Source organism: Zea mays, chromosome 4 (genome assembly GCF_902167145.1).
Source record: "Zea mays cultivar B73 chromosome 4, Zm-B73-REFERENCE-NAM-5.0, whole genome shotgun sequence".
Classification (NCBI taxonomy): Eukaryota; Viridiplantae; Streptophyta; class Magnoliopsida; order Poales; family Poaceae; genus Zea; species Zea mays.
The window spans coordinates 243,218,622-243,289,866 of NC_050099.1; the positions used below are offsets into that span (position 1 = coordinate 243,218,622).

General features: G+C 43.5%; 5 protein-coding genes across 5 annotated transcripts in view; 3 read left to right on the plus strand and 2 right to left on the minus strand.

Moving 5' to 3' along the window:
- The window catches only part of LOC100278022 (uncharacterized), a 2,156-nt gene extending 2,144 nt beyond the window's left edge, over window positions 1–12 (minus strand). The window contains exon 1 of the mRNA XM_008681682.4: window positions 1–12. This exon is cut by the window's left edge and continues 363 nt beyond it. The gene's annotated coding sequence lies outside the window, so the exon portion shown is untranslated.
- Window positions 13–4,152: 4,140 nt separating this feature from the next.
- Window positions 4,153–6,016, plus strand: LOC100216921 (putative protein kinase superfamily protein). The gene is made up of 4 exons (NM_001347690.1): window positions 4,153–4,385; window positions 4,481–4,643; window positions 4,822–5,084; window positions 5,199–6,016. Exons 1-4 carry the CDS (start codon window positions 4,351–4,353, stop codon window positions 5,869–5,871), a joined length of 1,134 nt encoding a protein of 377 aa, NP_001334619.1. The 5' UTR covers window positions 4,153–4,350; the 3' UTR covers window positions 5,872–6,016.
- A 25,291-nt stretch (window positions 6,017–31,307) lies between these two features.
- On the plus strand, window positions 31,308–34,504 carry LOC103654861 (intracellular protein transport protein USO1). Its single transcript, XM_008681683.4, has 2 exons — window positions 31,308–31,690; window positions 32,096–34,504. The coding sequence occupies exons 1-2, from the start codon at window positions 31,598–31,600 to the stop codon at window positions 34,316–34,318; spliced, it is 2,316 nt and encodes a 771-aa protein (XP_008679905.1). The 5' UTR covers window positions 31,308–31,597; the 3' UTR covers window positions 34,319–34,504.
- A 5,959-nt stretch (window positions 34,505–40,463) lies between these two features.
- Window positions 40,464–47,029, plus strand: LOC103654862 (pyrophosphate-energized vacuolar membrane proton pump). The gene is made up of 8 exons (XM_008681684.3): window positions 40,464–40,998; window positions 43,513–44,087; window positions 44,259–44,638; window positions 44,828–44,914; window positions 45,006–45,336; window positions 45,565–45,975; window positions 46,058–46,117; window positions 46,252–47,029. Exons 1-8 carry the CDS (start codon window positions 40,470–40,472, stop codon window positions 46,456–46,458), a joined length of 2,580 nt encoding a protein of 859 aa, XP_008679906.3. The 5' UTR covers window positions 40,464–40,469; the 3' UTR covers window positions 46,459–47,029.
- A 1,897-nt stretch (window positions 47,030–48,926) lies between these two features.
- LOC100283058 (nucleolin) lies at window positions 48,927–52,052 on the minus strand. The gene is made up of 4 exons (NM_001155960.1): window positions 51,873–52,052; window positions 51,454–51,590; window positions 49,669–49,721; window positions 48,927–49,566 (listed from the first exon to the last, which is right to left on the minus strand). The coding sequence occupies exons 2-4, from the start codon at window positions 51,568–51,570 to the stop codon at window positions 49,206–49,208; spliced, it is 531 nt and encodes a 176-aa protein (NP_001149432.1). The 5' UTR covers window positions 51,571–51,590; window positions 51,873–52,052; the 3' UTR covers window positions 48,927–49,205.
- Window positions 52,053–71,245: the final 19,193 nt, after the last annotated feature.

The window sequence follows — 71,245 nt, forward strand, 5'->3', positions numbered from 1 at the left end:
AGAGCGAAAGCCACTTTTGGCCTTTGACAGTTGACATACTTATGGATATCCTAACGGGATAGGTTCATGAGATGACTCAAGACATGACACTCTCTTTTATAAATAATATATGATACCGTTGAATTTTTTAAAAACATTTAATCACTCATCTGATTTAATTTGTATTATCATTTAAAATAGTTTATGCTTGACTTAAATTAATATATTTTTGAATAAATATTTTAAATAAAACGAGTGATCAAAGTTTTTTAAAAAAACAACGTCGTATATTTATAACCAGAGGTAGTATTTAGTTTGGCAATCCGGCATGGTTGATATCAGACCCATGCGGACCTGGCCCGCTTGTCGCGCCATGTTTAGGCTAAAGGTATGGTAGAGCAGGTTAGCCCGTGCATAGCCCATTTGAAACCTTCCTTCTGACGGGATCCACTCCACCGCCTCATCTCTACAAACTTATTGTTGTATCATTAGGACGAGATAGATTAATCATATAAATATATAATCTCTCATATTTTGAGTGGAGTTAAAATAATTTGGCCTACGCCATGGGTCATGATCTGGGCGTGTCTTTGCCCCTGTATTAGGAAGCTCGGATGGCACCGTACTCTCTAATCTGTTTATGTCAACAGGACATACACTAATCAGAGTTGTAGAATCCTCATAAGGCTGGTTTGGTGATCAGGAATTATGAGGGGATCTAAGCGTGCGTTTGGTTGGAGAGTCAAATAGAATAGAGTGGCTTCATTCCAATATTTGAGAATGGAGCGGTTCTATTTTGTGTTTGACAAAAAGAACAGAGCCGTTTCATTTTTTTTGTTTGGTTGAAGAGTAGAATATAGCGAAACCGTTTCATTCTTTGTTTGTTTGTTTCGAGAGTCGTATGAGTGTTAGAGGGGAGGAGAGGAGGGAGAGCGCTCACGTCCGGGAGAACGCTCGCATCCGGTCATTTTTGTGGAGCGGGAGCGTTCCAACTACTTATAGTAAATTTCCATACGAAGATACATGAGCCGCTCCACTCTTATTTTGTTGGAAACCAAACGTCCAGAAAATTAGAATGAAACTACTCTATTCTTCCCTGCTACTCAACCAAACACATCATAAGATTCTTCGTTCATAGATTCTCTCGTGATCTCTGATCACCAAATTAGTCTTTACGGGGCTAACCTGTGGAAATATTGACTTCAAAATGCCATCACTGCCGGGCATTTGGTTGTAACTAGGGTGGTCGAAGTTGAAGGCGTCCCGTGAACTTCACCGTGTATGGCATGATGTATCATTGACCCAGTGGGTTTATTCCATTGAGATTAGTACATCACCGTGTTTAATGACAAACCACATGATTGCATTGGATCCTGATTATTTGGTAACTATGGGCGTCGCTGTCAGACGACAAAGCGTTCAGCGTGGCACCATCGGCTGTCATATATGTTCTGCTATGTGTCGGTGTAATCATGTCACGAGCAGGGGAGGTTAGAACAGGTCAACACTTGCAGCCGGAGCTTCCAAATCATTTCGTGGTCGCTCTGTGGCAGTGTTTGTGCTTGTAGCGCCTAACTTTGATGGGCCCGGCAAGGGCTCTTCGTAGTACTGTTAATTATTGCTGATAGTGATGCCGAAGGCTGGATGTAGGTCCTATTTATATCCTTGTGGCAAACACTTTGCCGACTAATTTTAGCACATTAATCTCTAAACAGACCGGCTAACAAATTTTCTAATTGGTTAGTAAAGGGTTGACAATTCGTTTGCTTATATCTATTTGACCTTACTAATAGATGTTAATATAAATCGTATTAAGAGAAAAAATATATATTAGTCAAGTCTCTAAACATATCTAACCAATTCTTGCTAGCTAATTATTTGTTGATTAATTATTAGCCACCGACAAACAATAAGTCAGGAGGATACAAATAGGTGCTATTCTCTTTTTGTTGATTAATTATTAGCCACTGACAAACATCTATTAATTTGTTGATTAATTATTAACCATTGTGTGGGACAGTTGCTTCCTTTTTGTTGTTATTCTCTTTAATCTTTTGCTTTGCGCGGGCAAAGGCGGATTAACGAGGAAAGGCGGTATGAACTAGTTAAATTACCTATGTTAGGTTATGCTTGCTCTTCACGCCATAATCAACTGTTACAATTTTCTTTTCTTTTTTGTGGGAACTCGACTTGCAGATATAGATAGATAAAAGCAAAAGCTTTTAATGAGTGAGTTGGACCTTCTAAAATACGTTAGAGCATCTTAAAGAGTCTTTTTTTCGTCTAAATTGGAGAGCCATTTATATTAAAACTACTTTCTATATCTTTTCAATATCCAACGGCCTTTCTCTATTTAGGTGTAGGTTAAAATTAGAGACTAATTCGAACTTTTTCTTCCTCTTCTTCTATCTATACGTAACTACATGCCTGTTTGGTTTGATGCCTAAGTTGCCACACTTTGCCTAACTTTTCTGCCTAAGGTTAGTTATTCAATTTGAACGACTAACCTTAGGTAAAATGTGGCACATCGAGAAGGTGGTCAAAACGCAAACCATAAACCATACTAGTAGCATTATTATGGCCTGTAACTACCTGCTTTGGCGAATCAATTCATCGTGTATAGGGCTGGAAATGGATGTCTGGATATTCGAATTATCCGTATTCGTATTCGCTAAAACTGCTAATATGGATATCCGTATCCGTATTCGATTTTAATATAGATGTCAAATGGATGTATTCGAATTCGATTTATAGTACTTTTCTCTATCCGATTCCATATTCGTATTCGAAAAAACCATAAAACATTCGATACTATCCGTATTCGTGAAAAAAATATGTTTCATGAAACCTTTTAAAACTTAACTTTATCACTAATTACTAATTCAAATTGATTTTAAGATTAATAATATACTGAAAAAATGATACATATCATTTTAGATATTAAAAATTATTTATATGATATATAAATAAATATATCAACCTTATATTTCTAGTGATATTCAATACTAAAATCCAACAGGTTTCATAAACATTTAATTATAACTCTCAACTTTATCTATATAATGAACACATCTCAATAAAGTTCTATAAACATTCAACTATCACTCTCCACTTACAATATAAAGATAAATTTCTTAATGTTTTCATTTAAGTTTTGGTATACACATTTATATAGGACATTCATTCATTTTAGAACGGAAAATTTGTTTTTATTGGTACATTTACTTTTTTATATCAATTATAATTTACTTATATTTGTACAAATGTCACTTATTAAATATCACGTGTTGTTGTTTATCTTTTGTTACATGCTTCGATAGTTTAAAAATATTATTTATATAGTTTTGTTGACTTGGATATGAAGGATCACAAGAAATCTATTTTATTTTAAGTTTGTTTTGACTATCTATAAACTTGTACTTAAATTAAATACACATATACATATGTTAAATTTCAGAATATAATGTTTGAGTTGAATTGAGTAAATATCCGAATAAAAATTCGAATTCAACTATCCGTTTTGTATTCGTATCCGAAGATATTTGAATTCGTATCCGAATTCGAACAAAAATATGGTAAACTATGACATTCATATTCGTATCCGTGCGTATTCGATCCGTTTCCACCCCTAATCGTGTATCCGCCCGGACCGCGAACAAGAAAAAAATTCCCGACCAGGTGGCTCGTTGAGAATGTCAAGGAAAGCAAGCGGTTCACGAGTCCGTGAAGAACTCACATGAATTGTGTCACATAGCAGTTCATACGAACAGTATAATAAACACTAGTGTACACGCCCACAACAATTTGTACTTATCTCAGCCAAGTCGTCACCGGGGATCCTTCCTTTTTTTCTCATTTTGGTCAAACGTAGCCATCGCCCACCAGCAGCCAGCGTTCTAAAATCTAAAGACACCCTGCGGGGCCCGCCACGCCGGTGCCAGTTCACCCCGCGTGGCCCGCACGTCAGTGGTCGTTTGGACCCCGGACGTCACCTGCCGAGTGACGTTACCCCCGCCGGTTCAGAGCGGACCGTTACTGCGACCGGTTCAAAACCAGCCAGCCACGCGGCGCCACGTGGGCGCGGTGGCTCGGGAGCCCGCGGGTGAGCGGACCGCGCCCCGGCTGCCTGTCGCTGAGCCTGGCTTAGTGGCTTTGCTTGCGTACGATAGTGGGGAAGCGGTGGTGCGCTCGTCAGCCGATGAGCCGACACACACACAGACACAGCACAGGACACACGGCCCCCGGTTTCTCCCCGTTGCTGCTGTCCCGCCGGCGTCCAGTCTCGGCGGGGCTCTAGCTGGGGACGCGCCGGCTCGCGCTGTGACCTGGGAGCTCTGGACTCTGGAGGCGCTGCAGGCGGTCGGGCGGGCGATGGGGTGGGCTTCCTGCTGCAAGCGGTCTGACGGGTGAGTGGGTGCCGGCGAATTCCTTGTCTTGCGATTAAGGTCTCGGTGCGGGCAATTGATTTTGTGTGGGGTTTTCTTGTTGGGTGGGTTGTTAGGGCTGAACCTGGCAGGAGGAGGAGGAAGAAGAAGGACACGGCGTGGCGGATCTTCTCACTCAAGGAGCTCCAGTCAGCGACGAACAATTTCAATTACGACAACAAGCTCGGCGAGGGCGGGTTCGGCAGTGTGTACTGGGGCCAGCTCTGGGACGGATCACAGGTGCGGTGCGGTCTTTTCTCTTCAATCTCTGTGTTTCGATCAGTCCCAGTTTCTCAAAGGGACGATCCCCTCATGTTAATTCCATCCACTCTTCACCCCAGCATGGATCAATATCATATCCTCTGTAACTCACCACTCTCTCATCAGTCATCACTCTCTCTTTAACGCCGCGAAACAGATCGCCGTGAAGAGGCTCAAGAGCTGGAGCAACAAGGCCGAAACGGAGTTCGCTGTCGAGGTGGAGGTTCTGGCACGCGTGCGGCACAGGAGCCTTCTAAGCCTGCGCGGGTACTGCGCCGAAGGCCAGGAGCGCCTGATAGTCTACGATTACATGCCGAACCTGAGCATACACTCTCAGCTCCATGGGCAGCACGCGGCGGAGTGCAACCTCAGCTGGGAGAGGAGGATGAGGATCGCTGTGGACTCCGCGGAAGGGATCGCGTGAGTCAATTCGTGCTCTCATCTCACCAAAACTCCAGCGACCATCTTCTTACTTACTTACTAATCCAATTCAGAACTTGTTCCAACTAACCCAACCTTTGGGGCCTTTGGCAGCTACCTGCACCACAGCGCGACGCCGCACATCATCCACAGAGACGTGAAGGCGAGCAACGTGCTCCTGGACGCCGACTTCCAGGCGCGGGTCGCCGACTTCGGCTTCGCCAAGCTGGTCCCGGACGGCGCGACGCACGTCACCACCAAGGTGAAAGGCACGCTGGGCTACCTGGCGCCGGAGTACGCGATGCTCGGGAAGGCCTCCGAGAGCTGCGACGTCTTCAGCTTCGGGGTCACGCTGCTGGAGCTGGCCAGCGGGAGGAGGCCCGTGGAGAAGCTGAGCCCCACCGCCGCCGCGAAGCAGACCGTGACGGAGTGGGCGCTCCCGCTGGCCCGCGCCAGGAGGTTCGGCGAGATCGCCGACCCCAAGCTCGGCGGCGGATTCGTCGAGGAGGAGCTCAAGCGGGTGGTGCTCGTCGGGCTCGTCTGCGCCCAGGACAGGCCGGAGCTTCGGCCCACGATGTCTGAGGTCGTCCAGCTGCTCAAGGGAGAGTCTGCTGAGAAGCTCGACAGCCTGGAGAACGACTGCCTGTTCAAGCCTGGTGGTGGCTCGTTCCAGGGCTCGGACTGCGTCGGCGAGGGCGAGGGCGAGGGCGAGGGGAGGAGCCCCGGAGCAGATGGAGGGATACAGGAGGCAGTTGATTCGAGCGAGACAGTTTCCTCAGCAAGCTAGTGTGTGGTATTGGCAGTAGCTGGTTCCTCAGCAAGACAGCAGCTCCCTGCCTCTGGGAGAAACGTGTGTTGATCAGTGTATTTTTTGTGTGGTTAATCCTTGCTATTAGCGAGTTAATTCGGGAGTTTCATTGCCCAGTTCTCCTATGTGACTGTCATCTCTTCGTGTTGGCATGGTTCTATCTTCTATGGTTCCAGATGTTCACTGCACTGGTGTTAGCGTTTCGCTACTTCAGTGCATCAATGGTTTTGTGTGCAAGTCCGTAATAATACATTTTTGAGGTTTTCATCATGCAAGGTTCATTTCTTCGAGCACGAGTACTGCAATGAAGTTTTCAGACAAAACAGTCACCAGTGCAGTGAACTAGAATTTTGCAATCATGGCACCGCCAACGGCAGGCTTCAGAAACATGGCACGCCCATCGCGACAACTGCATTCGTGGCATTATAATTCTACCCGATTTGAACATTTAGCATCGGACCCTGTTAATGGTCATTAGCTCATGTCATATTCTCCCAGTGCCCTCGTGTCGTTTCTTACCTGGACGCCGTTACTCCCTCCCTGGGCGCTGTTACTCCCCGAGGCGAGCGTTCTCTTCTGTTCTTCTTCAGTGTCTGTGTTCTTCGACTGACCGTCGTCTTCCTCGCTCCTTCCTCCCTCGTATCTGTTCCTCGCGCCGTTTCTTACCTGGGCGCTGAAATGGAAATAGGCTCAAACCTTTTCCTAAATGATTTTGGTGGTTGAATTGTCCAACACAAATAATTGGACTAACTAGTTTGCTCTAGATTATATGCTCTACAGGTGCCAAAGGTTCATCTACAACTATACTAAATCGACTGTCCGGAATACCGTAGATTATTCCGGACAGGAGAAGCTTTTTGGAAAATCAGGCCAAGCGCGGACCGTCCGGGTCTTTACGGCAGACCGTCCGCGACACCTAAATAAACCTCGGACAGAACCAATGCAAAAACATGTGTCTCTACTACGAACCGTCCGATGGAAGAGCAAGCACCGTCCGAGACCACGCGCGGACCGTCCGGGCCCTTGCGGCGGACCGTCCGCGACACCGCTTTGACTTCGACCAGGAACTATAAATCAGGGACAGTCCGAATAAACCACGGACCGTCCAGCTACAACGCGCGGACCGTCCGGCTATAATTCACGGACAGTCTGCAGGTGAAGACCTGGTTCAGCCCGAAGGTGACAAGTTGAGCAAAAGGAATTATATAGCTGGCGCGGACCGTCCGGGACCAAGGGCGGACCGTCCGCGTGGTGTCACCGAGGCAGATAGCCGTTGATCTAACCGTTGATCTGTCAGAAGTATCCGTTGAAGATGTCAGAATCGACCGTTGGAGGGTCGCGGACCGTCCGGGCCCTAGCCGCGGACCGTCCGCCAGTGCAATTTCTGGCAAATGCGCCCCAACGGCTATATGGGTGGTTGAGGGCTATAAATACCACCCAACCGGCCACTTCAAGGGGTGGGAGTCCAAGCAACATTCCAAGTCATCTAATGACATACTCAAGCCCTCCCAACCACATATATTCATTGATACATCCTATACACAAGATCTAGACCACTACAACCAACACAAGTGCCACAAAAGAGAGAGCAAACAATTGAGAGCTACTCAATTGAGTTTAGCCCTAGTGCCTTGCGAGATTCATTGAGAGATAGTGTGTGCTACATCTTTGTGTTCATTTGTGCGTGGAGTTTTGACTCCCATTGAACTTCCTCCAAAGTTTTGGAGGCTTGTAAAAGCTAGCAAGAGACACCAAAGAGTGTGGTGGTCCTTGTGGGATCGAGAGTGATCCTTGAGAAGAAGAAGAGCTCGCTGATCCTTGGGTGATCGGTGGAGAGAGGGAAAGGGTTGAAAAAGACCTGTCCTTAAGTGGACTCCTCAACGGGGACTAGGCCTTCGAGGGCCGAACCTCGGTAAAACAAATCACCCGTGACATTTGTGTTTATTGCTTGTGATTTGTTTGTTTTCCCTTCTCTAAGTTTTCTTGCGCTATTCTTTGTCAATATCATTTGGTGTTACTTCAAGTTAAATTCTCATTTAGTAAAGCAAAACTTCGCAAGAAAGAAACTTGACTTATTGCTCTTCTCATCTAAGCCTTCTTGCTTTACTATCCATACATCTAGTAGTTGTATTGATTATCAATTCCGCATTATTTTAAAGCAACATTCTTTACAAGCAAAGGACTTAGCTTTTATACTCCGATAATTGTTTATCTTGTTCTAACCACTAATCAAGGGATCTAGTTGGGGGATAAAGTTTTAATTTTCAGGTTTCGCCTATCCACCCCCCCTCTAGGCGACTTTCAATTGGTATCAGAGCTAGGCACTTCATCTTGAGTCTAACAACTCGAAGTGATGGCTCGTATAAGATCCTAAAAGAACAAGAAGACTCCTCAATCGAACGCAACCCAAAAGGAGGTAACTCTTGAAGTATTATTTGATGATTGTTCTAATTATGACTCATGGTCCTCTAGTGTGATAAATGCTTTTAGAACCATAGATCCACGATTAGAACAAATTATAGACAAGAGTATTTTTCCCTCTAATTTCAATGGAAAAATTAATTCCGAGGAGGATCAAAGATGTTATCGCTTAAACTATCTAGCTTTTGACATCTTAACTAATTCTCTTAGTAAAGAAGATCATCGTGCCTTCATATCAAATTATGACGAATCAATCCATGATGCGCATGATATTTGGACTAGAATTAGAAGCAAATTTGATGAGTCCTATTATGATAGTCCATTTTGTGCTTCTACTTCCTTTGGTATTTGTGATACTAACCCTTGCAAGGAAGAAGAAGAAAATGAACGATGGAGACCAAACGATGAATCCACCTCTCCAAAAGGTTTGTCTTCCCATTTCGATTCCCACATATGTTGTGTGGCTAATGAAAATGATAGCGGAAGCACAAACGAGGAAGAGGAGGAAGAAAGAAGCTTTGTGCAACTCTACGCTCACCTAAGACAAGAAGATAAGGCGGTCATGCTCAAACTTCTAGAAAGAGCGAGAGAGCAAGGCGAAGCTCGTCAAAGGCTAGAAAATATTCTCTCCATGAAAATGCAATGCTTTGACGAGTTGACTAAAGAACATGAGGAGCTAAAGTGCTCTCATGTTGATTTGGTCCAAAGGTATGAAACTATTTCAATTGAGCAAGATAACGCTTTACATTGTATAGCTCAATTAGTAAATAAGAATACCTTGCTTAAGGACCAAGTGGAAAAGCTAAAAATTGAGAATCTAGCTTTTCAAGAAAAATATGATATGCTCCTATGCTCTCATGAAAATCTTAGAGATGATCATATCATATTAAACATTGCTCATGAGGTTGTAATAGAAAACTTAAAATTCCAACAACCTCACTCATGCACATGTGTCCATATTGATACCATATTACCATGTGCTAATGCTTGTTGTCCGTCGACAAGCAAATCTTCTTTTGAGCTAGAATTTGCAGAAACAAATGATGATACATATCAAAAGCTCAAAGAAGAAAATGAGAGGCTTAAGATGAGCTTGACACAACTTAAAGGGAAGTGTATTGCTCAACCTTCTCAAGATAACCGTGACCACATGGTGAAGAAGCTTGAGACGGGAACAACCGAAGCATGCACTAAATCCCTTGAAGAAAATGTCAAGGACTTGAGGATTGTCAAGAAGAGGAAACAAAAGAAGAAAATCAATACCTCTTCTAAAAGCCTCAACCATGCCTCCATAAAAGGTAACATCCAAGGTAATAATCAAGTTACACTTCATACAAATAGAATCAAGAAGTGCAGTGAATGCTTTGAAGAGGGGCACTTGATTAGATCATGTCCCTATATTAAAAATGGCTTGGTTATTAACAAGGATGATAAACTTTGTTTTAAATGTTCAAAGAAGGGACACTTTATTAAATCTTGTCCCCATTTAAAACAAAAGGGCATAGGGTTAGAAAAGAAAGTTTTTACTAACCATGTAGCAAGCAACAAACAAGGAAAGAAGAAATCTTCAAAAATTGGAAAACGCCTATGCTACACATGCCGGGAAAAGGGACATCAATGCAAGGATTGTCCCATTGGTAACTCCTCCACTCATAACTTGTCATTTGATTCATATATAACTAGGCAACCCAAAATTGCAACTTGTGTTGGAAAGGCAATAAATTTGCCAAGCGCTAACACAAAGGACATTTGGGTTCCTAGATCTTTGTTGACTAACCATAATGGATCCATCAAGCGATGGGTACCAAAACATGCTTGACAAGCTTTGCAGGAGAAGGAGATGATATGAAACTTTGGGTGCTTGAGAGAGTCAAGTCAATTCACATTAACTCAAGCTATCAATCTACAATGATCTACATATCCAAGATTGACCCAAGGTTATTTCAAATTATTATGTCTAAAACTCATATCATCTCGGGAAGATATTGATGTTGTAGGAAACAAAGAACTAATCCCATGTCGAAAAGTCAAGACCTACAACATGGAGGAAAGCCAAAGGATGGTAACAATTATGCTTTTAAGTGCAAATATCTTAAATTATCATTTCTTATGTGTCTTGTGTAGTTACATAGAAAAGGAAGCACTTAAAATGTTCTTAAAGTTATGCCACCATTCTTTGAAGATATTCCTCCCATATGGTAGATTGTACATTCATCATTTCTATACTATGGCAATCTACATGTTTTAAATTATTAAGAATTCCATGGCATGTTTTACACTTATTATCTTATTATTGCCATGATTCTAGATATAAAGAGATATTCCAAGTTCTTAAAAGAATAGGGTGTCACAATAGGAATCCAAATCCCTATGACACCTACAAAAGGAAGATTCTCTCTATAACTAGAATAGTGAGACTAATGCTTTTATCTAAGTAACCCATGTAGTCTCACTATTAGAGCATATGTTTTCTCTTTGGAAATGCGTAATTTAACATAAAAAAAGGAAAGTCAATCCAATGACTTATGTTGTTATGCTTCTTGCTTTTATTGGATATGATTCTTCTACATTTATCGCTCTCCATGTTATGAATTAGATTTATTCACGTAATTCTTAAGAACTTACTATGCTTGTTCCATAAGTTAAAACTAAGCATACCTCAAGGAATAATCTAGTTCATATTTTAAAGTTTCCATGCTTTAGTAATTCACTTTTCATTCCTTATCAAAAATGATTACAAAAAGGGAAACTAGTGCTTGTGTTGCTATTAACATTTCTCTTGAGCCTACTTATGAAAATCTACAAGAGAGAAAGTGCAAGGTTAAAGCCACAAGCCTCAAAGGGTACTCTTCACCCAAAAGGAAGAAAAGTCAAAGCAAAGGTATGGGAACTCATCTCTTTAATTTAGTTCCCATCAATGATTGTTCACTCTAATTATATCTTTGTGAAGAAATAGATTCTTTATTAAATTGGCTAAGATATGCATTCAATCTCATTCTCATTAATGCACTTATCCATTAGAATATATTTCATACCTTTGCTATATATGTTCTCATATTGACTTGCTTTTAAGTAATAATTAACAAATTCAATATGAAGAAGTAAATTCCTAAGCTTGATCAAATGTTTAAATAGTGCATGTTCCTCTTTTCAAGAAATGTGCACTAATGTCAAGGATTTTACTTCATGTTTGTGTGACCTATGGATGATGAATTGTCTTTATTTTCTATCTAAAGAAATCATCATTCATCTTTTACTCCCTTGTGCTATTAACATCTCTCTTGAGTATTTTCATTAAGTTTGGAAGGAAAAAGAGTCAACTATAAAGGGAGGACAATCACATGAAAGACATTAAGTGAAACAACACCTACTTGGACAATAAGTTTGTCAAAAGCATCAATGGTGTGGTTGTGAGTATTCTAAATCTTTTTCTTGTGAGAATACAAGGCTTAAGTTGTTTATTGCAAATCTTATAAGCCTTGATCAAAGATAAATAGTGCTTCTCCCCATTTGCCCTTAAAAATAAGTGCATCCCAATTCTTTCATTTTTGATGCATATCTCTAGGGGGAGCCTATTTCTATATCTTTGTTATATTGAGACTAGCACGCTACCTTAGTAATCTCATATAGTCTCTTGTATGAGAACAAGTTTCTCATAAGGCATGCTACTACATTTCAATTCATCTTGGTAAAATAATGTCACCTTTATCAAGGATTGTAGCTTTCAATGTCAGAGTAGCATATTTATCGGATTCTCCTATTTATAAGCATGTTTGAAAATCTAATGCCTATGTTGTTCTTTTGATCGCATCTGTTGTATGATCATTGAATAACTTCAATTATCACTTATGCTTCTTAGTGCTTCATGCAATTTCAATTTGATTTCAATTAGTAATTTCAATCGACATCTATCTTGATATGCACTAAGTTAAAAGGAAAATTCATGATACATTTATGCAATTTGTGATCTACTTGATATATAATAACATGACTTAGAAAAGGATCACAAGTTGTAGAACTCTCTCTTGTACAAAATGTTTCCATATATTATCTTGAGTACAGGTCTTAAAGCAACTAAGACTAAGGACAAAGCACAATGAAGAGAGCATCACCATGTAAAGGTACAAAAAGGTAAAACCATTCAATACTTATTTATACATGTACCTAAATCTTCCTACATTCCTTGCATATCTTGTATAAAAGGAAGTGAAAGCATGTCCATGCATTATACCTGCTTCATACCTAGTTTAACTTCTCAAACATTCATTTTTACATCCTTGTTTAAACTGGGTGAAGTAATTTTATTGTCAAGGAGCTTAAAGCTTAACCTTGTAACGAGGATAAGCTACCTTTTGTTCCAAAGGTGGATGGTCCTTAAGTCTCCTTGAAATCCTTAAGGGTAAATGCTTGGGATATTTATAACATGCTTTCATAAGTGCATAAAATGTCATGAGCATCACACTTATACTATGACACAATGCACTTTACACTCTTTATGATATAGACATGGTCTCATTAACCTAATTATGTGCACTTGGCATTTTAGACCAAAAATTTGTTTTCCTCTCTATGCACATATTTAGGGGGAGCAATCTATATTGTATAGAATTGATTAAGCTTAATTGACATATCTTTTTTAATCATGTCTCTTTCCTTTGGTACATTTGCATATTTCTTATCTTTCATTATGTGCCAAGGCTAAGACTAATATGTTTTCATGAGCATCTCATGTATTAAGTCTTAGATTGAAAGGGAAATGGAGTATTCGGCAAAAACATCGCTTCCACTCTACATCTTCGTGCCGGTATTCCGCCAGCCCTCCAATTTGGTATAATCTTCACTCATATATTGTTTGCCAAAGGGGGAGAGAAAGTAAAAAGGGCCTACATTTCACTCTAAGTATCCGTTTTTGGCGATTCATGCCAAAGGGGGAGAAAGTATTAGGCCCAAAGCAAAAGGACCGCACCACTAATTTCAAAACTAATGATTTTCAATTGGTAAATTTCAAATTGATATCTTATTGTGTTCAAAAGGGGGAGAAAGTAGTATTTTCAAAATTGATATCTTAAAACCCTCTTGAACACTAAGAGGAGGATTTCATTGAGGGGGAGTTTTGTTTAGTCAAAGGAAAAGCATTTGAAACAGGGGGAGAAAATTTCAAATCTTGAAAATGCTTCTCAAAATCTTATTTATTTATCCTTTGACTATTTTGCAAAACACTTTGAAAAGAATTTCCAAAAGAGTTTGCAAAAACAAAACAATTGGTGCAAGCATGGTCTAAAACATTAAATGTAAATTGGTCTAATTCCAAGTAACCTTTGCACTTACCTTATGCAAACTAGTTCAATTCTGCACTTATATATTTGCTTTGGTTTGTGTTGGCATCAATCACCAAAAAGGGGGAGATTGAAAGGGAAATAGGCTCAAACCTTTTCCTAAATGATTTTGGTGGTTGAATTGTCCAACACAAATAATTGGACTAACTAGTTTGCTCTAGATTATATGCTCTACAGGTGCCAAAGGTTCATCTACAACTATACTAAATCGACTGTCCGGAATACCGTAGATTATTCCGGACAGGAGAAGCTTTTTGGAAAATCAGGCCAAGCGCGGACCGTCCGGGTCTTTACGGCAGACCGTCCGCGACACCTAAATAAACCTCGGACAGAACCAATGCAAAAACATGTGTCTCTACTACGAACCGTCCGATGGAAGAGCAAGCACCGTCCGAGACCACGCGCGGACCGTCCGGGCCCTTGCGGCGGACCGTCCGCGACACCGCTTTGACTTCGACCAGGAACTATAAATCAGGGACAGTCCGAATAAACCACGGACCGTCCAGCTACAACGCGCGGACCGTCCGGCTATAATTCACGGATAGTCTGCAGGTGAAGACCTGGTTCAGCCCGAAGGTGACAAGTTGAGCAAAAGGAATTATATAGCTGGCGCGGACCGTCCGGGACCAAGGGCGGACCGTCCGCGTGGTGTCACCGAGGCAGATAGCCGTTGATCTAACCGTTGATCTGTCAGAAGTATCCGTTGAAGATGTCAGAATCGACCGTTGGAGGGTCGCGGACCGTCCGGGCCCTAGCCGCGGACCGTCCGCCAGTGCAATTTCTGGCAAATGCGCCCCAACGGCTATATGGGTGGTTGAGGGCTATAAATACCACCCAACCGGCCACTTCAAGGGGTGGGAGTCCAAGCAACATTCCAAGTCATCTAATGACATACTCAAGCCCTCCCAACCACATATATTCATTGATACATCCTATACACAAGATCTAGACCACTACAACCAACACAAGTGCCACAAAAGAGAGAGCAAACAATTGAGAGCTACTCAATTGAGTTTAGCCCTAGTGCCTTGCGAGATTCATTGAGAGATAGTGTGTGCTACATCTTTGTGTTCATTTGTGCGTGGAGTTTTGACTCCCATTGAACTTCCTCCAAAGTTTTGGAGGCTTGTAAAAGCTAGCAAGAGACACCAAAGAGTGTGGTGGTCCTTGTGGGATCGAGAGTGATCCTTGAGAAGAAGAAGAGCTCGCTGATCCTTGGGTGATCGGTGGAGAGAGGGAAAGGGTTGAAAAAGACCTGTCCTTAAGTGGACTCCTCAACGGGGACTAGGCCTTCGAGGGCCGAACCTCGGTAAAACAAATCACCCGTGACATTTGTGTTTATTGCTTGTGATTTGTTTGTTTTCCCTTCTCTAAGTTTTCTTGCGCTATTCTTTGTCAATATCATTTGGTGTTACTTCAAGTTAAATTCTCATTTAGTAAAGCAAAACTTCGCAAGAAAGAAACTTGACTTATTGCTCTTCTCATCTAAGCCTTCTTGCTTTACTATCCATACATCTAGTAGTTGTATTGATTATCAATTCCGCATTATTTCAAAGCAACATTCTTTACAAGCAAAGGACTTAGCTTTTATACTCCGATAATTGTTTATCTTGTTCTAACCACTAATCAAGGGATCTAGTTGGTGGATAAAGTTTTAATTTTCAGGTTTCGCCTATCCACCCCCCCTCTAGGCGACTTTCAGGCGCCGTTACTCCCTCCCTAGGCGCCGTTACTCCCCGAGGCGAGCGTTCTCTTCTGTTCTTCTTCAATGTCTGTGTTCTTCGACTGGCCGTCGTCTTCCTCGCTCCTTCCTCCCTCGGATCTGTTCCTCGCGCAGTGCGGTGCCTTTCTCCCATCGCCCTACCCCCGCTGACCAGGCTCCGCACCAGCGCGATTGTGGTCCATTGCCGCCCCCGACCACGCTGGTGAGATCTCTTACTTCGGTAACCCTAGGGTTTGCAGAGTTGGAGGCTGGCATGGAACCTGCCGCGGAGCTATGTTCCCAGAAGCTGTCCGCGGTCGTTGATGCAGCCCGTGACACAATGAAAGCTTCAGCAACCGCCTGTATGGTTGCTGGTGATTATTGCGCCACATTTTCCTTTTGTAACGATGTGGTTTCTACTCTTGATGTTCTTGAATCCGCTGTGGCGGCGGAAAAAAGTGCTATGAGTTCTTACAACCAGGCGAGTGCAGCCGTCGATTGTGCTAAGGAGACTATTGCCAAATATTGTGAGGTTTGTATTCTCAAACTATTCTTGTGCCAGACAATGATTGAGATTGTGTAGCCCTATGATTGAATTGCGAACTGAGTAAGTGTAAAGTGAGGAAATGTTTATGGTTATTTGAGATTATCATGTTGCTAGTGACATTGCTGCTATTTACCTGATGCCAGGCAATGATTGAGTTCATTGAAAAGATTTACCTAATGCTTGTGTTAATGTGAGATGATGTACTAGCCTAGCCCTGTGATGTTTTCTTTGAAAAAAGTGAAGTGTATACTACACTTGTTGTTTTTATGTTCAAAAATAACTGAGGGCTATGGCTGTTTCAGTGTGTATGATGCAGTATCATTGAAAAAATGGAACAGAGGCTTGTGTTATACTTGGTTAGCCCTATGATGTTTTCTTTGAAAAGATTAAACTGCAGACTACACTTGTTCTTTGTATGCTAAAAATTGACAGAGGGCTAAGGCTGATTCAGCCTGTTTGATGTTGTGCCATGTTTGCAAAATTCTCTAGTTGAGTTGACACTGATAGTTGCCCTATGATGATTTCTTTGAAAAGGGTGAACTGTATACTACAATTGTTCTTTGTATGCTAAAAATTTACAGAGCGAAGCTCGACAGCCTGGAGAACGACGATCTGTTCAAGCCTGGTGGTAGCTCGTTCTAGAACTCGGACTGCGTCGGCGAGGGCGAGGGGAGGAGCCCCGGAGCAGATGGGGGGATACATGAGGCAGTTGATTCGAGCGTGACAGTTTCCTCAGCAAGCTAGTGTGTGGTATTGTCGTATTGGCAGTAGCTGTGGTTCCTCAGCAAGACAGCAGCTCCCTGCCTCTGGGAGAAACGTGTGTTGATCAGTGTATTTATTTTTTGTGGTTAATCCTTTCTATTAGCGAGTTAATTCGGGAGTTTCCTTGCCCAGTTCTATCTTCGTGTTGGCATGGTTCTATCTTCTATGGTTCCAGATGTTCACTGCACTGATGTTAGCGTTTCGCTACTTCAGTGCATCAATGGTTTTGTGTGCAAGTCCGTAATATGTAATACATTTTTGAGGTTTTCATCATGCAAGGTTCATTTCTTCGAGCACGAGTACTGCAATGAAGTTTTCGGACAAAACAGTCCCTAGGCCTAGTAGCCGGCTCCTGCCTCACGCTGAAATGACCAACTTTTTTTGCAATTTGGCTCTTTTACAGTTTTTTGCATAATTATGTCATTCGCAGTTTCATTTCAAAAAATGGACCCTAGTCTCGGCGCCGTGATCATTGGCGCTGAGGTTGTGTGTGTCGGCGCCAATAATTTTGGCGTGCATACGTCAGACGGAGTGATACCGTGGAACCTACGTGGCACGTACCTCGGCGCCATAGATCTCGGCGCTGAGGTAGGCGCTGTAGGTCAATGGCGCCTACCTCGGCGCCGAGATCTATGGCGCCGAGGTACGTGCCTATAAATAGACCTTACGCCGACTGGTTTTGTGCTCATTCCTATTCTTCGAAACTACAGATATCAGCCTGATTTGTAGGATGTCTAGACGTGGTAAATCTGCTAAACAAAGGTAAGCGTTGTATTAAATCTTATTTTGTGAGTCTATTATATTTGTGATTGTTATAGATCTTATCAAAATTTAGGAAGGGTCCTTTGACCGGAACTGCCTTCGACCCGCTGCCTTTGCCAACTAGGGTTCCAGTGCCTATGTGTTTTTGTGGTGATCCTTGTACGGTTGATAAGTCTGAGGATTATGACACCTATCGACAGAGGTATTGGATGTGTGCTAACTTTGCATTTGAGCCAACTATTGTTCAACGTCGGTTGAATTTAATGGTGAAAATAGTCTTGTAATATGTTAACAATTTAAAAACTCGGAGTGGTGAATGTTTTCTTTGCCTACTAATAATTGCATGTTTTGTAGACTCCTCCACCGCTATGTCATTTGAGCAGTGGATTGACACAGAAATATCAGAGAAAGATAAGAAGTGGTTGGAGAATCTTAAAAAGTGGGATGCAGAGGACAAAGAGAGGATGGAGAAAAGACGAGAGGAGCTTGTTGCCGAGCAACAACGTGAAGACGAGCAGGAAATGAGGCGTGTTGCTGAATGCAGGGAAGAAAAGGAGAAGAAGCTTGAGCGTGCACGTCGTGCAAAGGAAGCAATGGAGGAGAACCCTGATGCATTTCGCAAGGGCAAATGACCCCGTTGCACTCAGTAGTCTATGTGTTTTATTTGATGTTATGTAGTAATGAACTTATTATTCGGTATTATGTAGTGTCGAACAATGATATTTGGTAATGAACTACCTTCAAATTGATGAAAACGACATAAATACGCAATTGATGAAAACTACATTAAAAGCAATTGTTGAAGACGACTTCAAGCAATTAATAAAGATAATCAACACGCTGAAAGCAATTGATACAGAAGAGTTCTCTAATAGTGCTCCCACATTCCAAATTGTGTGGACCCTTCTCTATAGTATCCTCTCATTGTTGTTGTCTGCTGTGGGTGCGGTGGATACGTTGGAGGACCAACATTCTTGCTGTGACAAGGGCAGCAACAATATGGATCTGAGCATACTTGCACCTGTGAAGCACCACCATTGTTGTTGTCTCTTTCTTCCTCGTCATTTTTGTTGCTTACTTCCCTCTCTAGATCAAATATCCTATTCTGTATGTAGGATATGTATCCCGCATGCGGAAAAATCGGACGAGGATCTACCCAACGAGTGAACCCACAATTCTCCTTGACCAATGAATGCTGCATAAATGTTTATAGTTAGTTTCACTGAACAACAAAATTATTTAGAACAAAGGATTAGAAATTAATTTTTACATATGCATAAGGACATCTGAAGAACGCAGGCCTCCATCAATTCCCCCTCGACGAACATCTGCACCAAGCAATCCTCACCATGCATGCACTTCAGCCAATCTTCTCTCCTATTATCGTAGGACCTAAGTCTAACATCTTTGTTGAAATCTTTTTTACTTTGAACTGGAAAGTTAAAAACCGCCTCTTCAAAAAAAAACTGGACCAAGAGAGCCATCGAAACACATTGGAGGTAACTTCCCTCCATCCTTTCGTCTCTCATTTCCCGCACCCTTGCCCCTAGGAGACCCTGAAGTCATTTGTATTGCACAATGAAGCAAATGTACAAAGGATCGTGTATATATAGGCGAAAGGATAGGTAGTGTAATGGATTATGAAAAGGCTATGTTATGTTTCTGAAAAGGCTACATGTCCTACTCATAATATAGTATATTGTTGATTCTGAAAAGGCTATGTAATAACTCTGAAAAGGCTATATGTGAAAGGGAAATGTGCCCTTGGGCCATTTCTAAGTATTTTGGTGATTGTGTGCCAACACAAGGGCTTAAATGTGTATTTATGCTTCTGGAGGAACAAAGTGCAAATCAAGATAAAAGGTATGTTTCTAAGTCTTAGTACATTGGTTTTGTGTACTAATATACTTGTCTAAGTGTGGGAAACAGAAAGAAGAAGAAAAGAGAAGCGGTGCAAATAGCTTGGTTGTGTACAGCCAAGACCTAGCTCGGTCTGGAGCACCGGACTGTCCGGTGTGCACCGGACAGTGTCCGGTGCGCCAGACTCGCTCGGCGCGAACTGCCCGCTCTCGGGAATTTGCCGACGGCGTACGGCTATAATTCACCGGACTGTCCGGTGTGCACCGGACTGTCCGGTGAGCCAACGGTCGGCTGTGCCAACGGTCGGCCGCGCAATCCGCGCGAGACACGCGGCCGAGCCAACGGTCGGAAGGGGGGCACCGGACTGTCCGGTGTGCACCGGACTGTCCGGTGTGCACCGAACTGTCCGGTGCGCCAACGGCTCCCAGATCTGCAACAGTCAGCAACGGTCGGATGCGCTGTTTATGGAAACAAATCGGGCACCGGACAGTGTCCGGTGTGCACCGGACTGTCCGGTGCACCCGACGACAGAAGGCAAGGATGGCCTTCCAGATTTATTCTCAACGGCTCCTAGCTGCCTTGGGGCTATAAAAGGGACCCCTAGGCGCATGGAGGAGCACATCAAGCATTCCTACAACTCTTCTAAGCACCAAGACATCAATCTCACGCATTCGTTTCATTGTGATAGCATATAGAGCTCTTGTGGAGTTGTGAACTCTTTGTGTTGCGTTGCAAGCTCTTGTTGCAACTTGTGTGCGTGTTGTTGCTCTGATTTTCGAGTCTTGTGTGCGTTGCTCATTCCCACCTTACTCCGTATTTCTTTGTGAACTCAATTGTAAGGGCGAGAGACTCCAAGTTGTGGAGATTCCTCGCAAACGGGAAAAGATCAAAGGAAAGAAAAACACCGTGGTATTCAAGTTGATCATTGGATCACTTGAGAGGAGTTGAGTGCAACTCTCGTCCGTTGGGACGCCACAACGTGGAGTAGGCAAGTTTTGTACTTGGCCGAACCACGGGATAACCACCGTGTCAACTCTGTGATTGCTTTCTTGTGGTTATCGTGTTTTGACTCTCTCTAGCCACTTGGAAATTACTGTGCTAACGCTTAATCAAAGTTTTGTGGCTATAAGTTTAAGTTTTTATAGGATCACCTATTCACCCCCCCTCTAGGTGCTCTCAATTGGTATCGGAGCCGTTCTCTTCAAGAAAGGGACTAACCGCCCGAAGAGATGGATCCTAAGGGGAAGGGAATTGTGATCAACGACAAGGAGAAGGAGTCCTTCGTCAACGAGCCAAGGGATGACAAGTCCAACGACTCGGGCTCGGGCCACAGGCGCAAATATGGAAAGAAGAAGAAGACAAGGCGCATCAAGGAGATCGTCTACTACGACAGCGACGAATCCTCTTCTTCCCAAAAGGATAACGACCACGACAAACAAAAGACGGTTAACTCAAACTTTTCTTTTGATTATTCGCGCATTCCACATAGCTCAAATACTCATTTGCTCCCCATTCCACTTGGCAAGCCTCCTCACTTTGATGGAGAGGACTACGGATTTTGGAGTCACAAAATGCGTACTCACCTATTTTCTCTCCATCCAAGCATTTGGGAGATTGTGGAAAGTGGAATGAAATTTGATAGCTCGGATAGCCCTTCATTTATTAATGAACAGATCCATAAAAATGCACAAGCTACTACTGTGTTGCTAGCCTCTTTGTGCAGGGACGAGTATCACAAGGTGAGCGGCTTGGACAATGCCAAGCAGATTTGGGACACCCTCAAGATCTCTCATGAGGGGAATGATGTCACCTTACTCACCAAGATGGAGTTGGTGGAGGGCGAGCTCGGACGATTTGCGATGATAAGGGGCGAGGAGCCGACACAAACATACAACCGGCTCAAGATCCTTATCAACAAAATAAGGAGCTACGGAAGCACGCGATGGACGGATCACGACGTCGTCCGCCTAATGCTAAGGTCATTTACCGTTCTTGATCCTCACTTGGTGAACAATATTTGTGAAAATCCTAGGTACATCAAGATGTCGCCCGAAGAAATTCTTGGGAAATTTGTGAGTGGGCGAATGATGATCAAGGAGGCGAGGTACGTGGACGACGCGTTGAATGGCCCAATCCATGAGCCTCAACCCATTGCTCTCAAGGCAACAAGGAGCAAGGAGGCGCTACCCAGCAAGGTGGCGCAATTTGAGGCGACCGGTCTTAATGATGAAGAGATGGCCCTCATCATCAAAAGATTCAAGACGGTGCTCAAGAGTCGAAATGGACAGCCGAGCAAGACTAAGACCAAGGGAAAGCGATCATGCTTCAAATGCGGTAAGCTTGGTCATTTTATTGCTAACTGTCCGGATAATGAAAGTGACCAGGAAAAGGGGAACAAAAGAGAGAAGAAGAAGCACTACAAGAAGGCCAAGGGCGAAGCACATATAGGAAAGGAGTGGGATTCGGACTGCTCCTCCTCCGACTCCGACAATGAAGGACTCGCCGCCACCGCCTTCAACAAGTCATCTCTCTTCCCCAACGAGCGTCATACTTGCCTTATGGCAAGGGAGAAGAAGGTAATCACTCGTAATGCTAATACTTATGATTCTTCTAGTGATGATGAATCTAGTGATGAAAATGAAATTGATTATTCATGCTTGTTTAAAGGTCTAGATAGAACCAAGGTAGACAAAATTAATGAATTGATTGATGCCTTGAATGATAAGAACATACTTGTAGAAAAGCAAGAGGATTTGTTGTATGAAGAACATGATAAATTTATTAGTGCACAAAATTCTCTTGCTCTAGAAATTAAAAGAAATGAAATGCTATCTTGTGAATTATCTTCTTGCCATGAGACAATTTCTAAATTAAGAAGTATTAATGATGATTTGAATGCTAAATTAGAAGTAGCAAATAAATCTAACTCTTGTGTAGAACATGTTGTAATTTGTACTAGGTGTAAGGAGTTTGACATTAATGCTTGTAGTGAACACCTAGTTTCAATTTCAAAACTAAATGATGAAGTGGCAAGTCTTAATGCTCAACTCAAGACTAGCAAAAGTGATTTTGAAAAACTAAAATTTGCTAGGGATGCCTACACGGTTGGTAGACACCCCTCAATTAAGGATGGACTTGGCTTCAAGAGGGAAGCCAAGAACTTAACAAACCATAAGGCTCCCATTCCCGCCAAGGAGAAAGGGAAGGCCCCTATGGCTACTAGTGCTAAAAGGAACCATGCTTTTTTGTATCATGATAGAAGACAAACTAGAAATGTAAATAGAAGTCATGATGCTTTTGATTCATATGTTTATGATTCTCATGCCATGTTTGCTCCCAGTTCTTCTTATGTGTATGATAGAAATGTTACTAGGAGAAATATTGTTCCCAAAAGAAATGCTATTCATCATGTGCCTAGAAGGAATGTTATTCATGCTCCTAGGAAAATAGCAAATGAACCTTCTACAATTTATTGTGCTTTAAATACTTCCTTTGCAATTTGTAGAAAGGGAAAGAAGGTAATTGCTAGGAAGTTAGGGGCAAGATGCAAGGGAGACAAAACTTGCATTTGGGTCCCTAAGGATATATGTGCTAACCTTGTAGGACCCAACATGAGTTGGGTACCTAAGACCCAAGCCTAAATTTGCCTTGCAGGTTTATGCATCCGGGGGTTCAAGCTGGATTATCGACAGCGGATGCACAAACCATATGACGGGGGAGAAGAAGATGTTCACCTCCTACGTCAAGAATAAGGATTCCCAAGATTCAATTGTATTCGGTGATGGGAATCAAGGCAAGGTAAAAGGGTTAGGTAAAATTGCAATTTCTAATGAGCACTCTATCTCTAATGTGTTTTTAGTAGAGTCTCTTGGTTATAATTTGCTATCTGTTAGTCAATTATGCAGCATGGGGTATAACTGTCTATTTACAAATGTAGATGTGTCTGTCTTTAGAAGAAGTGATGGTTCACTAGCTTTTAAGGGAGTATTAGACGGCAAACTTTACTTAGTTGATTTTGCAAAAGAAGAGGCCGGTCTAGATGCATGCTTAATAGCTAAGACTAGCATGGGCTGGCTGTGGCATCGCCGCTTAGCACATGTGGGGATGAAGAACCTTCATAAGCTTCTAAAGGGAGAACATGTTATAGGTTTGACTAACGTTCAATTCGAAAAAGATAGACCTTGTGCAGCTTGTCAAGCAGGTAAACAGGTGGAAGGAGCGCATCACAGCAAGAATGTGATGACCACCTCAAGACCTCTGGAGCTGCTGCATATGGACCTCTTCGGACCCGTCGCCTATCTAAGCATAGGAGGGAGTAAGTATGGTTTAGTTATTGTTGATGACTTTTCCCGCTTCACTTGGGTGTTCTTTTTGCAGGATAAGTCTGAAACCCAAGGGACCCTCAAGCGCTTCCTCAGGAGAGCTCAAAATGAGTTTGAGCTCAAGGTGAAGAAGATAAGAAGCGACAACGGGTCCGAGTTCAAGAATCTTCAAGTGGAGGAGTTCCTTGAAGAAGAAAGGATCAAGCACGAGTTCTCCGCTCCCTACACACCACAGCAAAATGGTGTGGTAGAGAGGAAGAACAGGACGCTCATCGATATGGCGAGGACGATGCTAGGAGAGTACAAGACCCCCGAGTGCTTTTGGACGGAAGCCGTGAACACGGCTTGCCACGCCATCAACAGGGTCTACCTTCATCGCCTCCTCAAGAAGACGTCGTATGAGCTACTAACCGGTAACAAACCCAATGTGTCTTACTTTCGTGTATTTGGGAGCAAGTGCTACATTCTAGTGAAGAAAGGTAGAAATTCAAAATTTGCTCCCAAAGCTGTAGAAGGGTTTGTGTTAGGTTATGACTCAAATACAAAGGCGTATAGAGTCTTCAACAAATCATCGGGTTTGGTTGAAGTCTCTAGCGACGTTGTATTTGATGAGACTAATGGCTCTCCAAGAGAGCAAGTTGTTGATCTTGATGATGTAGATGAAGAAGATGTTCCAACGGCCGCTATACGAACCATGGCGATTGGTGATGTGCGACCACAGGAACAAGAAGAGCAAGATCAACCTTCTTCCTCAACTATGGTGAATCCCCCAACTCAAGACGATGAACAGGTTCATCAACAGGAGGCGTGTGATCAAGGGGGAGCACAAGATGATCTTGTGGTGGAGGAAGAAGCGCAACCGGCACCTCCAACCCAAGTTCGAGCGATGATTCAAAGGGATCATCCCGTCGACCAAATTCTGGGTGACATTAGCAAGGGAGTAACTACTCGATCTCGATTAGTTAATTTTTGTGAACATTACTCCTTTGTCTCTTCTATTGAGCCTTTCAGGGTAGAAGAGGCCTTGCTAGATCCGGACTGGGTGTTGGCCATGCAAGAGGAGTTAAACAACTTCAAGCGCAATGAAGTTTGGACGCTGGTGCCTCGTCCCAAGCAAAATGTTGTGGGAACCAAGTGGGTGTTCCGCAACAAACAGGACGAGCACGGGGTGGTGACAAGGAACAAGGCTCGACTTGTGGCAAAAGGTTATGCCCAAGTCGCAGGTTTGGACTTTGAGGAGACTTTTGCTCCTGTGGCTAGGCTAGAGTCAATTCGTATCTTGCTAGCATATGCCACTCACCATTCTTTCAGGTTGTTCCAAATGGATGTGAAGAGCGCGTTCCTCAACGGGCCAATAAAGGAGGAGGTGTACGTGGAGCAACCCCCTGGCTTCGAGGATGAACGGTACCCCGACCACGTGTGTAAGCTCTCTAAGGCGCTCTATGGACTTAAGCAAGCCCCAAGAGCATGGTATGGATGCCTTAGAGATTTCTTAATTGCTAATGCTTTCAAGGTGGGGAAAGCCGATCCAACTCTTTTTACAAAAACATGCGATGGTGATTTGTTTGTGTGCCAAATTTATGTCGATGACATAATATTTGGTTCTACTAACCAAAAGTCTTGTGAAGAGTTTAGCAGGGTGATGACGCAGAAATTCGAGATGTCGATGATGGGCGAGTTGAACTACTTCCTTGGGTTTCAAGTGAAGCAACTCAAGGACGGCACCTTCATCTCCCAAACGAAGTACACGCAGGACCTGCTAAAGCGGTTTGGGATGAAGGACGCCAAGCCTGCAAAGACACCGATGGGAACCGACGGACACACCGACCTCAACAAAGGAGGTAAGTCCGTTGATCAAAAAGCATACCGGTCAATGATAGGGTCATTACTTTATTTATGTGCTAGTAGACCGGATATTATGCTTAGCGTATGCATGTGTGCTAGATTTCAATCCGATCCTAAGAAGTGTCACTTAGTGGCGGTGAAGCGAATACTGAGGTATTTAGTTGCTACGCCTTGCTTCGGGCTCTGGTATCCAAAGGGGTCTACCTTTGACTTGGTTGGATACTCAGACTCCGACTATGCTGGATGTAAGGTCGATAGGAAGAGTACATCGGGGACGTGCCAATTCTTAGGAAGGTCCCTGGTGTCGTGGAAATCTAAGAAACAAACCTCCGTTGCCCTATCCACCGCTGAGGCCGAGTATGTTGCCGCAGGACAGTGTTGCGCGCAACTACTTTGGATGAAGCAAACCCTCCGGGACTTTGGCTACAATCTGAGCAAAGTCCCACTCCTATGTGATAATGAGAGTGCTATCCGCATGGCGGAAAATCCTGTTGAACACAGCCGCACAAAGCACATAGACATCCGGCATCACTTTTTGAGAGACCACCAGCAAAAGGGAGATATCGAAGTGTTTCATGTTAGCACCGAGAACCAGCTAGCCGATATCTTTACCAAGCCTCTAGATGAGAAAACCTTTTGCAGGTTGCGTAGTGAGCTAAATGTCTTAGATTCGCGGAACTTGGATTGAATTGTAGCATACATGTGTTTATGCTTTTGATCATGTTCTTTCTGCATTTTGTTGCTTATTGTGGTGCTCAAGTTGTACAAACACTCCCTGGACCTCACAAGTCCGTTGCAAAGTGATGCACATGTTTAGGGGGAGATGTGTTACTACTTGACCCTTTGAGACTAACCATATGCTTGAGTTTGCTTGACTTAGTCTCGAAGGAGAATTGAAAGGAAAAGGTGGACTTGGACCATGAAAGACTTCCACTGCACTCCGATGAGAGGGTAACTAAGCTTTTTGTTTTGTCAAAACTCTCTTATTATCTCTTTTGTCAAAAGTTGGCTTCTTGGGGGAAGAAGTAGTGATTATGGGAAAAAGGGGGAGTTCTTGAAATCCTTGATCAATCTCTCTCGGAATGACTCTCTTATGCTTCAACATGTGTGTTTGACTTAGAGATAGAGATTTGAGTTTGATTTACAAAAACAAACCAAGTGGTGGCTAAGGATGATCCATATATGCCAAATTTGATTCAAAATAAAACTCATTTTATTTGAAGTGATATTGCACTTGTTCTTGTTGCTTTATGTTGTGTTGGCATAAATCACCAAAAAGGGGGAGATTGAAAGGGAAATGTGCCCTTGGGCCATTTCTAAGTATTTTGGTGATTGTGTGCCAACACAAGGGCTTAAATGTGTATTTATGCTTCTGGAGGAACAAAGTGCAAATCAAGATAAAAGGTATGTTTCTAAGTCTTAGTACATTGGTTTTGTGTACTAATATACTTGTCTAAGTGTGGGAAACAGAAAGAAGAAGAAAAGAGAAGCGGTGCAAATAGCTTGGCTGTGTACAGCCAAGACCTAGCTCGGTCTGGAGCATCGGACTGTCCGGTGTGCACCGGACAGTGTCCGGTGCGCCAGACTCGCTCGGCGCGAACTGCCCGCTCTCGGGAATTTGCCGACGGCGTACGGCTATAATTCACCGGACTGTCCGGTGTGCACCGGACTGTCCGGTGAGCCAACGGTCGGCTGTGCCAACGGTCGGCCGCGCAATCCGCGCGAGACACGCGGCCGAGCCAACGGTCGGAAGGGGGGCACCGGACTGTCCGGTGTGCACCGGACTGTCCGGTGCGCCAACGGCTCCCAGATCTGCAACAGTCAGCAACGGTCGGCTGCGCTGTTTATGGAAACAAATCGGGCACCGGACAGTGTCCGGTGTGCACCGGACTGTCCGGTGCACCCGACGACAGAAGGCAAGGATGGCCTTCCAGATTTATTCTCAACGGCTCCTAGCTGCCTTGGGGCTATAAAAGGGACCCCTAGGCGCATGGAGGAGCACATCAAGCATTCCTACAACTCTTCTAAGCACCAAGACATCAATCTCACGCATTCGTTTCATTGTGATAGCATATAGAGCTCTTGTGGAGTTGTGAACTCTTTGTGTTGCGTTGCAAGCTCTTGTTGCAACTTGTGTGCGTGTTGTTGCTCTGATTTTCGAGTCTTGTGTGCGTTGCTCATTCCCACCTTACTCCGTATTTCTTTGTGAACTCAATTGTAAGGGCGAGAGACTCCAAGTTGTGGAGATTCCTCGCAAACGGGAAAAGATCAAAGGAAAGAAAAACACCGTGGTATTCAAGTTGATCATTGGATCACTTGAGAGGAGTTGAGTGCAACTCTCGTCCGTTGGGACGCCACAACGTGGAGTAGGCAAGTTTTGTACTTGGCCGAACCACGGGATAACCACCGTGTCAACTCTGTGATTGCTTTCTTGTGGTTATCGTGTTTTGACTCTCTCTAGCCACTTGGAAATTACTGTGCTAACGCTTAATCAAAGTTTTGTGGCTATAAGTTTAAGTTTTTACAGGATCACCTATTCACCCCCCCCTCTAGGTGCTCTCAATATGTAACAGTGACATTGTAGGATAGTATTGCTTCTGAAAAGGCTACGAAATGGATCTGAAAAGGCTAGATGCTAGTCCGAAAATTGATGCTTCTAAAAAGGCTATGTAATAGTTCTGAAAAGGCTACATGACATATTCACATATTTCACAAAATTTTGGCAGAGTTTTCCTTGTTTTTTATCAATCCAACATATACACATACATAAGCATAACATACAAGTGCATATAATTTTAAAAAATTCCAAGCAAGCTCATATAAGTCCAAACAAGTACATAATAGTCCATATAATTCATACAAGTCCATAAAAAGGCCATACAAGCCCATAGAGTCCAAACAAGTCCATTACAATTCTTGTCCAGGGCATACGCAACATAATTGAAAGGGAAATAGGGTCAAACCTTTTTCTAAATGATTTTGGTGGTTCAATTGCCCAACATAAATAATTGGACTAACTGATTTGCTCTAGAATATAAGTTCTACAGGTGCCAAAGGTTAAACACAAACCAATAAAAAGTCCAAGAAATGTTCAAATAAAAAGAGCAAAAGACAACTGAAGACTGCCCTGGTCTGGCGCACCGGACTGTCCGGTGTGCCACCGGACAGTGTCCGGTGCACCAGGGAGGTCAACTCCGAACTCGCCACCTTCGGGAATTCTGGGAGCCACTCCGTTATAATTCACCGGACTGTCCGGTGTGCCAAGCGGAGCAACGGCTACCTGCGCCAACGGTCGTCTGCAACAGCTATAGGAACAGTGAACAGTGCACGACTGCGCGCGTAGAGTCAGAGCAGGCGTCAGATGGCGCACCGGACAGTGAACAATGGTTGTCCGGTGCACCACCGGACTGTCCGATGGCCCAGTTGTCAGAAGCTCCAACGGTCGAACCCCAACGGTTGGGTGACGTGGCTGGCGCACCGGACTGTCCGGTGCGCCCTTCGACGGCAGCCTTCCCCAACCACCAACACTTCAAGGATCCAAGTTTTCAGCCAACACAATCAATACAAGAGCTAGTGCATTCAATACAAGACACAAATAGAGTGAATCAAAATCTCTCCAAGTCCCAATTCCACTCAAAGCAATAATGACTAGAAGAGAGTTTTGTCGTGTTCATTTGAGCTCTTGCGCTTGGATCGCTTTTCTTCTTCCTTCTTTCTAGTTATCAACTCACTTGTAATCAAAGCAAGAGACACCAAGTTGTGGTGATCCTTGTAGTGGACTAAGTGTCCCGTTTGATTGAAGAGAAAATCTCACTCGGTCTAGGTGACCGTTTGAGAGCGGGAAATGGTTGAAAGAGACCCGGTCTTTGTGACCACCTCAACGGGGAGTAGGTTTGCAAGAACCGAACCTCGGTAAAACAAATCACCGTGTCATCCGCTCTTATTCGCTTGTGATTTGTTTCCGCCCCCTCTTTCGGACTCGATTATATTTCTAACGCTAACCCCGGCTTGTAGTTGTGCTTAAACTTTAAAAATTTCAGATTTGCCTATTCACCCCCTTTAGGCGACTTTCAATTGGTATCAGAGCCCGATACTTCATTAAGAGCCTAACCGCTCGAAGTGATGTCGGCAGCTCACGCCAAGAAGGAGATGGTGACATGTTCGTCGTCCTAGGGGTGACAATAGACTCTAATTTTTTTACGCTGTAAGATTTAATGATCGAATTGGGTTAGGATAGAACACTATTTTTCTAAAAAATCGAACTAAATTTTATTTAGGGTTCTAACATTTTATGAAGACTCATTTGGATCATGATCCATTACCACTTCTAATTATGGGCCACCAACCACAAAAAATATATATTTAGAATGGGCCCAAGGACACCAATTCTTCTCATAAAGTTCAAAATGATCCAACAAAAATCCATCATAGGCTATTTTGGCTGAATATTTTTCAATAGGCTAGTCAAAGTTAATAATATCTATGGCTCGTACTTTTCTATAGGAAAGGGTCAGCAAGGACATTATGCACATATTAAGGCATTGTTTAGGACAACTCTAACTACATGACATTTTGTAGAGTTGGAGAAGTAGGTCATTGGATGCTTTAGAAAATCGTGGAGCTCTGTAAACATATACAAGACATTTAGATAAGTCATTTTGTTTATTATTTAGATTAAAAATATTTTTAAAACTATTTAAATTGATATTATAAACTATAGCTCTACACTGGAGGTTTAACCTGGAGCCATCTCAAACCTGCCCTAAATTATGTACATAGTTCTTTTACATGCAATGCACTTATTGAATCACGATAATCTATTTTAGACCTAACATTCTCTTACATGTCCCTTCGTGCACAGAATATGGTGAATGTGGTGAAGAGTTTTTTTTTTTGCAAAAAATCTGTCCACATGATTTAGTCGCTTTAGATTTGTTCTAAGTGAAACTATTTAAATTTTGACCAACAATATATATAGTTAAATTATGTTATACTAAAATAATTATATATTATGATAGTTCAAGTCATGATGGATCTGGCGACTTTACTTTTATATTGTAAAATTTTATAAAACATTCGGTATAACCGATCAAAGTTAATAGTGATTGACTTAGGACAAATCTAAAACAGCTAATTCATATGGACAGTGTGAGTACAAAGCAATAAGGGAACTAGGGAAGGTGTGTGAGGATGTTGGATCTTAGATGAGTAACTCTGTGCACCAAAGATCTATATGCACTTAGGGGGTGTTTGGTTTGTAGTGTCTAATTTTTAGTTCCACCATTTTGTTTTATTTGTCCCTAAATTATCAAATATGAAAACTAAAATAGAGTTTTATTTTCAGTATTTGATAATTTATGGACTAAAATGAAATAAAATGAATTGACTAAAAATTAGTCCCTAGAAACCAAACATCTCCTTTGGTTTCTAGGGACTAATTTTTAGTCACTATATATTTTTTATTTTAGTTTCTAAATTGTACTTTCCATATTTGACAATTTAAAGATTAAAATAAAAAGACTAAAAATTAGTCTTTACAAAATTAAACATCTCTTTAAGGCTTTATCTGAATACCCTCGTATTCACCCTAATCCACGTGTATTGAGGTGGATTGAAATGTAAATTAGTTTAATTTACGCTTCAATTTATCTTAATAAATGTGATTGAGATAAATACGAGAGTAGTAAGCCATAATATGTTTTCATTAGATGTAGGATTGTTTTTTCGCGTGGACGCTGCATGATGTTCGTCTGACTTGGTAAGCCAGGTATGGACGGACCACGGATTTAGCAAATTTACAAGAAAATTCCCTCTCCTAACAAATACGTAGGAAATCTCGGAAATACGCAGAAAAGAGGACGTCAAAAGGCAATTTTCTTTTCTAAGATAGGGAAAAAGTGTGAAAAAGACAATTTCTCATCAGAAAATGGAAAACACAAGTCTCCAGTGCTCCTCGCGTGATCGCATCCACGCTTCGCTGCACTCCATACGCGGCCGGGAGCTCCCCCGGTTCCACCACCTCCTCACCTCATCCGTCTGAAGCCGCCGCTTTTGCCTCGACCTCGCCCGCAGTCCGCGATAGCGCGGGTTGCCACCCGTCCGATCGCGCCCGGACGACCGCGACCCCCTCCCCTCATGTTCCGCGGCCATGCCCCTCTCCTCCACCACCTCGCCGTCGGCGGGGGCGGCCGCCGCCGCCGCAGTGCGCACCGCTTCGCCGCCTCGCCGCATCGCCACCCACGTGAGCATTCTTGTACCTTCACTGATTCTTATAAATTATCATGCTGTGTTGTCACGGTATCGGGTTGCTGAGCTCAGTGGCGATTGTGTTCTTGGATGCCTTCCGAATTGCGGTCTCGTGTAGACGTCCAGTACCTTTTTTTAGTTGTGTTTAACTGAAGATAAAAGATGAATTTTCGGATTCCTAACCCGTACTCTTTTGGTACCTTTCTCTTCGCCGGAGTCGATTTTATGGTGGTAGGTTCGTGCGCAGTTCAGATTAATCAAATCCATTACCAAAATTCGGTCGAGTGAAGATAGCTGTGTATTTTTCTTTAGCCCGTCTGAACTCTTCTAATTAAAGCACAATTCGTGTGCATTATCCTAATAGCGCCCCCACGCGTTTTTTTTCCTTGTAAACTCCCAGGTTTTGTTCAGGCAGAAGCTAGGCATTCCGGCGGGGTTCCAGGCTCAACATGTGAAATGTTTACCTCATTTGATCAGATCTATTGTAAGAGGTGCTAGATCAGATATCACTGACGGTGACAATGGAACAACTGAGCCCGCGAGGGAACTATTGGAGCGTCTGTTTGCCAAGACAAAGAGTCTAGATCCAAGCGCTTCTCAGGGTAGGGAACTGAGCATGAGCATTGAGGTCCTGAAGACTGAGTTTGAGGCTGCCTTATCAATCCTAAGGAAGAAAGAGAAGGATCTTCGTGATGCGGAGAAGAAAGTCTCCGTGGATAGGTCAAGGTTGAACCAGACGAAGCAGGACCTCGATCAGAGGGAGGAGGACATCATCAAAGCATACTCGAGGCAACATGAAATGGAGAAAGCACTGATGAAGGCGAGCAGGGATTTGACTCTACAAGTCCGACAGATCAATAACCTGAAGGTTATGATCGAGGAACAAGACAAAAAACTTGTTAGTTCACAAGACGCACTTTCTAAGAAGGTTATTGAAGTGGATAAGCTTAAACAAGAGATGCTGAAGAAGAATGATGAAGTAGCTTTGCTGCATTCAGAGATCGAGTCCAAGGAACAAGAGCTTCTTGTAGCTAATCAGGCCATTGCACGTCAAGAAGCAACAATTAGGGAGCTTCGAAGTGAAACTAAAAGAAAGGAAACTGAGGTTGAGAGATTAAATGAATTGGCGAAAGCTAATGAAGACAAACTGAAATTTGCAGAACAGGAACTTGAGAAGCAGAATTCAGGATGGATTGCAGCACAGCAAGAGTTAAAGGAATTGGCACAAATGGCATTCAAGGATAAAGATGATATCAAGAATACAATCAATGACTTCAAACGGGTGAGGTATTTGCTGGATGCTGTGCGTTCTGAACTAATAGCTTCAAAAGAGGCTTTAACCTTCTCACGCAAGCAAGTAGAAGATCAAGCGGCACAGTTGAGTAACCAAGTGCAGGAACTCACAGACCAAAAGGCACTGATTATTTCTTATACCCGGAATCTGGAAGCTGCCCAGCTGGAGATTCAAGGAAAGTCAAATGAGCTCAGTACTGTACAATCTCGTTGTAGTGAACTTGAATCTCAGTTACTTGAGGAAACGGAGAAGGTTGAGTTCCTAGAGGCTATGTTAACCAAAGAAAGGGAGATCTTGGAACAGAAAACTAAGGAAGTGGCGTTCCTTCAAGAGGAGGTAGTTCAGAAGGAGAAGGATTACTTCAATTCACAAAAGCTTGTTGAAACAAAAGAGACTGAGCTGTTAGAGGCGAGGCATGAAGTCGAAGATATGAAATTGAAGGTGGATTCCATACAATTTGCTGTTCGAGAGAAGGATTTGGAGCTTCTGGAGGCACAAAGAAAACTTGATGAAGTTAACAGCGAAGTTGTTGAACTTCAGCAGCTGATAAATAGCAAGGAGGATCAACTGGTCCAAGTTAGAACTGAATTACAGGATAAAGAGCAATGCATACAATTGATGCAGGATGAATTGGATAAGATGAGATTAGGACGCTCGCAAGCTGAATCTGTGGTTCAAAAGATAGTCGAGCTTACTAGCAATCTCATAGGTTCTGTCAAAGGCGAAGAATTCAACATTTATAACTTGCTGGATGATGAAATTTTAAGCACGAGCACAGCCCTTGAGTACAGTTTGCATAAGCATAACCAACTGGAGGCTGACATAGACATGTTAAAAGAATCCCTGCGACAGAAGGACATGGATCTGACTGCTGCTTATAAAGCGCTTGACGCCAAAGATCGAGAGTTGAAGGCAGTAGTTGGAAGGTTAGATGTTAGGGACAAGGAACTAGACAAGTTGGAAGAGCTATCCATAGACCCCTATGGCACCAGGAAACTGTCTAGAGTTGCTGATGAGGCAACCGAAGACAACATTGCTGGTGAAGCGGAGCTCCAAAAGCATGAGATGGAATCTGTGGAGATGGAGGCACTAGCTGCTAGCACTATGTTGAAGAAGCTTGCGGATGTGACTAAGAAATTCTTGAGAAGTGGTAGAACTGATTCTGGTACCAATTTAGATTCAAACGTTAGTGAAGGTGCTTCTGAATTGGAACCACAAAGGAAACTTAATGTGATTCTCGAGGCTAAAAAGGAGATTGTCGGGCTATTTTCTTTGACAGAAGAGCTCGTCACTGGTGCTCAAACGAAGGACGATGATGAGGAACCATAGCATCATAAGTTCATAACTGAACATATAACTGCATCATGAATGTTATGCATGTCAACTGGAATGACGCAGCTGAAATTGTTACCATCGTTTCCTTTCCTTTTGGGGCTCAGGATTTCTTTATGTTCTTTTGGTTCATGGATGGCATCGCAAAATGAAAAAAAAAGATTGTTTAGATTTTGGTTAAAAGGATGATGATTGTGCACTTGTGCTGCTGGATCTCGGGTGTTTACATCATATTTCAGCAAATACATTAGAGCAAATTTTCTGAAAACAAACTAAACAATGATTAAGCAGCATAGGTTATTAGGGTCGACTCTGCGGTAGGCTACAATTAAGCAACGCGACAGACACAAGTGTACAACATCTTCCGACCTTCTCACGTCAATCAATATTTAGTATTCGTCCAAACAGACTGTTGCGCGACCACGAAGAGATTATTACCAAAAAATCAAAGAGACGCAACAAAAGAACGAGAATAGAGATTTATCTATAACGTATATGTATTTGGATAAAAGTAAATATGACACAAGAATATGAAAAATGTCTTCCTGAAACATCGTCGACAAACCTTAAAGCCTGAGATCGTGATGCGTGGATAGGGACGACAGAAAATCTCGTGGCGCTGTGGTTATACAGCGCATTGCAACTGAGGAGCGATTGGACTCTCATCAGCTTCCTCAGCTCCTTTTAAAGGAGGAAGATGTAGTAAGAAAAAAAAATCATGTCAAACATTATCAAAGAGAAATACAGTAATGCATGCTTTAACTGTAGGGACTTATATTTCAAACTTTACTTTATAACATAAACTATGCAGTGTATAGTGTAAAATAGTGTTTTATATAACCATATCATAATTTTGTTGGCTACATAGGCTTCAAACGTGTCTAAATAGCTATCTCATTTAAACAATATAGAAACCATAGTAACTCACAGAGACCTAGCTAATTTGAAGTTCCTGTTTCGACTAGGTTTTTCTGGTGGATTTGTGCTCTTCGCCATCATTTGCAGGTAAAGATGTTGGGTCGTGTATTATTTTTGGACGCATCCAATGATCGCGGGTTGGCGCATGTGGAACTTCGTTGATTTTTAAAACGTTGGAGTAGTACACGAAGACATGTGCTGTATGAATCTTATGGCACATAGAGGTGGACCCAGAATAAAATGGGAGTGAGATCACTCTTACCGTAACAAGCACCAAAATGTAAGCCTAGGATTATCTAAGTTTAACTAAGCAGACTATGATGAAATTCTATACTCTACCATTGCAACCGAGAAATGAGCAAGGGCATGTGCCCTCGCTCACTACTACGTAGGTTCGCCTCTGATGCGGTATGTTACACATATATTTTTGAATAATCGGCAGTCAAATTTTACAACGTCTGGATTTTAAAATTCTAATAGCATCCTCAAACGAGGTCATTATAAGTACAGGTACAATGATGTCACGAAAAAAAAATAGATGAACTGAACAGAGGAGAAGCGCATGGACGGATGACAACGTATGTTAGAGAGCACACGCGACATGGCCCGCAGCCCAGTGGGCTCCCGGCTAATGTGCTTCCAAAGCCCTCTTTTATAAAAGAAGATTAATATAGTGCCTACGATAGTGCATTTTGTCTGAATTGGTACACATACAGCCTACCACACACGTGGCATAAGGATCTCGTCTTGTTATTAATAATCATTGAAAACCAACTAGAAATCTAGATATTTTTTTGTTTTTAATTATATTTTAGATAATTTATTTTGTATCGCTGTGTATGAGCGGGCTTATTTTTTATGACCATCGAATATAACATTCATTCATTAATTTGTTGCTAAATACACATTGTTCTCGATCTATATGATGGCATGACATATATGTATGCTTTAGGCGATTTTTATGCATCAATATTGATTGAAGCAGATAGTTTAGGAACATAGACATAATTCATGTGATTTGGACATTTTTTATGATAGCATATATATACCGTTACTTAGGATGCTAATTTGTATTGCTTCTGGTAGCAGCTAACATAGTAGATCCAATATCTATTCTTAACGATGGTTAGAGTTTTAGTAAATTGGTGAGTAAAATTTTCTAATCCTATAAGAATTTCTAGAGTTTATATTTTTATGCATCAGCTCATCTACAGCTTCACTGACATTCTTTTTTTCTTCTTCTTTTGCCTGCTTAACTGACACGATGTTATTTATTTATTTATCTATTTATTTATTCAGATACGCCTCCGTGAGCTCCGTAACCCTGAAACCTCATGGTCATGGCTGTCACCTGCTAGTTCGCTGGATGCAGGATTGTGATCCTTGGCGATGTCAAGAGCCCATGCTAAATTAGCAAAAGAGATGGATGCATCTGAGAAGGACGCACCAGATCTCTGCCCAGCCAGATTGCACAAAGCTGCAGGCGTGATCCTGATGAGGTTTAAGGGAAAAAAAAAGGTAAGGATTCTACATAATCTCCTCTCATCCATCGACACACACGACAAGTAAAAACGCCTTGAGTTGCAGAGATGGGTAAAATAATCTATTCATGCATACTGCGACGATCAGCGACCTTATCAGTCTCTGTTTCTTATTCCTGATCACTCTAGTCTCCGCATTATCTTGAATTAAAAAACAACAACAACTCTACGTGTTTTGTTTAGGAGCAAGGATACCTAACAAAGGAGCTTTGATTCGAATCATCTCTCCGGTATTCTTGCTCACAAACAATCCCTAACGAATACCTAACAAAAGGACGCTGATCCTTCGACCAAACATGGTGCAAGCACAGATTCTCCTGCAAATTTTTTAAAAAAAGGGCGCGGCTGCTCGATCTCCTGAACAAAGATAGATTAGAGCAGCGTCCAAAAAAAAAAAACGCCAGAATTTAACACGCGTCACTACGAGTTCCTCGTCCAGCTCTCTTTCGGTGCACGGCTCAATTTAACACGCCACGCGCCCACGCGTGGCAGCTTCACTTTCTGACCACGTGTGGAATACAGCAGCAAGTAGAAGAAGGTCATGACATGAGTGGTGATGAGTGCCGTTCTGAACTCCGACGAGTTCAGCACAGTTTCTCAGCTTTTTCAGGTGTCGCGTGGCTCGTGAACCTTTTGTCGTCGGTGGGAAGTGAAAAGAAGAGCTTGTTTACTGACTGTGCTGTGGTTTAAACTGATAAAGAAAGGTAATAAACTGATCAAGAGAGAAAGGTAAGGTTACGATCGTGCATATAGACGTACAAAAAATACCGTTCTACACCGTTCACGGAGAAGGATTGACTAATATTTGTGAGGAGTCGTACCAAACAATTAATTGTCTAAGTTACCGTCACAGATCTCCTTCTCTTTGAGACAGTGGTGGCCCTGAGGGTGGGGCAGAGGGGCGGTCGCCCTGAACCCCCGAATTCATAGGGTCCAATTCTACTCATGTGATCCAATAGTCCATTAACAAAGTAATAAATATCTAAATATGTTAGAAGAAAATTTAAAGATGATACTACAATATATATAAATATTTTTAAATTTATTTTAAGTGTTTAATTATTAATATTTATATATTAAAAATAATTTGAAGGACCTCTATTTAAAACTTTATCCTGAGCCCCGGTCCCCTAAAATGTTTGGACCGCCACTGCTTTGAGAGATCAAAAGATAGAACCGAATAGGAGGAGTCTGAAAAAGATAGGATCCATTCGAAGGGTCATTCTGTACGCGTTTATGTTATATTATAAATGCCCTTTTTGTTTCTTCTATCTCTCGTTGCCTCTGCCTGAATTTGTTGTTGCCGCCTGGACGAACTTTGTGACCTGAAACTGCTTATCCACATTGTATGTTATGGCAACGGTGTTTTTTTTCAACAAACAGCAGTTTCATGCACTTCAAAAGAAAAAACACACACACACACACAGTAGTCATGCTGTTGGGTTTGTTGCTAAATCGCCTTCTGGTGCCTCTGTGTGTGATACGAAGATCGGCTAGAATGACACGTGCTCTCCATGTCAAATCAGCTGCTCCCTCCAACCTCACAAATATACGGCGCGGTTAAATTTCTTTTTTTTTTCTTCAAAGGTTTAGGCATTCGTCTGATTCATATTCATTCGAAAACTTAAAATTTCTAGTCACGCTCAAACTAAAACAAATAGCAATACAATACATGGTAATTCATCTTTTTTTAATATAAGACGAGTGACTAAATTTTTAGGACATATCCGTGAATTGAGTTAATGTAGTGTTCGGTTGAAAAGCCAAGTAGAATGGAGCCGTTCTGTCACAGTTTTGTTGCTGTTTGGTTACAAAGTAACTAGAACGGAATGACTCTAATTAGGAAATATTCTCTTCAGATCCGGAACCATTCCGCTCCAAAAAATCAACCGGACGGAGCCGCTCCGTTCCCATCCCGCTCTCACAGTCACGCTCTGTTCCGTTCACTCTACAACCAAACAAAAAACAGAGCCGCTCCGTTCCAGATTACCAAACACAGAACAGAGCGGCTCCGTTCCTAGAATCAGGGATGAAACAGCTCTGTTCTACTTGGCTTATCAACCAAACACTACCTTATTTATTTTTATTTTATATGTAACGTACTCACACAGTCATGACAGTAACAACAGGATTAGGATTGATTCAGTGTGGAAGCTGTCTAGTAGCAAGTAGGTCGGTGGTTTCAGCAAAACTGGAAAAGATTGTTGGGTTTGGACTCCTGACATACTGCTTGGTTTGCAGCTGCGATTCCGCAACTGTCGTCGCGGTAGCCGCAGGCCCGCAGGTAAGGCTGTCCGCAGCGTGCGCGGCGAGCCGCCCCTCCCTTTGCACAGTGCATATATAGGGTAGCTTTTGAAGTGCAGCGAGTGGCCAGCGCCAGCGCTAGCGCAAAGCATATTTAAAGTCCGCTAGATCCAGGGTGTACTGTAGCACCACTCAATCCTCTTCATTTCACTTTTCTCCCAAACAAGCCCCAAAAGGATCGGGAAGCACGCCACCCATCCAACAACAACGGCCTCGCCCTTTTCGCACGTCAGCGCCTTCCTTTCTTCACTGCCGTTTCGATGACCACGCTGTCGTGTAACACAGCTGTCGGGCAGTGAGGTCACAAGCTGCAACCAACCGCAGGGATTCTCTGTTTTTTTCTTTTGACCCGCGACCCCCAGTCTGCTGAGGTCCTTGTTTTTTCTTGATTTCTCTTTGTTTTTCCTGATGTAATAAATAGTGTCTAAAAAGAAAGGTAATCATATATTATTGATAGTTGTACCCTATAAGATTTAAATGGTTAGCGACGTCTTGAATATCTAGCTTTACGTATACGTGTATGAATATAGATCGGATGATATCCAAAACCATTTCGGATTTTAGTTGTCATGGATCGAATTCGAAGAAACCGACGAGTAATATCCGTATCATTTACGAGAGGAGGTACAACTCTCGTCGAAACCGGAACAAAAACACACAAAATGACTGGGTTATATTTTATATGCTAGTCAAGAAATATAAAACAAATCCGTGGCCGTTTTTACGTAAATGAATAATGTGAATTTAGGAATCTTTTCTCCAGGGCCGTGCCTGAGGCAGGGCGGGAGGGGCGGCCGACTTGGGCCCCCATCTCCCAGGGGCCCCACCGCACACAAAGTCCAATAGAAATATAGGATAGAAACGGATATTATTCACGATACCAATATATTCTTGAGTTTGTTAGGAAAATGGATTGCTATCCTAATATATTTGTTGCTTATCGGATATTATTTACTATATCAATAATTGTGGCATCAGCTGAAAGGAGCTTCTCAAAGCTTAAGTTATTGAAGAATTATTTAAGGTCTACAATGTCTCAAGAAAGTTTAAACGGGCTAGCAACTTTATGTATTGAGAAGAAATTATTATATGATGTCAATATTGAAACCATCATTGATTTTTTTACATCTAGAAATGTTAGAAGACATTTTTAAGTTGATCTCTACAATATATTTGAGGTAATAATATTACTACTATTTTTTACTGCTCAAGTCTTTCTGTGGTACATCAAGTATAATTAGTTGATATATATAATAGTAAAAAATAGTTTTTATGGTGTTGGGGCCTCTATTTATAATCTTGTCCCGGGCCCCTCAAAAGTCAGGAACGGCCCTGCTTTTCTCATAAAAAACACAAAGAAAGTTTTAAAAATTGTAGACAAAAAAATGATAAACCGAACGCCCGATAATACCCTTCTACCAAATACCAACGCATTCACTCATCAGTCATCACTCACCTTTGCACACCTCGCTGCTTCGTCTTCCTTCCCGTTCTTTTATAAGGCCCCGGCCCCGGGCTGCGCCGCCGCTCGCCTCTCCTCCCTTCCCTTCCCCGTACCGTGTCACTCTCCTCCCCGGTTCGTCGTGCGGAGGGCCAAAGCTTCGAGGAAGCAGAACCCTAGCGCTAGCGCTGTTGGAGTAGTAGCCTACGCCCTACGGCCGATGGCTGCGGCGGCGATCCTGCCGGAGCTGGGGACGCAGGTGCTCATCCCGGTCGCGGCGGCCGTGGGCATCGCCTTCTCGGTGCTGCAGTGGGTGCTGGTGTCCAAGGTGCGGCTCGCCCCCGAGCGACGCGCGGACGGCGGCGGAGCCGTCAAGAGCGGCCCCAGCGACTACCTCATCGAGGAGGAGGAAGGGCTCAACGACCACAACGTCGTCGTCAAGTGCGCCGAGATCCAGAACGCCATCTCCGAAGGTGAGAAGCCGAGCGCTGGCTAGCTCTGTGTTTTTCTCTGGTTGCACTTGCACATGCTCTCTCTCGCGTTTTCCCCTCTTATTACTCTTCGTTTGAGTTCGATACGCTACGCCTACGCGCGCGGGGTTTTGCTGGATGCTCCGATTAATATAAGGTCTTAGCGTTGTTTGAGTAGGATTCTGTTGTAAATGGTCGAAACCTTACGTGCTTTGCTTAAGCACGAGTTAATGCTCTCTGGATTTGATTTTCGATCGAGGAAAAGGATCGTGGGAAATTCTTTTATGTTCTTATAACATATAGTCATATACATATATTTTTTTTATGACGAACGACAACGACTCTATTTAACGATGATCTTCCAACCACCTCTGTTATGGAACCAACTTTGATTTTTGGTTTGCTTGCTATGTGACGAGACGGTTGGAGGAAACAATCATGTGTTGCCTTGCTCGGTGATGTGAGAACGTTGTGCGTGCGTACGCAAATTTCTTACAGTTGGACGGGAGACTTTTAAGTAATTGTTACCTTTAATAGAGGAGGAGACTGCTTGTTTGGCAAAAAAAAAAAAAAACGAAAGGTAAATGCGTTACTCTTTTAGGGCTACTTTGAAAGCTTAAAGATTTTTCTGGGGTAATTTCCCCTCAAACTCCGGGAATGGGATTTAAATTTCCATTTTTTTTTCTGATGAAGTTTATTGTACATTTTTTAGGGTGCGCTGGGGGTAGCCGTGTGGGAGGGGCATGTATGGATTGTTAATGATAACTTAATACTGCATAGTGTTCCAGGCTAGTTGGATCTACACAAGGAATTAAACTATCTGTTGTTGGTACTTTATGCAGCAGAGGTTACACTAATCTTCAATTAATTTAAACCCTAATCCTCGGAGGAACAGCTAATTCTAGTCCACCTATATATATCCTTTGGAGGTATCTTTTGGGAATGTGCGGGCATGGTCAAAATTGGTCGTATAATTTAGTCCTATTGGTCAGAAGCTACCTGTGGGGTAACAGCTGAAGGGATATGTTTATAGCAGTCTGAGAAGTCCAGGAGTGGGGTTGTGTAGATAAAGAGATAAGTTGTCGCAGAACGTGGTCCTCGCTACTCAAATCTTCACTGCAGCTGATATTAAATTATTAACTGTAGTCTGTCCATACTTCATCTTGCGGGAACCACATGGTTCACATCCTGCCGCTTTGGTAATTTCATAATTCATTGATATCCTTGCATGGTCCACATCTTGTGCGGGGAAGTACTGATGCAGATGAACATTTGCACATTGGCCCCGCATGTTCTCTTAAGGCATCCGTTGAAAGAACCGTTGTGTTTTTGTATTGTGTTCCAGTAACATTTCAGACCTATTTGTTAATATGTCTTGGCAGTGGTTATCTAATAATATGAAGGTAACAATAAATATGTGGTATCTATCTATCTTTCTGAATTAAGGATAGGATGATATTCCATATTCGTTGCTGATGAAATCTGGGAGCAATAATCATATAGATCTGTGAAATCTGGGAGCAATAATACCCCCCCCCCCTAATTACTGAACTATTTTTACATTCACTACTTGCTGCCTAGTTTGGTAAGAGCTTATATAAAGTAAGCCCACTTAATATGGACATTTTTAAAGTTTGGTGGATTAGATTTGGTTGGTTCCCAACTTCCTGTTGCAGCACCAGTTACCTACGCCATGTTGTAGTTGCGGGATTAGTCTTGATGGATAAGTTTTTGTTGGTCCTCGTGGTTTTCATTTAAATTAGCACTGAACTAATTTGCTCTTAGGGCAGCCGTCAGTCTGTCTTTATTTACCCTTTGTCTGTAGTTTTCTGTTCCAGTTGGTTTGATGTTGACTCATGTCCCTGTGCTGTCTCTGACTGTGATGGCATTCAAAGTGGAAAACTAGTAGTAGGTATAGTCGGAATCATAATCCGACTTGTTTTTTTTTCAGGATGCCTAACAAAGATACATAATTGAGTGACTTATACACAGTCTAAAGAGTGAAGTCTCTACCTAAGATGGGTTTTGATTGATCAAAACCATTCATGCAAGTGAAGGGACTGATGAAATTTCTGTGTGTTAAAAATAGGAAAAAGAATTGTTATATCTTGATATGATAACTACATATTTATGACAGAACTTCATTTTATAAAATTTATCTTCCTCATATAGGATCGAAGAGCTGTTCCCATTTGGGCCCGTTCTATAGTGGGCCATGCACATAAAAATAGAGGGTTTGCCATTCCCTGATTTTTCGCTCCATTATATCGCTGATGTGGTGAATGAGTGGCAATCCTCAAGCACCAGAATGGGGTGGCAAATCCTCGAACCTGCCTTATTTTAGAGTTGCTTGGGATTCAATAGCATCAACCTCGACTTTTTTTGTTACTTCAGAGTCCATGTTGTTCTGTGGCATGCTTTGCTCATTTCAGTTTTTTTTATTTAGCAAGCCATAATACACTGTCTGTAACTACTAAACTCACTTTGTGATCCTTTTCCTTACTTTTTTGTGAACAGGAGCTACATCTTTCCTTTTCACTGAGTACAAGTATGTTGGATTATTCATGGGCATCTTTGCAATCCTTATATTCCTCTTCCTTGGGTCCGTCGAGGGATTCAGCACAAAGAGTCAACCTTGCCACTATAGCAAGGACAAGACTTGCAAGCCTGCCCTTGCTAATGCCATCTTCAGTACTATAGCTTTTGTGCTTGGTGCGGTCACCTCACTGGTTTCTGGTTTTCTTGGAATGAAGATAGCAACTTATGCTAATGCCCGGACAACTTTAGAGGCCAGAAAGGGCGTCGGGAAGGCATTTATTACTGCCTTCCGATCTGGTGCAGTTATGGGTTTCCTGCTTGCTGCCAGCGGTCTTTTGGTTCTTTATATTGCTATTAATTTGTTTGGAATTTATTATGGCGATGACTGGGAAGGTCTTTTTGAGGCTATTACTGGTTATGGCCTTGGTGGTTCTTCTATGGCTCTTTTTGGCCGTGTTGGTGGTGGTATTTATACCAAGGCTGCTGATGTTGGTGCCGACCTTGTGGGGAAGGTAGAAAGAAACATTCCTGAGGACGATCCAAGAAATCCAGCTGTAAGAATTCATTGACTTGAATTGTGAAAACTTCAAGTTCTTAAGTGATATCTTGCTACACTGCAATTGCATAGTGTTCATATTTGCTTTCGGTCATAGCTTATAGCTAGCATTCTGCTTGGACTGGTGTCTGCGCTGTGGTGTAAGAATGGTCTCTTGATGTACTTGCAGGTCATTGCTGACAATGTTGGTGATAATGTTGGAGATATTGCTGGAATGGGATCAGATCTCTTTGGCTCATATGCTGAATCGTCATGTGCTGCTCTTGTTGTGGCCTCGATCTCGTCTTTTGGAATCAACCATCAATTTACTCCAATGGTGTATCCCCTTCTTGTCAGCTCTGTTGGTATTATAGCATGTCTCATAACAACGCTGTTTGCAACTGATTTCTTCGAGATAAAGGCTGTGAATGAAATAGAGCCTGCTCTCAAGAAACAACTTATAATATCCACTGTTGTGATGACCATTGGCATTGCGCTCATCAGTTGGCTTGGTCTTCCATACACCTTCACCATTTATAACTTTGGAGCCCAGAAGACAGTGCAAAGCTGGTACATGCAAACAAAATTTGATTGGCCATTGAAGTTTTTAGCATAAAGTTAACATTACAATATTTCTTTGCGTTAAATTTATCAGGCAACTGTTCTTATGTGTTGCAGTTGGTATTTATGCTGGGCTAATTGTTGGTTTTGTTATAAAGTAACTTATATTTCAATCTCATACTAATTTAAATTTATCAGGCAATTGTTCTTGTGTGTGGCGGTTGGTCTCTGGGCTGGCTTAGTCATTGGTTTTATTACTGAGTACTACACAAGCAATGCCTACAGGTATCTAGAATCTTTTCTTGCCAGTGAGTATGATGGTAGCATTCCTTTGTTTGCTTCCAATGTATGACGTATTTGTTGTTTTGTGTTCCAGCCCTGTACAAGTTGTTGCTGATTCCTGCAGAACTGGAGCTGCCACTAATGTCATTTTTGGGCTTGCTCTGGGTTACAAATCAGTCATTATCCCAATTTTTGCTATTGCGTTTAGTATCTTCCTTAGCTTCAGCCTTGCTGCCATGTATGGTGTTGCTGTGGCTGCTCTTGGAATGCTGAGTACCATTGCCACAGGCCTTGCTATTGATGCCTATGGCCCTATCAGTGATAATGCTGGAGGCATAGCTGAAATGGCTGGGATGAGCCATAGGATTCGTGAGAGAACTGATGCTCTAGATGCTGCAGGAAACACCACTGCTGCAATTGGAAAGGTAGACTACATGCTTATCTTATTAGAGTTTCATGTGATTGCACACCGAACTAAAGATTTTTCAGTTTTCCTCGTTTTTTTTCCATTGACAAATGCCAGCTAGAGTCCATACATAGTTGAAATCTTGCATATGCTTTCATTTAAGAGCTTGGACGCCCCTAGAAACTTTTAGTATTTTCTATTTACATAATTTTGCTAGAAAAATTCTCTCATGGTTTTGCATTTGCAGGGTTTTGCTATTGGCTCTGCAGCCTTGGTATCCCTTGCACTCTTCGGTGCCTTTGTAAGCCGGGCTGCTATCTCCACTGTTGATGTTCTGACTCCTAAAGTGTTCATTGGGCTTATTGTTGGTGCTATGCTCCCATACTGGTTCTCGGCAATGACCATGAAAAGTGTAGGCAGTGCTGCACTCAAGATGGTGGAGGAAGTCCGCCGGCAGTTCAACACCATCCCTGGGCTCATGGAGGGCACCACAAAGCCTGACTACGCAACTTGTGTCAAGATCTCAACGGATGCATCCATCAAGGAGATGATCCCCCCAGGTGCTCTTGTTATGCTGACACCACTGATCGTTGGGATTTTGTTTGGGGTTGAGACCCTCGCTGGGGTCCTTGCTGGTGCCCTTGTCTCTGGTGTTCAGGTTGGTGGGAGTTCCTCTCAAATTTCGGTACGATAATATAGTCGCATCTGAATTCTTCCTTATTACATTTCACCATTTTCAGATTGCCATTTCTGCATCCAACACTGGTGGTGCCTGGGACAACGCCAAGAAGTACATTGAGGTAAATTTACACGCAGACTTTACTGGGCCTTCGTTTCCCTGCCTGAACCTGCATTATACCTTCTCTAAAAAGCAGTTTTTTTCCCAAGAAAAACGCCTTTTATTTAGAACTTTTTGGTCTCTGGTTTTGCTCAGGCTGGAGCTTCAGAGCATGCCAGGACCCTTGGCCCAAAAGGTTCTGACCCTCACAAGGCGGCTGTCATTGGTGACACCATTGGAGATCCTCTCAAGGACACGTCTGGCCCCTCCCTCAACATTCTCATCAAGCTTATGGCGGTTGAATCCCTTGTCTTCGCCCCCTTCTTCGCCGCCCATGGTGGCATTATCTTCAAATGGCTCTAAAGATAGCGACAACGTTAGTTAGTCGCAAGAGAAAGGCCGCAGTTCTGCGGCTGCGAGGGGAATAGAGCAGTATGTCAGCTATACAACATCTATGGCATGTGCTTTGCTCCTCCACTTGATTATAGCCCCCGTTGTGTGTTTCGGTTTCTGTTTTCCTGGAGTTTTTGGTTCCAGGCTTCCGACCATGTTTTGATCCCATAAATTCTCCTCCAGCCTTCGAGCAACTGAGTCCATCTTCGTAAGTCATCAGCCCTAGCCAGACATTGAAGCATCGGAAAACTTTAAGGGCTTGTTCGTTTTGGTGATAATCCACATGTATTGGGTGGGATTGAGCCGGTTTAAATCCATAACAAGTCAAAATACATCTCAATCTCACCCAATACACTTCAATACACATGTAATATCAATAACCGAACAAGCCCTAATAGTTTTTAGAGATATGGTGATGATTATGATGATGATTAATCTCAGTTTTTTTCCTTTGAAAGTAATTAGCATGGTCTTTGCTTGAGATTTTGTTCTCTTTTCAAAACGATATGCATGCGAAATGGAGGTGATGTTTTTTTTTGAACGGTTGTTTCAAAGCAATATGAAAACATAAAGGTAGTGATGTTCTTCAAAACTGCTGTTTAGATCATTATTAAATGTGATAGCAAGAGTTGTCTTTGACAAAGTTTGGTTTAGTGAGAACCATTTAGATTATATAGATTATGTGAAACTTTTTTTTCTCGGACACGTAGGAGATCTATCGTATCCTAAAGAAACTAACATACAGAGGAGCTGTTAGGAAAGTTATCCCTTTTGCTACTGCTGCCTCCCAGAGATGTCTTTCTTCACCAGCTAGAATCTGAGCAGTCGTGATATTATGTGAAGTAACATCAAACACACATTTGTTTCTATGAATTCAGATGGTCTATGCCCCCCCACCAGAATAATCAAGCTATTTAATCCCATGTCAATTGTTCATCCACCAAGTCATTGTCACTACTAGACCTGAGAATAAAAACGGAATACCGAAACCGAAATTTAGTACAGTGTTCAGTTTCTACTTTCTAGTGCGGTTTAAACCGAATTGTTACTGTCCAAGTTGCACCTGTCCGTGGGCTGGCCATGCGAGCTTGCTGCTTTCAGTCTTCTCACGCCAAAGTCACCAGCCACGGCCCGCGGGACGCTAGATCGCCGGCCTAGGAACCAAGCAGACAGCAAGCGTTTAAACAATACGTACACAATTGTTGCACGGGTTTCAGCCTCATTGGATTTAAGGCCTGTTTTAGGATAACTCCAGCTCTAGAAAATTTGGTAGAGTTAGAACGTGTTTGGCATTATTCCAGAGCAAAACATCAACAAAGAGGTGACCAGAGCCTATCAAACACCATAACTCTTGTAAACTCTATGAGTTCTTGGAGCTGAAGTACAATTTTTTGGAGTACATCTTTTGTTGTCCCGAAAACTAAAAAACAGCCTAGACATGAAATTTGGAGTTATTCATCACTGGTTATGAGAAATCAATCTAACTCTAGAGAATACCTGCTCTATCCAGAGTTTTGGAGTAGAGATGCTCTAGGGTAGAGCAGATCATACCAAACACGCCTCTAGTGAAACATGTTATTAGATGCTCTAGAAAATCGTGAAGCTGGAGCAAGCCTTTAAAATTAAAGATAAGTAATTTTGTTTATTATTTAAATTAAAGAAATTTTTAAATAAAAATATTTAAAAATGATATTATAGCTACGGCTCCACACTGAGTTGGAACCTAGAGTCATCCCAAACAGCTCCTAAGCTTCATTGGCTCAATCCCATCATCACGGTTTGGTTCACGTGTTCATATTTAGTGATCCTACACAATTGTTGTAGGTTGACATAGCAATCCTAGAGAATTTTGTTGGTGGTTTATTGAGGCTCGAATGTTTTATATTCCTGTTCAATGCATGGGTTTTTGTTCAGCAGCTGGCACAGCTGCACATAAAGTTCGGTTATTTTGGTTAAACCGAAAATGAACCGAACCATACGGTTAATCGAAAGTTCGGTTTTCCTTTTTCTAAACAGAAACCTAAATTAAAAAAAAACGAAAAACCAACCCGAAGTTTCTTGGTTAACTGATTGCCTACCAATCCAAGAAACTAATGGCTGGTTGACGGGAACCAAAATTGACTAGAGAACCAAAATGGGCTAGAGAAGAGAAGACACAGGACACTAAAAGACAAGACACAGAACACACATTATGCAGAACTTTAAACACGCAGTTTTTGTGGCCTCTGGTGCAGTGATGTCTGGCATGCTGAAAACCTTGTCATATAGGGAGAAAAGATTCTCTCCGAAGCACTGTTTTGCACTTTATACCTAAATTCTAGCAAAAAAACACACTGTTTTGTATTGTAGATTATATTGTTCACAGAGTAGAGTTTAAATATGGGTACGCTGCTGGAGATTCATCCAGAAATTCTGATCTATCCTTGCAACCAGGCATAACGTACCACGACCATCAGGTTGCACAAGAACATTGTTAAATTGCAATACAAAACTTAGGCAAACACAATTTAGAAACCATGATAGCAATCTGAGATACATGATTAAAGGAATGGTTTAATAGTACATGCACAATTAAATGTTTCTTTTTTGTTTCCAAACTAGGCTATGAATTGTCCACGACCAAGCTAAAAAACTCTACCCACTAAACAGTAAACTGCTGCGCAGGGACGAACAGGCAGCATTCCTGCGTGTAAGCAACCACTCGTCGCAGCCGTTGATCATTTCCTCTTTTTAGTAGGTGGTTGGGGGACTTCATCATCATCATCATCCTCTTCAGATTCTTCCTCCTCTTCCTCATTGCCATCGTCCCCATCATCGTCGTCGTCGTCATCATCCTCTTCATCCTCTCCACCATCATCTTCGTCGTCATCGCTTCCCCCTTCGCCATTGGCTGCAGGATCATCATCATCTCCATCGTCATCTTCCTCATTCTCATTGTCATCTGATCCCTCATCACCACCATCATCTTCCTCCTCGTTTTCAGCATCATCATCGTCTCCTTCATCATCATTATCATCATCGGACTCTCCATCATCTTTGTTCTCAGGATTAGTTTCATCTTCGCTTTTGCCCAGAATCCTTGGGGAAAAGGAGACATACATTCCTCAGCTTTGGGAGACAAGTGACCATGACAATAATAATGCACTACATATTTTTGCATTATGCACCAGATGGGCATACCTAGTAATCAAATTCTGGTCTCCACCAGATGTAAAGATTTCATTATGCAGAATCTGGACAGCAAAATCAAAACAGTACCCAGAGTATTAGCTAAACAAGGTATATTCCCAATTTTAAGTGCACAAACAATAAAAGTTGTTTTTGTTGAAAAGGAAAAAGACATAAACAACATCTTCAGGCCAAACAGTCAACAAATTTCAAAGTCAGTTAAGGGCACCAATTGCAACCAATATACTTTTTAGTAAAAATCCCCACAAGCAAATTAATAATGCTACTAATATTTCTCATAACAAAACTGATCTCAAATCATGTATCGTGCTCCTTTTCCAAATAATGACTGGGCTACATACTAATGCGGTCATTTGGACCATGGAAACAACTAAAGTACGGAGCAACTAAAACACAGATAGTACAGATCTCAAAAGCTTGGCCAAAATATCAGCAGAAAACAGAGAAGCAGGTCACCCAATGTCTGTTGACATCAGAAAAGTGAAGTTAGGTACATGACTTGCAAATCTCCAAGATTAGCTCAATGGTTTTTCATGGGCTTTGTAGGACATAAGAAACATCTGAGGAAGTAAATAAATGGTAGATCCTTTGCAATTCCATCATTAGCACAGAAGATATTCGAAGGCGTCATATCATATTATTATTTCGCTAGATATAAGCACCACTAGGTAAGCAGTAAACATCAAGGCCTTTGGGCAAGAAAACACATTGCATTTCTGGACCAAACTACAAAATATCTCCGACAACCCTGTTTTTATTGAACTTGAAGGCAAACGAGGTTCAGTGGTTATACCTAGCACATCAAATAGCACAGATTCATCTCTAAACTGAGTAACCATAAAACATAATTTGTTATCCAAGCAACACACCAAGTCACCAACTCATGGCTTGCATCAGCTTATTTTATCCTGTATTGAATATATATCCCATATGGATACAGCATGGATACGCAATGGACACATATCTGTGAAGCATCTGTAAAAAAATAAACCAACAATAATCCAGATACTCTTTACTGGTATGTTGGGCCTGTTTGATACGTCAATCCGATACAGCTCAGCCCACCAACAGCTTGTTGGATAACTCTCAGACTTCCCACGCCTGCTGCCTCCCTTCTCCCATAACCCTACACAAACCACAGCCACCACAACGCCCTCTACACCCACACGTGAGAGCTCCTCCATGGCGCTGCGAAGGCAGTGGCAAGGTCCTCCACTCCACTGCAGTTCACGTGAAGGCAAGGCCAGCGAGATCCTCGTGACCAAGCAGCGACACATAATGGTACTGCAGAAGGTGGGGTAACGGTTGTGCTCGTGCTAGGCTCGTGCTAGGCAGACACGGTGCAAGACGACCATAGTGGGGCTCAGCTCAGTTGCTACCACAATCACTGGCCATGACATGGGGTCAGTTGCTTCTCAGAGCCATGGCAAGGCCTCCTACATCCTCTAGTGACTGTGGACCAGATATCATACCTGTGCTTTTGGGTGGGGCATACAAGGGGAATATTTTCAACCCCAGCCCGAAATTCACTCCCACAGGGAGTTGAACCTAAGATCCGAGAAGCGGTACTGAGCCACCTAACCAACCTAGGTCAGGAAGACAGAAACGCTCCAACTTCATAGCCCCCCACCCCCCACCCCAAAAAAAACGTCCGTGGGAAAAATGCCCTACACATTCATTATCTACTGATCTTACAGAATACAGCTACTGCACAGAGATTTGCTGTAACGGTTTAGCAAGATTTCTTGTAAGGCGTGAGAAAAGAGAAACTTTTACCATGGCAAGGAGCCCAAGTAACCTTGGCACCTCCAAGGCAACCTGGGTAATTATAAGCGAGGCCAAATCAGCGGCCTTGTGGCCGCCATGGTTATTGCTCCCAAACAGCGCCTCCATACCCAAAGCAGCTATGATTTCTACAACAAGACAGAAATTCAGTACACAAATAATGGAAAAACAGGAGAGAAAAAAAGATGGCAGAAATTTGGAACTTTCGGAGCTAATAAAGTGAGATCTACGATAGAACCTACGGTCAGGGGCGGACAAAGTAGAAGGTCATGAGTGTACTCATGTACACACACAAAAAAATGCATAAAAATCCAAGCTTACTCAGATCAGATCCGAACACAAGCAGCTTAAGTTAGGGTTCGGGTGCTCGGTTTCGCATGGCAGGAAGGGAAGAGAAGGGGTGTGCGTACCTGGTGGGTGCTCGTCGCCGGCGAATGAGACGACGAAGATAATGAAAGGGAGTGACGAAGACCTGGAACCTGGCGTAGGGCGGCAGAGGCGGCGGTCACCCAGTAGCCTCACTAGGAGAAAGCGCGACGGGGAGTTGGGGAGGCGAGCAACACAGGAGAGAGGACATGCGGTATGCGTTCGGCGTTCCCGGTCCCGGCCGAGGTTTTCGGTCCGTTTCTGAACTGGGCCCATATTGGGCCAACGCCGGCCCGACACGCTGAGGTGGAGGCCCCTAAAATAATTTTTTTCCCTTTCTAAGGATTTCGATTAAAAAAAACTAATTTAGGAAAAGTTTGTATTCGTGCAATGGATCCACATCCTCCACCGTCATCCTCGGTGTCGGGAAAATGAAAATTTGAATGTGTCCTTTATCTCGAAAAATCCAATAATAGCGAACATTTATCTTATCTTTATTAGCACTTTCTCGACATGTTAGATTTAAGATTAATAAAATCATCTACTTATGTATATAATTGTCGATGTATACGCCGCCTATCTCTAAAAAAGCATAACGTTATTAATTAAAAAAATATGAGCATCACGCTGAGGCTGATGACGAAAAAACTGGCCAATATTGACCGTGCTAACGCTTGGAGAGTGTGGAGAAAGGCCGCTGGCGGCGCGAGTGAGTAGGAGCTAGGTCACAGGGAGGGAGAGTAGGTAGAGATACAGAGTTAGTGTGCGTGTGAGGGATGAAGGATTATCCAAATAACATTGGTCATTAAATTTGAGTAAATAAGATAAATAAGTATTATCTAGCGATCTGAACCGTTGATTTTGATAGTGTGTTCATGTGTTGATGCAATTTGTTTGGTGGATTTATAGAAGGTTATAGGTATAGAGGTGATTTGGTCGGTGGGTTTTGCAAAGTTGAAAATGGTGGGATATACGGGGGCATAGATAAACATGTTAAACCATTAGAAACATATACAAATAAAGGTATGATTAGTAGGAAAAAAAGTGTTGTCTTTGTTAAGGTCTTTCTTGTCTCCCTCATCCCATATTGTCTTTGCTATATGTGTTTCCTTTGTCATTTTGGAGTTTTACTAAAATGGTTGGCAATCCTCTGTAGTACACATAAGATATCATCTAATGTACTTCAACAAATAATAATATCATATTAAAGATATAGTCTATCGACCTTAAGGAAAGACAACACTCTCGGCTGCCGTCAAAATGTGCTCAAGGATCTCATCTCATGAGATTAAGGCCATGTTTGTTTCGGATTATAATCTCTCTAGATAGGTGAACAAACACCTAGATTATGGGTTCAGATTATATAATCTAAAGCTTACATTATGATAATCTCATAATCTTCTCAAGAGTAGCTTATTTGATATTATTATTGGCAAAAGACCCACTACCCATGGTTATGTAAATAGAAATTACAATATATGTCATCCTTCTTTCATCACCTCAAATAAATAAATAAGGGTACTGCTGTCTTTATGAATAATCTACATTTGTATAATCTAGACTACCAAACAACTACATATAGATTATAATATGATAGATTATAATCTAGATTATATAATATATAAACTAAAACAAACAGACCCTAAGAGCAACTGCAACAAATCCCAAAACATCTATTCTCAAATCCTATTTTTTGGGGGAAAAAAGAAAAAAAAATACTCGCAACAGTTTCCTACTACATCTCCCCATTCTGCTGCAGGCGTAAAGTGTCGTCCTGCTCCTACCGGGCTTGCGGCGAATATATCCACCCCGCCGAATCTTCTCTATGTCATCCACTCCGCCATCTACCTACCTGTCGCACGTTCCTGTTGCTCGACCACCGGCGCATCGCGGGTAGGGCGAGGGCCTCTGTCCGTTCCTGTCGTCGCCATGTGAGCTGTGGGTGACATCGATGACCGGCGAACGCTTTGTGAGGGACCCGACCCATTTGGTATACGCTGGCCCAACTGAGAGGATATATACAAAGAGCAGCAACAGTTGAAAGGGGATAGCTGGAAACAAACGAAATATGTTCTTATTCCTTACCAAGTTATCTTAGTTCTATACTACATTCCTCTATTTCTTCTACCTCTCGTTGTAATCGCTACCAGTTCTTCTACCTTCCGTTGTAATCGCTACCAGTTCTTCTACCTGCTGCTATAATCGCTACCAGTTTTGAGTTGAAGCAATACATACCGCAAGCAGGTTGTTGACAATTGGTATCAGAGGCTGTTGATCTCTGGGCAATCTCGCTACGCTATCCACCTTCCGTCGAGCCGTGCGACCATGACGGGTGCGACTGATTCCAGTCTGGCAGGGGCGATGGAGGCGCGATCGTAGGCGATGGAGGCGCAGTCGCAGGCATTGGCGACTCAAGCCCGCTTGCTTCAACAGATCTGCGATCTCCTTGATGCTCAGGATAGCCATTGGGGAGTGCTCGAACGGACGGTGTCCAGCAACGTCACCTCCATCGACCCCGACGAGGTGCTCAACAACCACCGCGTCAGCGAGCCCATCGCCACCTTCGCATCTGCGGCCGATGCTACCTTCTCCAGCACTGCTGGCGTCGAGTGTGGCATGATCCATAGCTACGCGGCTGCCAACACCGAGATAGCCGACAACTGGGGCAACGACTTTGAGGAAGGAGAGGACCCATTCGATCCATACTGCGCGGCGCCATCCGTCATCGCCGACAACTGGGGTGGATTCTTCGGTGGCGAGGATGTTGCTGCCGATGCCGAGTTAGCTGACCACTGGGACAACCCTTCCTCCAACCTCGACGCGACTGCCTGCATCACGCCAGCCCACGCCGTGCCCGACGCCAGCTACATGGAGGCGCTCACCATCTATTCGACTCCGGTCTTCACCGAGCACGCTTTGTTCGAGACCGCGCTCCGCCGTGCGCTACTAGGGATGGCAATGGGTACGGGTATGGGTAAATAACCGCGGATAATTATCCATTGGATATGGGTATGGTGGAATTTGATATCCGCGGGTACGGTTATGGATATAATAAGGTATCCGCGGATATTTTTTCGCGGGTATGGATATCCAGTATCCATACCCGTTACCCAATGGATATCTAACATGTGGGCCATCCGGATTTATATATTATTATAAATTCTTATTTTTCAACTTTTATCCATAACATGTTGTTTGGTGCTGAAATTATCATTTAATGCTATTAGAATGATAACTATTTTGAAATATAATAAAATTGTTGTTTGGTGTTTAATGCTAAAATTGTAGTGGGCGGGCGGGTAACAGGTATCCACTGGATAGCGGATACCCGGCGGGTACGGGTATGGATACAGATCCATACCCACGAACGTTTATGGGTACGAGTATGGGTTGCGTTTTGTCTCGTGGGTATGGATTCGCGAACTATATATTCGTGTACTACCCGCCCGATTGCCATCCCTATGCGCTACGGGTGCTCCGATGTGAGCCGCTTCCGTGCCTGCTTCATGCGTTCAAGGTTGTGCCCACGCTCTTCGCTTCGAGGGCGCCCAGAGCGTCGTTCAAGGACCTGGCGCTGCTCCTCACAGGGGAAATCGACTCCGACCATGTCGACATCAGCGCCCCGCTTCCGCTCTCCTTGTCTCGGACCCCCATCGCCACGGGCCTCCTTGCAGTTGCCAACTTCCCCACCGATGCAGTGGGCACGCTCCACCGCATCCTCACGATGTCGGTCACCAGCTCCTTGCCCCTCCACGCTATCATCTGCGTCTGGCGCGAGCTCGTTCTCCCCGACGACTTCGAGGACTGCATTATCGAGGTGCATCCACACCTCTTGCACGGCCAAATAATTACCCATTCATGCTCTCTGGTGGAAAACGGGAGTGCAGGAGATCCTGGCACTGCCTTCTCCTTCACCGACGGCGCGACTTCCTACAACAAGCCAAGATCCAACCTCGCAGCTGCACTGCTCGACGAAATGCTGCACATGGGCATCCCTACCGATCCGCTGGCGTACACCACTATGCTGAATTCTCTCTGCCGCAAGAAGCAACTTCGAGGGGCATGTTGCCTTCTCTCTCTCATGCGATGTCGTGGATTCTCCCCTGTCATTATGCATCACAACATAGTCATCGTCGGAATACGCCACGAGGGACGACCACTAGATGCCTGCAAGGTTGTTGGTGATATGGTGGACAGTGGATGTACACCGAATGCATTGACATATGCTAAAGTGGTGAGTGGGTTGTGCGTAAGCGGATTATACGATAAGGTAGAGGCTTACCTGGTGGACATGGTTGGTAAAGGGCTTGTGCCACATTTTTCATTATTTCATTCAGTTACCAGGGGTTGCTGTATAGTTGTGAAAGTAGAAGAGGTTGCACAAATTATGAGTCGGATGCTTGATCTTGGAGTAGTTATGCATGTTGAGATTTGGAGTCCAGTGATCAGCACATATGTCCAGACCTACCTGATCGAGGGAGATGCATTCTGGGTTGTAGGAATGAACTCTGGTGAGTGGACTGATACTAGTTGTGGGACTTACAACAAGTGGGATGGTGTTTCTCATTACACGACTTAGGTATCTCCGAGAGCATGGATTGGTGTGATGGTGTCACTTGATGGCCCATGCTTTTGGAATGTACGGACAACACATCTGGACACATGGGATGTTCAGCTCTTCCAATCCATTAATGGTGGTGCTGCATTTGACTATTCCGAAACCGCTAAGGAAAATGCAAGAGCTGGGCAACCATGGCCGCCACCTATACAGTTTGAGAGACAGGACATCTGGTCTCCAATTGCCTGTGGGTGGGATGCAGCGTCGCACAAGCAACCATGGCCACCACCTGTGTTTCGCAGTTTGGTGAATGAGAAAGCCAAAGGAGATGATTTAGAACTTGGTGACATCCATGTTGCAGTGAGGGAGGGAACAATGGATGGCAAGCTGAAATTTGTGAAACTGGAAGATGGTGTTCAAGCCTGCACTCTAGTGATTGATCTTTCTAAGACAGTAGCTACTCAAGGAGTTGCATTTGGTATAAAACTTGTTCTGGTGTTACACGAGTTGCTGCTACAAGACCACAGAAGCCTTGCGACGTCCATGTTCGGAAGCAGAGCAAAACATTGCCAGATAGGCCATCACATACGACCAGTTGAGCAATGAAGAGGGCTACACTATTAGCGACTTGGGGGCAAGCTGCCGTTTAAGGAGGGGGGAATGTGAGGGACCCGACCCATTTGGTATACGCTGGCCCAACTGAGAGGATATATACAAAGAGCAACAACAGTTGAAAGGGGGATAGCCGGAAACAAACGAAATATGTTCTTCTTCCTTATCAAGTTATCTTAGTTCTATACTGCCTTCCTCTATTTCTTCTACCTCCCGCTGTAATCGCTACCAGTTCTTCTACCTCTCGTTGTAATCGCTACCAGTTCTTCTACCTCCTGTTGTAATCGCTACCAGTTCTGAGTTGAAGCAATACATACCGCAAGCAGGTTGTTGACACGCTTCCAGTAGCACGCAGCGCAGCGCGACGTGTTTCCGCATCGCCACGACGTGGTGTGCCAAACTACGCGCGTACTTGGATGCGTCGACGCCAGCCATCGCCGTCGCCACGTCTGTCTACGCTAGGCGAGCCTCTGCCTTCATCGCCACAAACCCAAGCTGCGGAGAGAGAAAGGTGTCTCTGCTCATCGTTCTTGTCCACGGAAGCAACATAAGCTAAGAATTGAGCGGAATGGAGAATGTACATATTAGGAGCTGTCGGAGGATTATCTTTTATATTGGATTTAATATTTTGAAGGAGACCCTAATTTCTATGTTTTGGGAGCTATATTTTTAGAATTTGTTTGAATTACTCTCTTAGGACCCCATGTCCTAAAGACCTTGTTGGCCCTAAAGACCTTGTTGGCACTGATCTGGACGCCAAACACATGAATGAACCACCAGGCGGTGCTCTCTGCGGAGGAGTGAATAGTCCATGGCACAGGGTCGAACGGTCCACGACCTGGACGCAGGAGCGACTCCTTCTTTGTGTACGTCCGGACGGTCCACACCTGAGACTCGGATGGTCTGCAGTGACGCAGAGGGTTGTCTTCTTCGCAGCAGACCTAAATCTCGCCAGCGGCGGACCGGGGCAAATTTAAAATAGAGGCCCATCAACCTATTGTTATATAAAAATGTTACCAATATATAAACTCAATACACATCTAAAAATATTCATACCAAGCAACAAAAAAATAAAAAGATACATATTATAGTATTATCTTAAAAGTTCTTTTAACATGTTTAAATATGACCGGGTTGTGAACGCTTCGTGGCTGCTAATTATTCAACATTTCACTATTAAGCTATTGTGTCTGATAGTCTAATTACTGAATGTATAACTAGGTTCGGGGCCCTATATAATTGGGGGCCGGGGCGGCGGCCCCTCCGCCCCACCCTCAGGACCGCCACTGGATCTCGCCTCCCGGGAGGGACCCCGTTGGGGGAGGAGAGATCGGCGTGTGTCTTGGCATCGGCAGGCCACCCAAGATGTCTCTAGTCGACGTAGAGCCGAAGAGAAGTGAAGATTAGAGGTGGAGTAAGGCTAAACTAGAGCTACTCCTAATGCATAAGGTAAAAACGATAAGTAGAGTTGATTGGATCGATTGTGGGGGTTTAATCGGTCATACCCCTTCAATCGGGCCGAATAGGTCCATGTGTAGGAGCTCGAGTGGCCTGTTAGTCGTCATGATGTTCTTGTGTGGATGATGAACACCAACTTGCTTCCCTGCCTGACATGCACTACAAATCCTGTCTTTCTCAAAATGAACATTTGTTAGTCCCAAAATGTGTTCTCCCTTTAGAAGCTTATGAAGATTCTTCATTCCAACATGTGCTAGTCGGCGATGCCAGAGCCAGCCCATGTTAGTCTTAGCAATTAAGCAAGTGTTGAGTTCAGCTCTATCAAAATCTACTAAGTATAGCTGACCCTCTAACACTCCCTTAAATGCTATTGAATCATCACTTCTTCTAAAGACAGTAACACCTATATCCGTAAAAAGACAGTTGTAGCCCATTTTGCATAATTGAGAAACGGAAAGCAAATTGTAATCTAGAGAGTCTACAAGAAAAACATTGGAAATGGAATGGTCAGGAGATATAGCAATTTTACCCAATCCTTTGACCAAACCTTGATTTCCATCCCCGAATGTGATAGCTCGTTGGGGATCTTGGTTTTTCTCATAGGAGGAGAACATCATCTTCTCCCCTGTCATGTGGTTTGTGCACCCGCTGTCGATGATCCAACTTGAGCCCCTGGATGCATAAACCTACAAAACAAGTTTAGTTCTTGATTGTAGGTACCCAAACGGTTTTGGGTCCTTTGGCATTAGATACAAGAACTTTGGGTACCCAAACACAAGTCTTGGTGCCCTTGTGTTTGTCCCCAACATACTTGGCAACTACCTTGCCTGATTTGTTGGTTAGCACATAAGATGCATCAAAAGTTTTAAATGAAATGTTATGATCATTTGATGCAGTAGGAGTTTTCTTTTTAGGCAATCTAGCATGGGTTGATTGCCTAGAACATAAAAGCATGGTTCAGACCAGAGTGAGACTTCCTAGAATGAATTCTCCTAATTTTGCTCTCGGGATAACCGGCAGGGTACAAAATGTAACCCTCGTTATCCTGAGGCATGGGAGCCTTGCTCTTAACTAAGTTAGACAATTTTTTAGGAGGGGCATTAAGTTTGACATTGTCTCCTTTTTGGAAGCCAATGCCATCCTTGATGCCAGGGCGTCTCCCACTATAGAGCATGCTTCTAGCGAATTTAAAATTTTCATTTTCTAAGTCATGCTCATTAATCTTAGCATTAAGTTGAGCTATGTGATCATTTTGTTTCTTAATTAAAGCTAGGTGATCATGAATAGCATCAACATTAATGTCTCTACATATAGTGCAAATGGAAACATGTTCAACGGTAGATGTAGAGGGTTTGCAAGATTTTAATTCAACAACCTTAGCATGTAATATGTCATTTTCACTTCTAAGGTTAGAAATGGAAGCATTGCAAACATCTAATTCTTTAGCCTTAGCAATTAATCTTTCGTTTTCATTTCTAAGGCTAGCAAGAGAATCATTTAATTTTTCAATCTTAGCAAGCAAATTGGCATTATCATCTCTAAGATTGGAAATTGAATCATCACATGCATTTGAATCAACCTTAGCTATTAAACTAGCATTCTCATTTCTAAGGTTGGTAATAATATCATGTCACTTGCTTAGCTCACTAGATAGTTTTTCACATTTTTCTACTTCTAGAGCGTAAGCATTTTTAACCTTAACATGCTTCTTATTTTTCTTAATTAGGAAGTCCTCTTAGGTGTCCAAGAGTTCATCCTTCTCATGAATAGCACTAATTAATTCATTTAATTTTTCTTTTTGTTGCATGCTTAGGTTGGCAAAAAGGGTGCACAAGTTATCCTCCTCATTTTCACTAGAATTATCTTCATCATTAGAGGAAGCATATTTAGTGGAGGATCTTGATTTTACCTTCTTCATTTTGCCGTCCTTTGCCATGAGGCACTTGTGGCCGACGTTGGGGAAGAGGAGCCCTTTGGTGACGACAATGTTGGCGGCGTCCTCGTCGGAGGAGGAGTCGGAGGAGCTCTCGTCGGAGTTCCACTCGCGACACACATGGGCATCGCCGCCCTTCTTCTTGTAGTACCTTTTCTTTTCTCTCCCCTTGCCCTTCTTGTCGTCGCCCCTGTCACTGTCACTAGATAGTGGACATTTTGCAATAAAATGACCGAGCTTACCACATTTGTAGCACACTTTCTTGGAGCGGGGCTTGTAATCCTTCCCCCTCCTTTGCTTGAGGATTTGGTGGAAACTCTTGATGATGAGCGCTATCTCCTCATTGTCGAGCTTAGAGGCGTCGATGGGTTGTCTACTTGATGTAGACTCCTCCTTTTTCTCCTCCGTTGTCTTGAATGCGACCGGTTGTGCTTCGGACGTGGAGGGGCCATCTAGCTCAATGATTTTCTTTGAGCCTTTGATCATCAACTCAAAGCTCACAAAGTTTCCTATTACTTCCTCGAGAGACATTAGTGTATATCTAGGATTACCTCGAATTAATTGAACTTGCGTAGAATTAAGAAAAACGAGGGATCTTAGAATAACCTTGACCATCTCATGGTCATCCCATTTGGTGCTCCCGAGGTTGCGCACTTGGTTCACCAAGGTCTTCAAGCGGTTGTACATGTCTTGTGGCTCCTCCCCTTGGCGAAGCCGGAAGCGACCGAGCTCCCCCTCGATCGTCTCCCGCTTGGTAATTTTGGTCACCTCATCTCCTTCGTGTGCGGTCTTAAGTACGTTCCAAATCTCTTTGGCACTTTTCAATCCTTGCACCTTGTTATACTCCTCTCGACTTAGAGAGGCGAGGAGTATAGTGGTGGCTTGAGAGTTGAAGTGCCAGATTTGGGTGACCTCGTCCGAATCATAGTCTTCATCCCCTGGTGATGGTACCTGTACTCCAATCTCAACAACATCCCAAATACTAGTGTGGAGTGAGGTTAGATGATGCCTCATTTTATCACTCCACATATTATAATCTTCACCATGGCGCTTAGAAGGTAGCGTAGGGGAATCTTACTAAACTTCTTGCGCTCATGGCGCTTAGAAGTTACGGACGGTGTGTCGGAGCCAGAGGTGGATGGTGACGACGAATCGGTCTCGTAGTAGACCACCTTCCTCATCATCTTTTTCTTGTCACCGCTCCGACGCGACTTGTCATGTGAAGGGGATCCCTTCATCTTGTTGGCGGACTCCCCGGATGGAGCCTTCCCATGGCTTGTGGCGGGCTTCTCGACGGTCCCGAACTCCCTCTTGGGGGATGCTCCCGACATCACTTCGAGCGGTTAAGCTCTAATGAAGCACCGAGCTCCGATACCAATTGAAAGTCGCCTAGAGGGGGGTGAATAGGGCGAATCTGAAATTTCTGAACTTAAGCACAACTACAAGCCGGGTTAGCGTTAGAAATATAAACGAGTCCGAGAGAGAGGGCGAAAAACAAATCGTGAGCGAATAAAGAGTGAGACATGATGATTTGTTTTACCGAGGTTCGGTTCTTGCAAACCTACTCCCCGTTGAGGTGGTCACAAAGATTGGGTCTCTTTCAACCCTTTCTGATAGTCGCCTAGAGGGGGGTGAATAGGGCGAAACTGAAATTCTCAAAAATAATCACAAATACAAGCCGGGTTAGCGTTAGAAATATAAACGAGTCCGCGAGAGGGTGTAAAACAAATCGCAAGCGAATAAAGAGTGTGACACGCGGATTTGTTTTACCGAGGTTCGGTTCTCGCAAACCTACTCCCCGTTGAGGTGGTCACAAAGACCGGGTCTCTTTCAACCCTTTCCCTCTCTCAAATGGTCCCTCGGATCGAGTGAGCTTCTTCTTCTCAATCAAACGGGAACAAAACTTCCCCCTCGCAAGGGCCATCACACAATTGGTGCCTCTTGCCTTGGTTACAATTGAGTTTTGATCACAAGAACAAGTGAGAAAGAAAAGAAGCAATCCAAGCGCAAGAGCTCAAAAGAACACGACAAATCTCTCTCGCTAATCACTAAAGCCTTGTGTGGAATTGGAGAGGATTTGATCACTTGGGTGTGTCTAGAATTGAATGCCTAGCTCTTGTAAGTGGTTGAGAAGTGGGAAACTTGGATGCAATGAATGGTGGGTGGTTGGGGTATTTATAGCCCCAACCACCAAACTAGCCGTTTGGTGGGGTTGATTGTTGTATGGTGCACCGGACAGTCCGGTGCACACCGGACATGTCCGGTGCGCCAGCCACGTCACCAAAGCCGTTGGGTTCCGACTGTTGGAGCTCTGTCTTCTGGGCCCACCTGGATGTCCGGTGGCGCACCGGACATGTACTGTAGAGTGTCCGGTGCGCCAGTATGGGCGTGCCTGACTTCTGCGCGCGCTGGCGCGCATTTAATGCGCTGCAGGTAGCCGTTGGCGCCGAAATATCCGTTGCTCCGATGTCACACCGGACAGTCCGGTGCACACCGGACATGTCCGGTGAATTATAGCGGACTAGCCGTTGCGAATTCCCGAAGCTGGCGAGTTCCTGAGGCGCCGTTCCTTGGAGCACCGGACACTGTCCGGTGTACACCGGACAGTCCGGTGAATTATAGCGGAGCGCCTCTGAATTTTTCCGAAGGTGACGAGTTTGAGTTGGAGTCCTCTGGTGCACCGGACACTGTCCGGTGTGCCAGACCAGAGGTGCCTTCGGTTGTCCCTTTGCTCTTTTGTCGAACCCAATACTTGGTCTTTTTATTGGCTAAGTGTGAACCTTTGGCACCTGTATAACTTATACACTAGAGCAAACTAGTTAGTCTAATTATTTGCGTTGGACAATTCAACCACCAAAATCATTTAGGAAATAGGTGTAAGCCTAATTCCCTTTCAATCTCCCCCTTTTTGGTGATTGATGCCAACACAAACCAAAGCAAATATGGAAGTACATAATTGAACTAGCTTGCATAATGTAAGTGCAAAGGTTGCTTGGAATTTAGCCAATATAAATACTTACAAGATATGCATGGATTGTTTCTTTGTTTTTAACATTTTGGACCACGCTTGCACCACATGTTTTGTTTTTGCAAATTCTTTTGTAAATCTTTTTCAAAGTTCTTTTGCAAATAGTCAAAGGTAAATGAATAAGATTTTGCAAAGCATTTTCAAGATTTGAAATTTTCTCCCCCTGTTTCAAATGCTCTTCCTTTGACTAAACAAAACTCCCCCTAGATGAAATTCTCCTCTTAGTGTTCAAGAGGGTTTTGTCATATTAATTTTTTTTGAAAAAAATACTCTCTCCCCCCTGGTGAACACAATGAGATACCAATTTAAAATTTACCAATTGAAAATCCTTAGTTTTTGAAAAATAGGTGGTGGTGCGGTCCTTTTGCTTTGGGCTCATACTCTCTCCCCCTTTGGCATGAATCGCCAAAAACGGAATCATTAGAGCCCTTGCATAACTCTCTCCTCCTTTGGTCATAAATAAATGAGTGAAGATTATACCAAGGGCAGAGTCCTTTTGCTTTTGACTCTCCCCCAAAAGATGGAGAGATGCGCGGAGCGACGGCGAAGGATGAGTTGCGGAGTGGAAGCCTTTGTCTTCGCCGAAGACTCCAATTCCCTTTCAATATACCTATGACTTGGTTTGAGATAGACTTGAAAACACATTAGTCATAGCATATGAAAGATATATGATCAAAGGTATATAAATGAGCTATGTGTGCAAATCAACAAAAGAAGTTCCTAGAATCAAGAATATTTAGCTCATGCCTAAGTTTGTTAAAAGTTTGTTCATCAAGTGGCTTGGTAAAGATATCGGCTAATTGATCTTTAATATTAATGTAAGAAATCTCGATATCTCCCTTTTGTTGGTGATCCCTTAAAAAGTGATACCGAATGGCTATGTGTTTAGTGCGGCTATGCTCGACGGGATTATCCGCCATTTTGATTGCACTCTCATTATCACATAGAAGAGGAACTTTGGTTAATTTGTAACCATAGTCCCTAAGGGTTTGCCTCATCCAAAGTAGTTGCGCGCAACAATGGCCTGCGACAATGTACTCGGCTTCGGCGGTAGAAAGAGCTACGGAATTTTGCTTCTTTGAAGCCCAAGACACCAAAGATCTTCCCAAGAACTGGCAAGTCCCCGATGTGCTCTTTCTATTGATTTTACACCCTGCCCAATCGGCATCCGAATAACCAATCAAATCAAATGTGGATCCCCTAGGATACCAAAGCCCAAACTTAGGAGTATAAACTAAATATCTCAAGATTCGTTTTACGACCGTAAGGTGAGCTTCCTTAGGGTCGGCTTGGAATCTTGCACACATGCATACAGAAAGCATAATATCCGGTCGAGATGCACATAAATATAGCAAAGAACCTATCATCGATCGGTATACCTTTTGATCGACGGATTTACCTCCTTCGTCGAGGTCGAGATGCCCATTGGTTCCCATGGGTGTCTTGATGGGTTTGGCATCCTTCATTCCAAACTTGCTTAGAATATCTTGAGTATACTTCGTTTGGCTTAGGAAGGTACCCTCTTGGAGTTGCTTCACTTGAAATCCTAAGAAATACTTCAACTCCCCCATCATTGACATCTCGAACTTTTGTGTCATGATCCTACTAAATTCTTCACATGTAGACTCGTTAGTAGACCCAAATATAATATCATCAACATAAATTTGGCATACAAACAAGTCATTTTCAAGAGTTTTAGTGAATAAAGTAGGATCGACCTTTCCGACTTTGAAGCCATTAGTGATAAGGAAATCCCTAAGGCATTCATACCATGCTCTTGGGGCTTGCTTGAGCCCATAAAGCGCCTTAGAGAGTTTATAAACATGGTTAGGGTACTCACTATCTTCAAAGCCGGGAGGTTGCTCAACATAGACCTCTTCCTTGATTGGTCCATTGAGGAAGGCACTTTTCACGTCCATTTGATAAAGCTTGAAGCCATGGTAAGTAGCATAGGCTAATAATATACGAATTGACTCAAGCCTAGCTACGGGTGCATAGGTTTCACCAAAATCCAAACCTTCGACTTGGGAGTATCCCTTGGCCACAAGTCGTGCTTTGTTCCTTGTCACCACACCATGCTCATCTTGCTTGTTGCGGAAGACCCATTTGGTTCCTACAACATTTTGATTAGGACGTGGAACTAAATGCCATACCTTATTCCTAGTGAAGTTGTTGAGCTCCTCTTGCATCGCCACCACCCAATCCGAATCTTGAAGTGCTTCCTCTACCCTGTGTGGCTCAATAGAGGAAATAAAAGAGTAATGCTCACAAAAATGTGCAACACGAGATCTAGTTGTTACCCCCTTATGAATGTCGCCGAGGATGGTGTCGACGGGGTGATCTCGTTGGATGGCTTGGTGGACTCTTGGGTGTGGCGGCCTTTGTTCTTCATCCTCCTTGTCTTGATCAATTGCGTCTCCCCCTTGATTATTGCCGTCATCTTGAGGTGGCTCATTTGTTTGATCTTCTACTTCATCAACTTGAGCTTCATCCTCATTTTGAGTCGGTGGAGATGCTTGCGTGGAGGAGGATGGTTGATCTTGTGTATTTGGGGGCTCTTCGGATTCCTTAGGACACACATCCCCAATGGACATGTTCCTTAGCGCGATGCACGGAGCCTCTTCAATACCTATCTCATCAAGATCAACTTGCTCTACTTGAGAGCCGTTAGTTTCATCAAACACAACGTCACAAGAAACTTCAACAAGTCCTGAGGACTTGTTAAAGACTCTATATGCCCTTGTGTTTGAGTCATATCCTAGTAAAAAGCCTTCTACAGTTTTAGGAGCAAATTTAGATTTTCTACCTCTCTTAACAAGAATAAAACATTTGCTACCAAAAACTCTAAAATATGAAATATTGGGCTTTTTACCGGTTAGGAGTTCATAGGATGTCTTCTTGAGGATTCGGTGTAGATATAACCGGTTGATGGCGTAGCAAGCGGTGTTGACCGCCTCGGCCCAAAACTGATCCGAAGTCTTGTACTCATCAAGCATGGTTATTGCCATGTCCAATAGAGTTCTATTCTTTCTCTCTACTACACCATTTTGTTGTGGCGTGTAGGGACAGGAGAACTCATGCTTGATGCCCTCCTCCTCAAGGAAGCCTTCAATTTGAGAGTTCTTGAATTCCGTCCCGTTGTCGCTTCTTATTTTCTTGATCCTTAAGCCGAACTCATTTTGAGCCCGTCTCAAGAATCCCTTTAAGGTCTCTTAGGTTTGAGATTTTTCCTGCAAAAAGAATACCCAAGTGAAGCGAGAATAATCATCCACTATTACAAGACAATACTTACTCCCGCCGATGCTTATGTAAGCAATCGGGCCGAATAGATCCATGTGGAGTAGCTCAAGCATGATGTTCTTGTGTGGATGATGGGCACCAACTTGCTTTCCTGCTTGGCATGCGCTACAAACCCTGTCTTTCTCAAAATGAACATTGGTTAGTCCTAAAATGTGCTCTCCCTTTAGAAGCTTATGAAGATTCTTCATCCCAACATGGGCTAGTCGGCGGTGCCAGAGCCAACCCATGTTAGTCTTAGCAATTAAGCAAGTGTCGAGTTCAGCTCTATCAAAATCTACCAAGTATAGTTGGCCCTCCAACACTCCCTTAAATGCTATTGAATCATCACTTCTTCTAAAGACAGTGACACCAATATCAGTGAATAGACAGTTGTAGCCCATTTTGCATAATCGAGATACAGAAAGCAAATTGTAATCTAATGAATCTACAAGAAAAACATTGGAAATAGAATGGTCATGAGATATAGCAATTTTACCCAATCCTTTGACCAAACCTTGGTTTCCATCCCCGAATGTGATCGCTCGTTGGGGATCTTGGTTTTTCTCGTAGGAGGAGAACATTTTCTTCTCCCCAGTCATGTGGTTTGTGCACCCGCTATCGATGATCCAACTTGAGCCCCTGGATGCATAAACCTACAAAACAAGTTTAGTTCTTGACTTTAGGTACCCAAACGGTTTTGGGTCCTTTGGCATTAGAAACAAGAACTTTGGGTACCCAAACACAAGTCTTGGAGCCCTTGTGTTTGTGTTGACACCTTTTTCGGGTGCCAAACACTCAACAAGAACCGGTGGCGGTGCTCTCTGCACAGGCGCGGACGGTCCGCGACCAGGGACCGGACGGTCCGCGACCTGGAGCAGGGGCAAAGGTTCCCTGCCTGACGGCCGGACGGTCCGCGCGTGCGCAGGGGGTGGCGAAGGCCGCCGGCGGCGCCTGGATCTCGCTCCCGGGAGGGACCCCGTCGGGGAGGAGAGATCCTAGGTGTTGTCTAGGCTCGGCAGGCCGACCTAGACTCCTCTAATCGACGTAGAGTCGAAGAGAGGCGGAGAATTTGGAGATTGAGAGGCTAAACTAGAACTAGACTAGAACTATTCCTAATGCGTAAGGTAAAAACGAGAAATAGACTTGATTTGTTCGATTGATGGGGGTTCAATCGGCCGTAGCCCTTCATCTATATAAAGGGGGAGGTCTGGATCCGCTTCCAACTGATTTCCGAGTTAATCCCGTGGTTTTAGGTAACCAATCCCGCGAGAAACTAGGAACCCTAACTGATTCTGCGCACGTGCGGACCGTCCGCGCCACCACCACGGACAGTTCGGACCGCGGACCGTCCGGCCTCAGGGCCGGACCGTCCGCGAGACACATTTGGTGTCCAACATATGCCCCCCTGCCTTTTGGTGAAGGTTGACGAACCAAAAGCATATGAACTAAACCTGATGTAAGTCACCGGCTTTTCAATATTGAGATCATTTAATAAAGCATCAATGTATAACAGCCGTTTCAGATTTTATCTTTCTCGACCATGACCGTTTGATCACTGAATCAAAAGGAATAGAATGGAGGTGCCCCCCAGTATGGATAGACAAAGGGACTATACATGTACCATGGATTCATCATCGTACCATTCCATGTTTGAACATGATAATATACTGACGATGAGTAAACGGGTGGAAAGTACCCTGGTCTCATAGGATGAATAGGCGATGCTTGTTGTGTCGCCTTTCGGGCCGTTTTGTTTACCCGTTTCGTTTTAGTAGGTGACCGAGGTTTCTTCGTTGACCGATCACGTAGAACGGTCTTCTTGCTAGTATTCTTGGAGAGCAACTGATCAACAGTAGAGTCAGCTTTGATCAGCCGACCATTTGTGCTTCGCCGTTGTGTCTCCTTCCCTTTTAAGGTTTTGTGTGGAGGCTGACACCTTTGGGCATAGGCGGACTGTCCGGCAGAGTTAGCCGAACCGTCTATCTGAACACCGGACTGTCCGCACGTAGGTGCCAGATCGTCTGTGATGCTCAGGACAGGCTGTCGTGCTTGACTCATTAATTGTGCCTGCCCCCCGGTGCCTCCGGACTTTTTAGCCTTATCATCCGGAGCCTTTCGAACAATCTCCTTTTGTGATATATTCGACGTGCGAGGACTACCAATGATGATGTCTTTGCTTTTGCCTTTATCGGCCATTTCGGGCCGAACTAAGATCTTTTTGCATGCGATATCTATTGTATTAACAGGAAATGGTTGTGTGTCCACTTGCATTTCCTGAAAAGCCAATCGGCCCTCATTTATGGCCGATTGTACCTGTCGACGAAAAACATTACAGTCATTGGTGGCATGAGAAAAAGAATTATGCCACTTACAATAAGCACGTCTCTTTAATTCATCTATAGGAGGGATAGTATGAGTTAATTTAATGTTGCCATTTTTAAGTAGCTCATCAAATATCTTATCGCATTTGGCAACATTAAAGGTAAATTTAATCTCTTCTTGCCGATTCTTTTGAACCGGCTGTAAGGAAGAACATGCTGAAGATTTGGCCTTTGTTGGCCAAATAAACTCAGCGGTATATACATCTGCGGATTCATCATCTGAACTATCACGCTCTATTAGATGTATAGTACGGGCGGCCGATTTTGATGTCTCTTTAAATCGGCTTTCACAGGCTAAAGCCCGCTGATGTAGCTGGGCTATCGAAAAGAACTGGGTCCCATCTAATTTGTCTCTTAAGTAGGATAGCAACCCATTAAAAGCTAACCCTGCTAGCTCTTTGTCTGCGACATGGATCCGAAAGCATCGGTTTCTAGTGTCCCGGAACCTCCGGATATAATCATTAACCGATTCTTCGCGTCCTTGTCGAACTGAAGCTAAGTCAGCTAGTCCTAATTCATATTCCCCGGCAAAGAAATGTTCATGAAATTTACTTTCTAACTCATTCCAGGAATTAATGGAATTAGGAGGCAGGGCGGCGTACCATGCAAAAGCGGTACCAGTAAGGGATAGAGAAAATAACCGAACACGAAATGCTTCTCCATCGGCCAATTCACCTAGGTGTGCTAGGAACTGGCCTATGTGTTCGTGTGTGCTCCTCCCATTCTCACCAGAAAACTTGGAAAATTCTGGCATCCTTGCCCCTTGTGGATATGGGACAGTGTCAAACCGGTGATTATACGGCTTTTGGTATGATTGCCCTACTCTGGCTACACTAACTCCGAACTTATCTCGAAATAGTTCAGTCATCTCTTCCCTAATTTTTTCCATTGCACTCGGTGGCAGACCACCGGATCCTGGGCTGTGGGGCTCATTTGGTCGGGTATTAGTATACCGACCTTCTTGCCGTGACCGATCGATAGTGTTGATCGGTCTGTGGTTGTATGGTACGTTATGGTTTAAATATGTAGAGGGCGAAACATACTGCTGCTGTGGTGTGTAATAATTTGGTGCATGGTGTGCAACAACAGGTTCTGCGTATGCATATCCAGCTTGCCCGGTGGTAAATCTGAACTGACCGGTTGCGTTCGCCATTATCGGGACGCCATGTGGTAGTCCTGGTGCGGGCCCGGACTGTCCGGCAGGGAAAGCCGGACGGTCCGCGTAAGGGCCGGACGGTCCGGGCAGAAGCTCGGACGGTCCGACCGCGTCCAGGGTCACCGGTCTGCCAAGCAGGGACGGCGGTGGTCCTAGGGCGGCCCTAGACTGTCCGACAGAGCAAGCCGGACGGTCTGCATATGGGCCGGACGGTCCGGGCAGAAGCTCGGACGGTCCGACCGTGTTCATGGGTGCCGATCTACCAAGCAGGGATGGCGGTGGTGGTACTTGTCCTGTATATGAGTTCATCGGCATACCATATAATGGCTGGGGCTGCAAATCCCCATTTGTTGCCGATATATTAGACATAGATATCCTGTTACTAGTCTCATATGATGGAAAACTAGGAGCAACAGACTTCTCCAACGTACGCGTTAATTTTCTAATTGACTCTTCTAACCCTACAATCTGTTGTTTCATTTGATCCTGCTGCTGATCTACATACTGTTTAATAAATTGGATGTCGTCGGGTTTACTTACGTTGGGGACTTGAAGCGAAGATAGAAGAGATGCGACGTCGGTCTCTCCATGTTTGACAACTTTCTGGTGGCGATCCACCGTGTATTGTGATAAGAATTTCTCCCTCGCTTGACGCATGTAGTCCTTGTATTGCTGTTGCTCATCGGCCGTCAGACTTTCAACAGCCGGCTTCAGGATATTGTCCGGGGAGATATCGGTGTGATCTTTAGAACCGGCCATTTGAGGGCCTGATTTTTAGTAGATCTAAACACCTTCCCCAGCGGAGTCGCCAAAAGTATGTTGACACCTTTTTCGGGTGCCAAACACTCAATAAGAACCGGCGGCGGTGCTCTCTGCACAGGCGTGGACGGTCCGCGACCAGGGACCGGACGGTCCGCGACCTGGAGCAGGGGCAAAGGTTCCCTGCCTGACGGCCGGACGGTCCGCGCCTACAGGCCGGACGGTCCGCGCGTGCGCAGGGGGTGGCGAAGGC

Excerpts from the sequence above, each read along its gene's own strand:
- LOC103654862 (XM_008681684.3), top strand. The coding sequence starts at position 40,470 with ATGATAAACCGAACGCCCGATAATACCCTTCTACCAAATACCAACGCA. Across the intron at positions 40,999-43,512 it reads CCAGAACGCCATCTCCGAAG|GAGCTACATCTTTCCTTTTC; the intron begins GTGAGAAGCCGA and ends TTTTGTGAACAG. Across the intron at positions 44,639-44,827 it reads CAGAAGACAGTGCAAAGCTG|GCAATTGTTCTTGTGTGTGG; the intron begins GTACATGCAAAC and ends TAAATTTATCAG.
- LOC100283058 (NM_001155960.1), bottom strand. The coding sequence starts at position 51,570 with ATGGAGGCGCTGTTTGGGAGCAATAACCATGGCGGCCACAAGGCCGCT. Across the intron at positions 49,722-51,453 it reads TACTTGGGCTCCTTGCCATG|ATTCTGCATAATGAAATCTT; the intron begins GTAAAAGTTTCT and ends TTTGCTGTCCAG. Across the intron at positions 49,567-49,668 it reads GACCAGAATTTGATTACTAG|GATTCTGGGCAAAAGCGAAG; the intron begins GTATGCCCATCT and ends CTTTTCCCCAAG.
- LOC100216921 (NM_001347690.1), top strand. The coding sequence starts at position 4,351 with ATGGGGTGGGCTTCCTGCTGCAAGCGGTCTGACGG. Across the intron at positions 4,386-4,480 it reads TGCTGCAAGCGGTCTGACGG|GGCTGAACCTGGCAGGAGGA; the intron begins GTGAGTGGGTGC and ends GTGGGTTGTTAG. Across the intron at positions 5,085-5,198 it reads GACTCCGCGGAAGGGATCGC|CTACCTGCACCACAGCGCGA; the intron begins GTGAGTCAATTC and ends GGCCTTTGGCAG.
- LOC103654861 (XM_008681683.4), top strand. The coding sequence starts at position 31,598 with ATGCCCCTCTCCTCCACCACCTCGCCGTCGGCGGGGGCGGCCGCCGCC. Across the intron at positions 31,691-32,095 it reads CTCGCCGCATCGCCACCCAC|GTTTTGTTCAGGCAGAAGCT; the intron begins GTGAGCATTCTT and ends GTAAACTCCCAG.